At 49.0% G+C, this 71,782-nt stretch overlaps 2 protein-coding genes and 2 long non-coding RNA genes across 8 annotated transcripts; 1 reads left to right on the top strand and 3 right to left on the bottom strand.

Annotated features, from left to right (window-relative positions):
• Positions 1-36,113: 36,113 nt before the first annotated feature.
• Positions 36,114-37,818, bottom strand: LOC123131900 (anthocyanidin 3-O-glucosyltransferase 2). The gene has a single exon (XM_044551611.1). It carries the CDS (start codon positions 37,660-37,662, stop codon positions 36,241-36,243), a length of 1,422 nt encoding a protein of 473 aa, XP_044407546.1. The 5' UTR covers positions 37,663-37,818; the 3' UTR covers positions 36,114-36,240.
• A 15,570-nt stretch (positions 37,819-53,388) lies between these two features.
• LOC123131888 (uncharacterized) lies at positions 53,389-57,009 on the bottom strand. Of its 4 annotated transcripts, none has more exons than XR_006464356.1 (7): positions 56,715-57,009; positions 56,418-56,628; positions 55,527-55,664; positions 55,304-55,441; positions 54,848-54,919; positions 54,188-54,676; positions 53,389-54,079 (listed from the first exon to the last, which is right to left on the bottom strand). It is a non-coding gene; the product is annotated as an uncharacterized lncRNA (long non-coding RNA). The 4 variants fall into 4 exon arrangements; XR_006464355.1 differs by having other exon boundaries at positions 54,219-54,676; XR_006464352.1 differs by having other exon boundaries at positions 53,389-54,676; positions 56,715-57,004.
• Positions 57,010-58,965: 1,956 nt separating this feature from the next.
• Positions 58,966-64,834, bottom strand: LOC123131870 (uncharacterized). Of its 2 annotated transcripts, none has more exons than XM_044551573.1 (7): positions 64,404-64,834; positions 64,200-64,280; positions 63,642-63,676; positions 63,049-63,128; positions 60,008-60,091; positions 59,755-59,863; positions 58,966-59,440 (listed from the first exon to the last, which is right to left on the bottom strand). In XM_044551573.1, the coding sequence occupies exons 1-7, from the start codon at positions 64,665-64,667 to the stop codon at positions 59,302-59,304; spliced, it is 792 nt and encodes a 263-aa protein (XP_044407508.1). In that variant the 5' UTR covers positions 64,668-64,834; the 3' UTR covers positions 58,966-59,301. The 2 variants fall into 2 exon arrangements, with proteins under 2 accessions (XP_044407508.1, XP_044407516.1); XM_044551581.1 differs by having other exon boundaries at positions 59,386-59,620.
• Positions 64,835-65,370: 536 nt separating this feature from the next.
• LOC123131886 (uncharacterized) lies at positions 65,371-67,370 on the top strand. Its single transcript, XR_006464351.1, has 2 exons — positions 65,371-67,052; positions 67,142-67,370. It is a non-coding gene; the product is annotated as an uncharacterized lncRNA (long non-coding RNA).
• The last annotated feature ends 4,412 nt before the right edge of the window (positions 67,371-71,782 follow it).

Here is a 71,782-nt window from a genome sequence, read left to right as displayed (position 1 = left end):
GTCTCCTCGATGGGATCGCAGCCGCCGCCGCCATTTCACTTCGGCCATCTCATCACCATCAAGTTGTCGTCGGACAATTACATCTTCTGGCGCGCACAGGTTCTTCCGCTTCTTGGGAGTCACTATCTGCTTGGCTATGTCGACGGCTCTCTCCCTTGCCCTCCTGCGGTGGTTGACAGCGTGCACGGTCCGGTCTATAATCCGGCTCACTGTGTCTGGACAGGGCAGGATCAGGCGAACCTCTCCTCCATCCAGGGGTCACTCTCTCCGGCCGTTGCTGGGCTTGTTGTCTTCGCCAAGACGTCCCACGAGGCATGGACTATTCTTGAGCGCTCGTTTGCGGCACAGTCGCAGGCTCGTGTATCTGGGCTCCGTCGCCAACTTGGGGAGTGTCAGAAGCTTGACTCCACCGCCACTGAGTTCTACAACAAAGTCAAGAGTCTCGCCGACACGCTGGCCTCCATTGGACAGCCCCTCACCGACTCCGAGTTCAACTCGTTTATTGTCAATGGTCTTGATGAGGAGTATGACGCCCTAGTCGAGATCATCAATGAGAGGGGCAACTCCACGCCCATGCCAGCACACGAGGTCTTTTCACGCCTCCTGCTTACTGAGCAACGAGTCGAGACGCGCCGATCCAGGGGCAACGGCGCCCTCTCGGCAAACGCCGCCACCAAGGGTGGTCGCTCCTCTGCTTCATCCAGGGCTCCTTCGGGGCAGTCACCACCACCCGCCTCGGCCCCTCCTCCTACTGCGACGCTACCAGGGGCTGGCGGTCCACGTGTGTGCCAGCTTTGTGGTCGCGATGGGCACTGGGCCTCGAAGTTTCACAAGCGCTTCCAGCGGGGTTTTCTTGGTCTCGGCAATGACGGGAAGGATACACGCAACTTTGCTCGTCAGGTCGCCATGGCTGATCGTCCGCCGCCGCAGAAGCCATAGGGACACACTCAGTCCTACTCCATTGATCCCCACTGGTACATGGACTCTGGGGCGACAGAGCACCAGACCAGTGAGATGGGGAAGCTTCACACTCGTGAACCCTACCATGGCTCCGACAAGATCCACACCGCCAATGGAGCAGGTATGCACATCTCTCATATTGGTCAAGCATCACTTCTCACTAGACATGCCAATAGGAGTCTTCAACTTCGCAATGTTCTTCGAGTTCCATCTGTGACACGTAATCTTCTTTCAGTTCCTAAACTCACTCGTGATAATAATGTGCTTTGTGAATTTCATCCTTTTGATCTTTCTATTAAGGATCGGGGCACGAGGGACATTCTTCTTAGTGGGCGGCTCTGCCAAGGTCTCTATCGTCTGGAGCATCCTGGCGTCGCTCGCGTCTTCAGTGGAGTTCGGGTATCTCCGTCACAGTGGCATGCTCGTCTTGGTCACCCGGCCACACCTATTGTCCGGCATGTTTTGCGTCGTCATGAGCTTCCTAGTGTGTCTAGTAATAAAGATGTAGCGGTGTGTGATGCTTGTCAGCAGGGGAAGAGTCATCAACTTCCTTTTTCGGAGTCCAGTCGTGAGGTGAAACATCCTTTAGAACTTGTGTTTTCAGATGTATGGGGTCCTGCTCAGACTTCTGTTAGTGGTCATAATTACTATATCAGTTTTGTTGATGCTTACAACCGCTTTACCTGGCTTTATCTTATCAAACGTAAATCTGATGTGTTTGACATTTTTGTTCAGTTCCAAAAACATGTTGAACGCCTTCTCAAGCACAAAATTGTTCATGTTCAGTCGGACTGGGGTGACGAGTATCGCAACCTCAACTCCTTCTTTCAGTCGCTTGGGATCACTCACCGTTTAGCATGTCCACATACACATCAGCAGAATGGTTCAGTAGAACGTAAGCATCGTCACATTGTTGAAGCTGGTCTGACTCTTTTGGCCCATGCATCTGTTCCGTTTCGTTTTTGGAGTGATGCTTTCACCACTACATGTTTTCTCATCAATCGTACTCCCACTCGTGTTTTGAATATGAAGACTCCCATTGAAGTTCTCCTTAATGAACAACCGGACTACACCTTTCTCAAGGTGTTTGGGTGTGCTTGCTGGCCCCATCTCCGTCCATATAACAAGCGTAAGCTCGAGTTTCGTTCCAAGAAGTGTGTTTTTCTTGGTTATAGCTCTCTTCATAAAGGATACAAATGTCTTCATGTGCCCACTAATCGTGTCTACATCTCTCGGGATGTTGTGTTTGATGAGCATGTTTTTCCCTTTGCCAAACTCCCTGTGTCCACTACCGAGCCACCTGTCATGCATTCATCCTCTGTTGCTTCTGACCAATTTGATGATGTTGCATATTCTCCTCTATTGTTGCCTAACCATGGTGCAGGCACTGGTCGTGGGGCTCGTTTGGAGATTCTGGAAGTGCCATCTTCCTCTTTGTCGCCATCGCCTTCATCCTCGGCACCTTCTGTTGTGCATGAGGAGCACATGGCGCCCCTGCATGGCCTCGGTTTCCATGCTCATGCACGGCCGATCGACGTCCTGGCCCGGTCGCCTCTGGCTTCTGGGCTGCCTTCGCCATCGTCGCGCCCTGCAACCCTGCCGACTGGGCCGGCCTCCTCGGTCCCCGTCTCGCCCAGGGCGTCGGGGCAGTCATCACCAGGCCTGGCCTCGCCCGCCCCTGCCTCGCCTAGGGTGTCTGGGCCCTTCTCACCAGGGCCGGCCTCGCCTGCTCTCGCCTCGCCAAGGCCGTCTGGGCCGGTGTCACCGGAGCTGGCCTCGCCCACTCTCGGTTCGCCCATGGCCTCTGAGCCCCTGTCGTCGGGCCAGTCTTCGCCATGCAGCCCGGAGTCGTCTGTCCCGAGCTCGCCTGAGGTGATTCCTGCATCTCCGGCGACCGTCACGTCTCCGTCACCTTCGCCTCCGCCGGCTCCTGCTGCTGCTCTACGTCCACATACGCGCAGTCGGAGTGGCATTTTTCAGCCTAAGCAACGTCACGATGGCACAGTTGCTTGGTTAGCGGCGTGCATGTCTGCTGCTCTCGCAGATCCATCCTCTAAGCCACGCACGTATCAAGCTGCTATGCGCATTCCTCATTGGAGAGAGGCCATGGAGCAGGAGTATCAAGCGCTTCTTCGCAATCAGACATGGACTCTTGTTCCTCCACAATCACGGGTAAATGTCATTGATTCCAAATGGGTTTTCAAAGTGAAGAGGCATTCTGATGGGTCCATTGAGCGCTATAAGGCTCGTCTGGTTGCTCGTGGTTTTCGACAGCATTTTGGACTTGACTATGAAGACACCTTCAGTCCAGTGGTCAAACCTACTACCATCAGACTTCTTCTCTCTCTGGCTATTACTCGAGGTTGGTTTCTTCGTCAGCTTGATGTTCAAAATGCTTTTCTTCATGGTGTCTTGGCGGAGGAGGTTTACATGCGCCAGCCTCCGGGTTTCTCTGATCCGGATCGCCCTGATCATCTCTGTCGTCTGTCCAAGGCAATTTATGGTCTGAAGCAGGCTCCTCGTGCTTGGCATGCTCGTCTTGCAATGGCTCTTCGTGCTCATGGTTTTGCATCATCAACTGCTGACTCCTCATTGTTTCTTCTTCAAAGGCCTGAGGTTACTATGTACTTGTTGGTCTATGTAGATGATATCATTTTGGTCAGCTCCTCTCAGTCGGCTGCTACTGCGCTTGTTCGCTCACTTGGTGCTGATTTTGCGGTCAAGGACCTTGGGAAGCTTCATTACTTTCTTGGTGTGGAGGTTACTTCTCGTGATGCTGGCCTTGTTATGACGCAGAAGAAGTACTCTCTGGATTTGTTGCAGCGAGCTGGGATGCTTAAGTGCAAACCGACGACTACACCCATGTCTACCACTGATAAGCTCAATGCTGTTGATGGTGTGCTTCTTTCTTCTTCTGATGCGACAGAGTACAAGAGTATTGTTGGTGGGCTCCAGTACTTGACGATCACGCGACCAGACATTTCCTATGCTGTTAACCGAGTCTGCCAGTATCTGCAGTCACCCCGTGACACTCATTGGTCTGCTGTTAAGCGGATTTTGCGCTATATTCGTTTCACGGTGGCTCATGGTTTGCATATTCGGCCGTCTGACTCTGGTTGTCTTTCAGCATATTCTGATGCAGACTGGGCTGGCAATCCGGATGACAGGCGATCCACGGGGGGTTATGCTGTCTTCTTTGGCTCTAACCTGATTGCCTGGAGTGCTCGGAAACAGGCTACTGTCTCGCGTAGCAGTACTGAGGCTGAGTATAAGGCTGTGGCCAATGCCACATCAGAGATCATCTGGGTACAGTCCTTGCTTCAGGAGTTAAGTATACCCCAATCACAGCCTCCTGTTCTTTGGTGTGATAACATCGGTGCTACATACCTTTCTGCAAATCCGGTATTCCATGCCCGAACGAAACACATTGAAGTTGACTATCACTTCGTGCGTGAACGTGTCTCTCAGAAGCAACTACAGATCAAGTTTATTTCTTCCAAGGATCAACTTGCTGACATCTTCACCAAGCCATTGCCTTTGCCACAGTTTGAGACTTGCAGGCGCAATCTTACCCTTCTAGATTCATTAGAAAGTGGCTAAGATTGAGGGAGGGTGTTAGACTGTATTTACATGTGTATATTGTAACATTGTATACCACCTCATTATATATATATGTGATAGGCCACCCCTAGAGGGTTGTGCCGGTTCCCCCCAAAGCCTATTGTCTTACAGGCACCTACATGGTCCATGTAGAGCGCACTTTTAGAAAAATGGAATTCACCAGAAAGAATCCTAGAACAACATTGTACTCGCGCATCACAGCAAAAAAATGGAGATTTGTCAGTCCTTCTGAGCTGAAGTTAGTTTGGTCTTGTGGGGAGTAATGTAACCATCCTTCAACTGCTCCTTCTGATGAGAAGATAGACATGGCTTCTTCATCCTGGCATAATCGGAACTAGTCACTTCACGTACTCCATATTCTTCTTCAGAGGAAGATGATCCTGTTGTGCAAAGACAAGAGGACAACTAAATGCTAGCATCCATGTTTGCTCGAAAAAAAGGAAAGGAAATATTTAAAACAGCACAGATGAAGCACTTCTCAAGGACAATACCACTTTTTCATGACAGTATCTAAACAGTAGCACAACACCAATAGAGATGACAAAGCTCAATCATATGGATGAAATCAGTGGGCGAGTACCAACCTTTGTCAGGAGGCTTATTGTGTAGAGCATACAGATCAAGCACTTCTCCGGAACCATCTGTTGCTATCTACCGTGGTGGCCATGCTTACTATATACTCCTCTATTAGTTTAATGTTTCCAACATATTCTTGTGCAGTTCCACTAAAATATATGGTATCTTCAAAGAAGATCCCTGTTTGCACAAATAGAGATAATTACGTATTACAATAAGAGTGGCATCAAATCAGTGGCAAAACAATTGCTCGTTCCAGCCATAGCAATACATCACAGTTCCAGTGCTTCATTATAGCATCGGGAGTTGATTTTTGTTTTTCTTGCGCTTGTTCTTCCCCTTCATCACTTGGTTCAATACCAGACAAGCTTCGCCTTCAATGTAAGATTTGGCATGTAAATTAGGGAGCACAAGTATAGCACTAAAAATGACATTAATTTTATGATGAAAATGGCAAAATACAAGCCAACAGTTGTGAAATATCCTTATCTTACCTCAATGGGATATTACGGTGCACATATAGATTGGAAGTCTTTTCTCCATTTGTGTTGTTCACTAAAATCAAGCAACATTACCGTACAAGTAGCACAACATATGAAAGCACACTACAGAATCATGTGAAAGAAGGCTAGTACTAACCTCTCATGATGCGGAATTCAAACAACTCACAAGAAGAAGATCTGAACCAAATTTGCCAACACGGATAGGAAGTAAGATCTCCTCTTGTGTAGTTCCACTAAGATCAAACAATCAAGCAACATTGTCGGTGTGACATTTTGGTTGAACTGCACAAGACACTCTTAAAACAAAAGTGTTTTGTGCAGTGCAACAAAAGATCACAATGGCAATGAGGTGAAGTAGATAACACTATTTACACAGAGGTGCAAAGGAAACAACTAGTGGTCAATAACGGTGGATGACACAGAAGCCAACAAAAGGAAGCATCTACCTTATCTAAATGGGAAAGAAAGCAAGACAATAGCATTTCTCAAATGGTGGCATTGATTAATATTAACATAGAGATTATATTAACAATAAAATTCATTAAACATGTAATTTGCTTTTAAGTATGGCATTGCATCAGTTTTCCAGCGACATTATTAGAGGGTGTTTGTTTACAGGGACATTTTGGTGTAGGGACTAAAAAAACTCCATGTCAATCCCATCTAAACCAAACAGGAGGGACTTTTAGGGACTAAAAGTGGGCATTTGGGACTAAAGAAAGAAGACCCCGAGGGAGTCTTTTTGGGACTTTTTCCAACAGTTGCCCCTGCCACGCATCGCACCTTGTCTCTATTAGTTCATTACTAGGGGTAACATGGTCTTTTAGCATGTCATTTAACAACCTCTAGTCCATGTTTAGTCCCTGGAACTAAGCAGGTAGGGACTAGGGAGTTCTTAACCAAACGGGGCCTTAGATTAACAACAGCTAAAGAGTTGCACGGGACAGTGGACACACCAGCACCATGTGCATCTACTGATGTACTGTGGTGATGCACAGTCTATTGCAACAAAGAACAAACAACCAAGGAGCATATTTGTGTTGGTCCCAGTTTTGTTATCTTTAGACACCTTTCCCTATGTGAGCGCAACAAATCTAGTCCTGGTCAAACTCTACAGCCTTGTCCCCCAAAACAAAAGATCAGTTTGTGACAGATGTGCGTACTGCGTTTGAATTGTTTTCCTTTTTCGACCAATGTAGGTGCTGGATAGCCAGTCTGTACTAGTACTTTCGCCCCTTCCTTTCCTCTTTGAACCACGTCCTAGATATATGCGATACAACTTTCGCCACTACTTTCCCCCATTCCTTTCCTTTGTGAACCACGTCCTAGATTCATGCTATACAACTTTCCCCACTACTTTCCCCCTTCCTTTCCTCTTTGAACCACGTCCTAGATTCATGCTATACAACTTTTTCCCACTACTTTCCCCCACTCCTTTCCTCTTTGAACCACGTCCTAGATTCATGGTATACATGCAGCTAGAGCAATGCATGTGGAATAAGTAAATTATACCTTAAGGTTCTTGGGGCGTGGTTCGGTGGGCGACGGGATGGCGGCGAAGAATAAGGGGTCGGAGGCCCTCCCACACCGCTGCTGGGTGAAAGTGAACAGCTGCGCCGGTAGTCGATTCCCTCCCTCGCCTACGGCAACAACGTTAAGCCTCCTTCCCTTCCCAGCGGACGGATCATGCCGGCTCTTTGACTAGGAGTGAGGGGAGAGAGAGGCCAACGAAGTCTTGTTTAGATGTGGAGAGGGTGAGAGAGTGTGAAGAGAGCAACTACAAGCGCCGAGGCTCCAGCGTGTATATATATATACTGGAGAGAGAGTGTGAAGCATGCAAACCCTAGAAAACAAGCGCCAAGGCTGCAGCTTATATGATGAGGTGATTATACGGTCAGTACGAGATCATATAGCTCTGTATCCATCCATTTTGACCAGTCAAATAATCCTCCTGCCACAAATTATGCTCAAGTGTAGTTATCGAACCCGAGACCTCAAGTTTGATGAGCGAATAGGCTAACCAGCTACACAACCCTCCCGTTATGTTCAACAAGAGGAAAATAACCTTTTATACATTCCGCATTCCTGTGACAAGCATGCCGTGTTTTTTTGTGTGTGTGGGAGTCATTGGGATTTAAATCATAATCGTGTCATGTGGCTTTGGTGGTAAGACTATCCACAGTGGTGCAGAAATAATGCAGCCTTAGTCACCTTACCTCTCTCCACGTAGTACATTGGGTCCCACCAGTCAGAGGGTGAAACAAACAAATTAATAAGAAAAATTAAAAGCGCCAGCGGTGTATCTTACCTCACACATCTCGCTACTGCTCGGGAACACTGTCCAATTGATCCCTCTGTTCGCTCACGTACTATTTAAGTGAATCCTTATTATAACATGCACACAATTTTGGGCACTTGTATTCGACCTAAGTCAGTGTGCCACCGTATCTCGTACTTACTACTCCCTCCGTCTAGGTGTAATAAGTCACGTTAGAAGGTGCAGCGGGACCAAGGTGCATGCGTGCGTGCGTGTGTGTGTGTTTAACAACATGTGTGTGTTAGAGAGAGCGACAGATCGACCTACTCCTACAGAGAGATGGTGTGTAGTGTATGATTTTAGCAGCGAGAGTGGGTGCATCCTCTCGTTTCCGGGCATATCAGGTAGGGACATGCAGACAGCTTCCACGCCCGCTCCTGACCAGCCTGGCCCACTCAAAGCCCCTCCATCGCCCGCGCACGCTTCCCGCCCGAAACGGTCAGCACCGCTCCAAAGAATCAGTGCTGCATTGATGCCTAGGCAGAGCGGACACGACCTCTCGCTGGCGCAAGAGTGATGGTTGCTTCGTCCGTCCAACTGCTGGGTCTATGTGATTTGACGGCTCATTGGTCTTTATTACTGAGGTGGTAGGACTGTTGGATGTCCCACGCTTTCGGTGAAAGGAGGTACTACTAGATTACAATTTTCTCCATTCTTACAGTGGACGAGTGCAAGAGTAGTGAAAACACGCAGGCTCAGTGATTACATGGCCCCACCTCACCCTATAACCATATTTTCTGGACACCGTGCGACACCTAACTCTTTACATAGTACTCCCTCCGTTCCTAAATACTAGAAGAGTCCCCGCGCGTTGCCGCGGAACAGCCGTATATCTCTCTGCGTAAAATTATCGATTTCATAGAACTAAAAAAACTCTATAACCGCATGACAAATGTGGTAGCCAAACTAAAAAAACTCCCATCATCATTTAGATCATCCCACGTAAGGAAAAAAGATCAGCCAACTCCTACTGCATAATGGGATTATATTTTTCTTTTTGACATGTTAATGGGACTTAAAAGCTCACTTACATGCATGCTACCGGTGCATGCTTGCGTGCAGACATGTTGATGTGATTTAAAACCCACTCACATGCATGCCACGGTATTTCTGCATGCTTGCATGTGGCTTAGTGCGGAGCCTCTCAACGTCTAGATCAGACGGCTATTATGGACTGATTTAGTTCATCTAACGGCTACATTAATTTTGATGATGTGGCTCAAGGAGAGGATAGAGAATTCCTAGTAGTGGGGGCTAGCTATTACTAGTAGATAAGTCTTTGTAGAGATTCCACTAGGTGAACTACATACGGAACAAAATGAATGAATCTACACTTAAAATGCATCTATATACATCCGCATGTGGTTCATGGTGAAATCTCTACAAAGACTTATATTTAGGAACGGAGGAAGTACTAGTATAGTACGTACTGTAATTTATCAGCGAGATAAATTTGTACAATGCTATGAAGCTTCCAGCTTCTGTTACATGTATCTTGCGTCCAAGGTTGCCCGTTGCAACATTTCATCAAATACAAAGGAGACTAACATGCATGCTATTGCATCTCAATGATTGACAGATCATAGCAAATATGTACTCCCTCCGTTCCAAAATAAGTGTCTCAACTTTATGCAAACGTTAGTACAAAGTTGTACTACTACTAAAGTTGACACTTATTTTTGGAACAGAAGCAGCTAAAGAAAAAATGATCCATGCAGTCCCTAGCCCTTGAACCGTGAACCCTAACTAGGCTTCAATTTGCTGGCAACGTTCGAGCTTCCTAAGAAATGAAGTTTGCAACCTTTTGACCATCGGATCATTTTGTGCAGTTTCACCAAAATCGAGATGAGCATCCCTGTGGCAAAGAAATTGAAGAAGCGTGATTAGAATAAGATTACTGGGACTAGTTGATGAGACATAAACTCATCACAAATACAGTACGTAGAAGCCAGTAGAGGTATGTGCGGGGCAAAGAAGTAGAGAAATATCCACATGGAGTGATGTGGGCAGCTGGAGCAGTGGTGCAAGCCGGCTGTAAAGGGAGTTGTACCTGAGGGACGTAGCTCAACCTTGAGGAGGGCGGCGGGAGGCGGCAACTGCCCACGTCGCGGCAGTGAGCAAGGGACGAAGGCAACCTCACCGGCTTTGTGAGAGAGAACGGCGGGGACCCCTGATCGGGACGTGCCGACAGTGGGTTTTCGCCGTCGGCGACGGCGACCGCATCTACACTAAGCATCCACCCCTTCCCCCGGCGGACGTGATCCACCGGGATGTTAGAGATGTGGCCACAGTCGTTTTGTGCGAGAGAGTGTGAAGAGAGCAACCCCAGCAAGCAACCGTGTAGGCTGGCCCGTCCTGACTATGTATATAGTGGAGCGGTTTCCTTTTCTCTCCATATGAACCTATCATATTGCGTACGTGCCACTGAAGAAAAAAACTTTATTTATAAATGACGCGGCACCTACTACTCGTTCTCCTATAACCTTGCGCTTGGCATCTCCAAAATATTAACCTTGCGATTGGCTCTTCGCCTCTTCGGGAAGTCGAGCAATAATGGTAGTGCAGTATATATCGTTCTGGCTATATGAGACCGAATGAATTGCTGCACGTCCACCACGTGGGCGAGGGTCGAGGGGCGAGGGAGAGTGCTACATACGGAGCAAAATGAGTGAATCTACACTCTAAAATACGTCTATATACATCAGTGTTTGGAGTATGTACTAGTAGTTCATATTGAAATCTACTAAAGGACATATATATTCCAAACAATATGATATAATCTCTATAACCAAGGTAGTAGGGACGAGGAGTAAACGGAGGGAGTAGTAAATTTTTCTCCTCGTCCTGCGAGCCACCGCGCGCATGGGCGAGGGAGCGGGCGTAAGGCGGACAGTACTAAGCAAGCTTCACCTCATCCTGCGAGCCACCGCGCCCGTGGGCGGGGGAGACGGCGTACTAAGCAAGCTTCTCCTCGTTCTGCGAGTTGACGGGACACATCAAAAGTACTCCAGTGTATAGAGCCTTGCCTCTAAGGTAGGCCCCACATGGTTTGCCTCTTTTTTTAACATAACGCGTCAAGTCGCAATTTGTTTGTTCACCCGTGGTAGACGATCCTCCCTCCACCAAGTGGACAACCAGTACACGTGCCAAATTACCACGTGGGCTGCCTTTTCGTACAGAAAAGAGCTCCACCGTGTACCCGCGCGGGTGTGGTTGGGAAAGAGACGGGAGTACGTGCGCCGTGCATGCACCTCTTCTCTTCGTGCACGTCCCCCACCTATGTGGGTGTGTGTGAGAGATACAAACCGCGTTCGTGAGTGTTTTTTGTTTTGTGGTGGGGTGGGGTGGGGGGTTGATTTCGTGAATGTATTTGTGGGAATATGTGTCGATGACATCTCAAACAAAATTTTGCATGCAATGTGTGTGAAATGGAGGCCTATCCATATCATATATAGAGGGTCGGGCAATCCACGAGAAGAGAGGGAGGGGTCATAGATATCGATAGAGTCGAAGAGAGGATCAAGTGGGTGGGTGCGAGATCGATGAAGAGAGCCATCGAAATTGTGTGTGTGTGCAAGTCAAAGATATAGGGCGACTGACCTACCGGAACGTCAGAGGGCACAGGTCAAGTTTGTGTGTGGCAGGGGGACATGACTAGAGCGCTCGATGTATCGGTGTGTGTGGGGGGGAGGGGGTGGGGGAGGGGTAGGCAGAGGCCTAACTATAGAGGTAGAACGACTCGTATATGTGTTGAGAAGGAGAGACCCAGCTATGTCTTGAGGGAGATCGGTCGACATCCATACATAACTGAAGGACGGGAAATATGATGGGACAGAGAGAGAGAGAGGAGAGAGAGAGGGAGGGAGAGGGGTAGAGTGCTGGATGGGTGATGGAGTTGCTTCTCGAAGATGGTGGGAGAGGCCTACTAGACAAACTGAGGGTGGAACTGCAATGTTATCAATAAGAGTGGGGATGTGTTTCTGTGTGTGCCTGTGCGTGATAGATCTGTCGGGACGCATCCATGGATGATGAAGGGGAACCATGTGTTTGGTAAGCAAACCTAACTAGATCGGTAGATCAATTGTTGTTTGTCGGAGGAAGGGAGAGACATAACTAATGAGGTAGATCGATCGACGCGTGGGTAAAAACGAGTTATAAGGACCTAGCTAGCTATATGTATAGCGAGAGATCGGTCGGTGTACGTCCATTTGTTAGAGGCAAATAAGGCCCAGCGAGACGGATAGACAGAGAGAATGGAGCTAGGAGGTGGTGCGAGAGGCCCAGCTACTAGCTAGATAGGGGGAGGAGTGTGCGGTTGTGAGATCGATGAAAAGAGGGGCGAGAGTTTACACGTGTGTGTGACCGTATGAGAGACACGAGGCAAGGACACATAAAGGAGGAGATTGAAGGTGCGTGTGTATGTTGTAGGCAGGCATCGCTGGAGAGGTTTATCGATCGGTGTGTGTCGGAAAGGAGTTGTGGAGACTCTGGGAGAACGACCTAAAGAAAAAAATGAATGTGCCCGGTGGATAGAATGCCGAGGGAGGGGGAGGGCGAGGAGGGCGTGTGCATGCACGAGAGAAAGTTAGTGGTAGCTACAAAGGTTAGAGGATTGTGTGGGTGTAAGAGACTAACAAAGATCATAATTTGATATGAAAGCGGATTCATATATTTGAATAGGAGATCATAGTGTTTTAAACATATGCATGCATGAATATAGCGGTGATACACGTGTTGTGCACATGTTATACCATAATGTGATAATGCATGGCGTTTGCAACTCACAGCTAAATGTCGAACAATCTAAACCATACTATACATCAAACAATCTCACATTTTATTTGAATTTGTGATAATGTGTGGCGTTTGCAGCTTACAACTAAATATCGAACAATCTAAACAATACTATATATCGAACATTCTCACATTTTATTTGAATTTGTGGTAATGTGTGGTGTTTGCAACTCACATCTAAATACTTGTAGGCGTAGGGGGCGGGGCACCATACATAATGTGATAAACACATTATACATATGAGACATGGTTTAGATTATGAAGATCTAGCTAGAGCTAGAAATGTAATGTGATTTGAAATCAACATAAAGTGGATTCAAAAAATCGAGTTCGAGTTCATATAGTACACATAGTTCATATGTAACTCGAGACTAATCATGTGGTGTGCTGTGAAGATAATACACAAACGATGGTTTAACTTGACAATAATGATGATTGTAGATCTTATTAAAACAGAGAAACGAATTCAAATGCTTTGACTTCACAACAATCATTACTGTAGATCTTATTCAAATAGAGAAACGAATTCAAATTTAGTTCATATTGAAGCGGTAGTATATACGTTTGGAATGCACTAAAACGTTCATTTGAGTAGTAGGTTGCATGCATTATACACGTAGCGAAATATTTTAATTGAACATAACATGAATTCAAAGTTTTGAATGACATTTGTAGTGCGCATTGATTTGGTACAGTACACGTTAGGCTTGTCCGGAAATTTCAACCCGCGCCTTGTTAGCCCGAAATATTTAAGATATATCTTTGTCTCGTCGTGCTCCGACAACTCCCTCCATCTCAACCCGCGCCTTGCTATTCCGAAATTACAACGCGCGCGAAAACTCCCACCTCCTGTGAAATCCCGACACGCGAAATGCCCGTGGTACCCCTGAACCGAAAGAACCGCCTCAAATCGGTGGGGGTACTTTCGTAACTTACCCCACATTTCGGACAAGCGCGTCCCTAAGCCATGGTTCCCCACTGCCATCCCATCCGCCCACCCATTCGTACACGAGGCCACGAAAACCCGCGACGAAGCCCCACACCCTGACTCCGTCCGCCACCCAAGCCGGAGCCTCTTCCCCGACGACGTCGTCCACAGCAACACCTCGACGTCCCTCATCCACCGTACCGGATGAGGATCCGTCGTCGATCTCGTTCGTCCGCCGGTTCAGCCACCCCGTCCTCCACCTCCAAGGAGCTGCCCCGACGTTCCCCTCGTCTTTCGCGCCACCTCCATTCCCACACCGCCGTCTTCACCTGCACCACCGGAAGAGCATCATCATCACCGTTTCCTCGGATGAAGCTGCGGCCTAATCGGCGCCACCAAAGAGGTTGTACACTAATCGCCGCATTTTCTTCTTGATTCGATCTCACGGTGCTGCCGACACTCGGTCCCGAGCCGACACGGCGCGGCTCCATCCACGGCGGCGTCGCCGGCCACTTCCTCCACGGCGTCGCTCCCTCGGCGGCGACGTCCACATCAGTAGGAGCTGCTGCTGCTTTAGCTCTCGCTCGCGCTGCTGCTCTGCTCTTGCTCTCGGTCCCCTGCCTGGTCTGCTCTTGCTATGCTCTTGCTCGCTGCTGCTCTCGCTCTTGCTCTTGCTTGCGATGCTGCTCCGATTTAGCTACACTTCAGTCGACTGAATCGACTTTTGGGTCAGTCGATTTTCAGGGGGTGGGGGGCTCGCCGGGGTGAAGGAAGAACCAGCCGCAGCGGGGAGGGGGGCTCGCCGGAGAGGTACCCCACTATCTATCTTAGGGTTCAGGGTGGGGGCGGTGGTCGCCGGCGGTGGTGGGGCGGTGGCGTGGGGATCGCCCGAGAAAAATCTCGGCATGAGGGGGCCTAGAGGGATGGCCGAGGCGGCGGCGGATCGGTGGTGGGGAGTGTTTTCCGGGCGTGCGGGGCAGCGCACCGCCGGCCGCGGGCGGCGGGGGGCTGCTGTTTGGCCGGTGGTGGCTGGCGGCTCAGGGGGGTGGAGGTTGAAGATGAACTGCAGGCCCTTGATTTCGTATCCAACGGCTGCAAAATCGACTGACCAGAGATGAAAAAGTCAGTCGACTGACGTGTAGCCTCACCTTGCTAGTGCGTTCAGTTTCGACAGTAAAATTCAGTTTCGACAGCAAAATTCAGTTTTGGCAGTTAAATTCAGTTTCGACAGTTAAATTCAGTTTCGACAGTTAAGTTCAGAGATGAGCGGCTGATGTATTTTACATCTAGCACTTTGTGGTTATGTATTTTACGTCATGTATTGGAGATGCTATTAGAATTCCACTCAGGTTAACGTTGTCTCTCTTGTCCTGCTTCAGCCTCGGCGTCGTACAACTCACCGGAGCTGCTCCAACGACGAAACCCTCCATCACAGCGGAGCAGTACCTCGGGCTCCATCTCCAGACGCCTAAGATCTTCTTCCCCTCCTCCGACAGCCAAGTCAGCCGGAGCATCCTCACCGGCCAACCCAATCACGCTGAGATCGACATGGCTTCGCCAAAGAGGTTGTACACTTGTTGCATCTCTTTTTTACTCTACATGTTATATATATTGTCCACTGAGCACACGTAGTAACGGGAAATACGATTATTTTATCCTACTATATGACAAGCAGTGAGGTACCAGGCAACTTAGCTTTCCGTGATGGACTCTCTTGAACGCCATCATTATTTATCTCTGCGCGTTTGAGCTGTGCATTTGTCGATGGCCCTGGGAGTTGAGCTAGTAGGGCAGTGGCCTGGGTCCAAAGTAATAGAAGTAGCACAAAAACATTTTTTTAGTGTAGGCTTTTCCTTGCTCAAGCCTGCCTACTAGAATCGCCAGTGCTTGAAAGGAAAAGTGAATGAAAAACATAGGAATTGGAAAGTTTCCTATGGTACTACTATTCATGAATTTGGTTCAAAGGAATGGAGCAAAGGAAAACTGTAGGATTTGTTCCTTTAGTGTCTCCTTGAAAGAAAAAACGTAGGAATTTTAATTTTCACTTGTCCTCCTTTTCAAATTCCTATTCATGAAGCACAAGACTAAGAGATAGTAGCATAATAGCATTATAACCGTACATTTTCTTGTGGTTTGACTTAATCTCACCATGCTTCTTTGCATCCTGTGATCTTCCAATTGTTGTGAATCAAACACCCAGATTGGCAGAAATCCTGTGTTTTTAAATTCTCTGTTTTGCACGTGCATTCCTATCCTATTCCTGTCTATTTCCTATCCCTGCATTGTTGGAATCCTCCAATTCAAACGAGCCCTTACAGAATTACTTCTCTTACAGATAGTTGTCAAAGAAAACCTTGCGTGGTTTGTCCCGCTCCTGCTGCACCGTCGTCCACCCCAGCTCAGCTGCTCCAACGACAGAAGGGTCCAGCACAGCAGGGATCCGGCCTCCAAACTGTCTTTCGCCGCCTCAGATCTTCTTCCCCGCCGCCGGCAGCCATGAAAACTGCATTACCATCATCAACCGAGCAGATGACCTCGAGGACTACACGGGTCCGCAAGAGAGGTCGCACTCTTTCGTGTCTGCTTACGTTATGCATCGCTTAATATTACATGCTACTTTATCGTCCTGTTCACCGATTAGACTCTGAGTCAGCTCCAAACTAATGGTCAAACTTGAGTTTTTAAATGGTTGTGGGGTACATATCGGGGCCGCAATCAATAGTATCTATCTACTATCTGGTTAATCTCCGGTGTCTACTATGAGTTTCATGTTGGGTGGGAAACAAACAGTAAAGAAGCCATTATCTGTATTTTTTAACTGAAGCCATTATCTGCCTGCTATTATTGGTTTTGGGTCTATCCACAGGTTGCTACCATCACTCTGGATTTCTGCATGCACTCCTTACATAATCTCACTATGTTTTATTCCTATGCATGACAGTTATTGTAAACAATGGAACTGAACATGTAGAGCAAAAGAGACGAGCCTTGCGTGGCAATAAAATTTCATGCAGACGTCGCTCCATGGTAGGCGCAAAGGCAGCCCCCCTCCACGCATTTCGGATTGTAATCGAGAGGAAGATATCTGTTCTGAGGGGGATTCAGAAGGAGAAGACAACTCCTATTTACCCCCTGAGGTCTTCGCTCTAACTTGGCATGCTGATGTTGGTTATATCATGCATATGGTGCCTTGCATTGCTTACTTTATACATCAAATATGTCATCTGCTTAGTTTAGACATCCTTTGTGCGAATGCCATCTGTTTAGTTTATTCATCGTTTATGTGAATTATGCAACGCCATCTTGTTTAGCCAGGCATCATATATGTGAATTTTGCAATGCCATCCTGCTTAGCCAGTCATCTTATATGTAAATTATATCAGGCCATCCTTTTTTTCGTTACATATTACATTTGTCAACAATGTTAGTACATTCAACTGCTCTTCGTGTGCATCAGCCATTTGACACGGTGATGGCAAATTCTGGAGTGAAAACAAGGTCTTCAGAGCAGACTATGCTATCTGACGAAGCGCATATCTCGCTGGTTACGGATAGCTCCTCAGAGGAGGATTCAGAGACAGATGACCAGTCCTATCCCCCCCCCCCGAGGTGTATGCTCTAACTTGGCAGGGTTATGTTGCTCATATCGTGCGTATGGTGTCTCGCATTGCTATGTCATTTGATTAGTTTAGACATGCTTTGTGTGAATGCCACCTGTTCAGTGTCTAATTACCATATATGTGAATTATGCATTGCCATCTTGTTGCAAGACATTATATATGTGAATTATGCAATGCTATCTTGTTGCAAAGGCATTATATATGTGAATTATGCAATGCCATGCTGTTTAGCCAATCATCATGTATGTGAATTATATCATGCTATCATTTTTTTGTATTACGTGTTCCATTTGTCGACAACGTTTGTATATTCAACTACTCTTCCTGTGCATCAGCCATTTGAAGCGGTGATGGAAGTATCTGGAGTGAAAACAAGGTATTCAGAGCAGACAATGCTACCTGCTGAAGCAGACATCTTGCTGGTTACAGAGAGCTCCTCAGAGGAGGATTCAGAGACTGATGACCAGTCCTATTTCCCCCCTGAGGTCTATGCTCAAACTTGGCAGGGTTATATTACCCATGTCATGCATGTTGTCTTGCATTGCTTAGTTTTTACATCATATATGGATTGCCATCTGCTTACTTGCTTACTATATAAATCATATATTTGAATTATATCATGCCATCATGTTTACATAGTACATACACATCATCTATCTGAATTATGGCATGGCAACCTATTTAATAAAGACATCATATAGTTATATCATCTCATCCTGTTTAGTGTTTACAGTCATCATATTTTGAATTATGGCATTATCCGTGAATGTATGTGAATTATGGCATGCCAACCTATTTAATAAACACATTGTATAGTTATATCATGTCATCCTGTTTACATAGTCATCATATTTTGAACTATGTCTTTCCATCTTTTTTAGTTAGCCATCATAATGTGAAATTGTGTCATGCTATCATGTTTAGCTAGCCATCATATATGTGAAATTGTGTCATGCTATCCTGTTTGGTTAGACAACATAAACGTGAATTATTTCATGCCCTCTTTTATTCCCCACTATCCATTGCACCTGTCTATCATACAATGTCTATACTTTCAATTACTTTTCTTATTTATCAGCCATTTGAATTGGAGAGGGTGATGGCAGTATCTAAGGGAGTAACAACACGGTCTTCAGAAAAGGTAGTGCTACCATTTGATGCAGATAGAACCACGGTTGTACTTGCCCAAGGACCAGATCCACCACACATAACCCAGACTCTCGCAGATTGTACCCCTACCCAGTTGGATAGAGAACCAGCTACACCCCTTCTAACCCCAACCCCGGCAGATAGTAACCCAGTTACAGTTGACACAACACCGTCTCTACCACAGAGCACCCAAACACGAGCAGTTAGTAAGGGAACTGCAGTGCCCAAAGAACGAGGACCACCACTCTGAATCCCAACTCAACGCTTAAAGGAGAAGAAGATTTGTTCTCAGGTCAGGTTCTGTAGCTATGGTTCATACTCCTTTGCTCTTGCATTACTGTATTTACTCATACCAACTATTTTCAAATTTGAAGGATGGAATTGAAACTCCAATGGTGCAACAGGTATGTTTTAAAGCTGTTTCTTTAACTGGTTTGCTATTGTAACCTGCTCTATGTTGATTTCAGTTTCAATTGAGTAAACAGTTATGTTCTCATGTCATGCACATTACAAGTGTTGTTATTGCTCTATAGTTTCCCACACTTATATTCTGTCTATTCTGCTTTGTCTTGAACAAATATTATTTGAACTGTGTCTCTATCTTGATTTGGCAACAAAAACTAGAATGATATAGACCATAAAGTGACCATGGTACATAGATATATGTTTGTTTCATGTTGTTATCCTGTCCACTTTACTACTGAACTCATTTACCAAAATGAGTTTCATATACAACATGGTAAACCTGTGATGTGTCTGCTTGTTTCTCTTTTAGAATGCGGACAAAATATTGGAGAACAGTACCGCGTTATGCAATGGTAAAGGAAGTAATGCAGATAAGGTTCAAGATAGTGAGACATCCCTGTTGGTCTCCAAGAAAGCTGATAAAAACTATCTTGACGACAGTGAGAGAACCCAAAAGTCCTGTCTTGATGTAGTGTTCGAGTTACTGGCCACTACTGCTGGCACAAGCTCTTCGAACTCGCTGCCTGAATCAGTTCGTCTTCTTGAGTCTCAACTTCAAGTTGAAAGACATCGATCAGATGTGCTGCGACAGGAAGCTGAAGGACTGAGGAAGTCCCTGCAGAATTCAGATGCATACTTCCTGGTGCAACAGCAAGCGCTGGAGGATTTAAGCGCCAAATAAGAGAAAGTTAATAAGCTTGCTAAGCATCTTGCCAGCATTATGGGTACCCAGGATATTGTTTCTTGAGATCTTCTGAAGTGGTTTCAGATCTGGACTTGTTTTGCTGTGGCGTTTATTTGCGCTGGTCGCCAACTTTGACAACCAGTGTATATGATATGCTGCTTTGTTCCCTATATTTGCAATGGTGGCGAACTTTGATCCCCAGTGAATGTAATATGTGTAATAGCCGTGATAGCCCAGCGTTAGTTGCTTGCTTATTTATTTCCTTGTTGTCTTGTTTATTTGTTTGCTTGTAGTTAGTGCAGTTCTTTTTCCGTGGTTTGCTAGTGGCCGCAATAACCTATTTTTTAAAACTAGGCCACAATAACCATGGGCTACATATTTACTGTAGTGACACTAGGCCTCCTACCGGCCGTAGAAACAATGGCCCTTCTATGGGCCATAGAAACAATGGGCCTTCTACGGGCCGTAGAAACAATGGGCCTTCTACGGGCCGTATCATCAATGGGCCTTACATGGGCCGTAGGATCGATTGGCCAAACATGGGCCAATAACAGACCGCATTATGGCTGTAAACGGGCTAGACTTGGAATCATCCGTTCATGGGCTGACCATAACGGGCCATCGTTAATAGGCCGTATTTGATGATGCTATGAAAACGGCCCAACATATTAACGGGCCACAAACGGGCCGACTGTAACAACGGGCTGAATCTGGCCCACAAGCAGAAAATGACAGTAACGAGCCATAAGTAACCCAATGCTGGAAATGAGCCCAAGAATAAATGGGCCCTGAGAAGGCCGAAAGATAACATGGGATGGAAACGGCCCAAAGGAATAATGGGCCATTAATGGGTATAAGGTGATACACTGTTTATTACAGGCCAGTTTCACCATGGGCCGGTAATGGGCCAAGAGTTACAAGGGGCCTCATATGGGCCGAAAGACGTCATGGGCCATACATGGGCCGGAAGTTAAAACGGGCTGGAATCATATTGGACAGCCCATATGATGATACTGGGCCTAATTCGGATAGGTCGTAATGGGCCCTGGGTTAGCGGGCTGTAAATGGGCTATATGCGAACATGCCGTTAACAGGCTTTCAGTTGGCCGGCCCGCCACCTTTTGACCAAGTCAAACAGGCCAGCCTTTTCACAGGAATGGGCCTCTGTTGGGTCGTGCCATGTGTCGACGTATCATAGGCGCCTTCTGTCCAATGAGTGGTTGACATCTGTCCCAACGATGAGCCGACACGTGTTTCCCCCAGCCAGTGATGATTTTACACATGGAAAATCCACATTGGATGGGGCTGTTAACGGGTTATCGGATCAAAAACTGGACACGATAGCTTAACGGCTTTCCGTTATGGTGGATGCCATGTGTCGGTCACCCTTGACGAAAGCACTTCTATGACGCGCGATTTATCGTTATGGAAGTGGACACTTCCGTGATGATAATTTTGGTAATGTCATGGAACACTTTTATGACAGCACATGTATGACTATCTTGATTCTGTCATAAAATCGTCATGGATGTACATGCATGATAAAAACACGACCTACTGTGACAAACACGTATCATCATGGAAGTGTATTTTTTTGTAGTGCCAGAGCGGTACTACCGCAGGCCCTCGCAGTAGTACCGGGCTCCAACACGGTAGTACCGTAGGTGCTCACGGTAGTACCGCTCCTTGGGAGCGGTAGTACCATGGCCTCAGGCCAGGCACAGCTTCTTGAGCAGTAGTAGGGTCGGATGTAATTTTTTACATCCGCGCCCTATGCGGAAGTACCGCGCCCAAGTACGTGAGCTCTGGTCAGGCACAGCAGCATGAGCGGAAGTAGGGGCGGATGTAATTTTTTACATCCGCGCCCTACACGGTAGTACCGCTCCAGGCTTGCGGTAGTACCGTGTCGGATTTTTGCATAGACCTAAACTCAGCGGAAGTAGTCACGGATGTAATTTTTTATGTCCGTGCCTTCTTAGCCTAGACTATCCCTGCCTTGCGGTAGTACCGCAAGGGGGCGCGGTAGTACCGCGCCGGCGGTTCTACCGCTCCCTGTCTTAGCACATCAAGACTAGTCCTGGCCCCTTCCGTGCTAGCGGTAGTACCGCGGTCCGCCGCGGTAGTACCGCAGGCCCGTTTGGTAGTACCGCTTGTATGGTGCGGTAGTACCGTGTGTGCAGGCTGAGTTGGTGGATAACGGTTGGATTTGTTCTTCCATTATATAAGGGGATTCTTCCTCTCTGAGTTGACTACCTCTTCCATCTCTAAGCTCCATTGATGCTTTAAGCTCCATTTTCGTCTGATCTCTCTCCCTAGCCAATCAAACTTGTTGATTCTCTAGGGATTGGTTGAGAAGGCCTCGATCTACACTTCCACCAAGAGAAATTTGATTCCCCCCACTAATACCTTGCGGATCTTTTTACTCTTGAGTGTTTGAGCACCCTAGATGGTTGAGGTCACCGTGGAGCCATAGTCCATTATGGTGAAGCTTCGTGGTGTCGTTGGGAGCCTCCAATTAAGTTGTGGAGATTGCCCCAACCTTGTTTGTAAAGGTTCGGTCGCTGGGCACCAATAGTGGAATCACGACATCTCGCATTGTGTGAGGGCGTGAGGAGAATACGGTGGCCCTAGAGACTTCTTGGGGAGCATTGTGCCTCCACACTGCTCCAACGGAGACGTACTTCCCCTTAAAGGGAAGGAACTTCGGTAACACATCCTCGTCTCCATCGGTTCCACTCTTGGTTATCTCTTACCTTTACTTGTGCAAGTTATATTGTGTTATATCCTTTGCTTGCTTGTGTGCTTATTGTAGTTGCATCATATAGGTTGCCCACCTAGTTTCCTATCTAGACAACCTACTTTGATGCAAAGTTTAATTTGGTAAAGAAAAGCTAAAAATTGTTAGTTGGCTATTCACCCCCCTCTAGTCAACTATATCGATTCTTTCAACTGTGCTACTGATCACTTTACTGCAGATAATTAATCTCTATGTGTGGTTGAATTGACAACTCAGCTGCTGCTACTTGCAAATATTCTTTGGCTCCCCTTGTGTCGAATCTATAAATTTGGGTTATATACTCTACCCTCGAAAATTATTGTGATCCCCTATACTTGTGCATTATTAGACATGCACAGATTTACTTCTCGTGGAGTCACGTATTTGCTTCCGCGTGAGGCACAGTCATGCCTCTCGGAAAAAAAACATGTTTTTTTGTTTCGTGTGAGGCACGGATTTACTTCTCGTGGTGATGCGAGAATTGACGTCAACGTCGGGGTGTGTTCCGCCATGCCTCCTTGACGACCCGGAGGACACACCAGGGTACAAGCGCACTGGAGATGCGTTATTGGAGGACAAGGACTTGGACTGGTCCAACGAGGAGTAGATTAGGGTGTAATTGTTTAGATTTAAATTTTGTTCAAATCCTTGTGCAAATCCTAAATTTGATTGAAATTTGGATTGTTTGAATAAAATTTGAGTTGTTTGAAATGATTGTTCAAATTTGTTTGTTCGGTGTAACAGGTACGGTTTATTCCATTTTTGAAGTAATCGGTGTCTAAAATATGCTAGCTGAAATATGGTTCATGCACAAAACCAGCGGAAAATATAGACCGAATTATTTCAATTTAGTTAATTCAGTATATGAGTGCATGGATTAGTTTGAGAAGATGAAAGTATTCAATTTATTTGGTTCAGTACGGTTTCCGATTGAAAGTGCTCACCCCTACTTCACGTAAAAAAAAGGCATGCATGCAAAATTATGAAATTAACATAAATATCGAAGAAGAAAATTTCAAAATATTGAAAATAAGACATGTCCATGGCAAAAAATCGATTTGAACAAATAAAAAATAAATTTGAAGTTGAAGATGGAATTCTTTGATTTGTTAAAATGGAAAAAAATAATGAAAATTACCAACAGTGTGGAATAGAAACACAAAAATGTCTGCAAAAAACAAAAATACAATAAAAGAATGTAGAAGTGAAAAAAGAGCCCGCTCGAGTCACAAGGCTGCAAGAGGCGTATTTGGCCCTCTAGATCAAGCCCAATGGGCGAAAGGGACAAGCCTTTCCGCCAAAAGGTCAACCTGTGGCAAGTGCCCCAAGGGGCAGAGACGGCGAGAGGCAAGACAATGTGTTGAGAAGAGCTCAACGGCATACCCGCACATGGCTATCTAAGAGCATCTCCACTTGCCCCCCAACATGCCCCCCAGGTCTCTTTTTTAGCGCTGGCGCCGAAAAATCTGCCCAATCATGCCCCCAGGACCTTGTTTATCGCCGGTTTGGGCCGAAATAATAGTCGGCGAACCCGAGCCGAACCCAAGCCCCCGAGGGCCACCTAGGGGCGCCATCCGAAGCAAAAAGGCGCGTGGGTCCGCTCTGTCGGTGAGAGATGGCCCTTTTCCCGCCGATCCCCCGCTTTTCCCCTCCATTTCCCTCCTTCTGCCCCTCTTCTACCACCATTCTCCTTCCTCTCCCCGCCATCCGGCAACCATCCCGCCATTTGGCCGAAGAAGTATTCGGCCCCTCGTGCCGATGCCACCCAACCAAAGCAGAGCAAGCCGAGGGCGCTGCCGGCAAAACCACCGGGCATGTCGAACACCGACTAGAAGGCGGAGGTTCAGCACCAGGAGGCTGCCACCACCGGCCAACGGAACAGGCTCAACGCCAAGAGGGCCCGGGACGCGGCAAGGGCGATGGAGTGAGTAGGTGCGTCTTGCGCGGGGATGATGAATCCACCCGGCGGCCACGGCCCGCAAGCTGCTTGGAGCCAGTAGAGCGTCGGGTCGCCGGCTAGCTTCTCGTCATCGTCATAGCCCTGGGGGTGGGCACCCTTGCCTGGCTAGGTCGACAGCAACGCGCACGGCAGATTCAACCACAACATCACCTTTCCGCATGGCCAGCGCGCCTCACCCTCCAGTCTGAACCTCGACCAGCGCACGCCCTCGCCCGCGTTTGCCGTCTTCCAGTACCCCCCGTACACCTACTCGTCGCCGGCCTACGCCGCCTCCCCGACGCCGCCTCTGCGCCGTGGCGCCCTGTACTTCTTGCAAGCCTCGTCGTCGCATTTCGACAACCCCGACGCGACGAAAGCCGACATGGACGAGATCATCACGTGCGGCTCGATTGTTGCCGCCGCCTCCCCCCGGTTCTAGGCACAAGACGATACAATGGACCTCGCCGACAACATGTACGACGAACTCGACTACGGCGTAGAGGAGGAGGAGGAATAGGAGAAGGAGGAGTCGGCGCCTGCGCCGACGAGGAAAGGGAAAATAAGAAGCGGGGGGCCAGGACGAGCGAGCCGCGCGTCAAGTGGACGTCTGATACGTCTCCAACGTATCTACTTTTCCAAACACTTTTGCCCTTGTTTTGGACTCTAACTTGCATGATTTGAATGAAACTAACCCGGACTGACGCTGTTTTCAGCAGAACTGCCATGATGTTGTTTTATGTGTAGAAAAGAAAAGTTCTCGGAATGTCCTGGAAATCCACGGAGGCACTTTTTAGATTTAATAAGAATTTTTGGCGAAAGAATCAAGGTCGTGGGCCCACGGGCTGTCCACGAGACAGGGGGGCACGCCCCCTCCCTAGGGGCGCGCCGTCCTATCTCGTGGGCCCCCCGGACCTCCTCCGACCTCAACTCCAACTCCATATATACTGTCTCAGGGAGAAAAAATCAAGGAAAAAGTTTCATCGCGTTTCGCGACACGGAGCCGCCGCCAAGCCCTAATCTCTCTTGGGAGGGCTGACCTGGAGTCCGTTCAGGGCTTCGGAGAGGGGGATTCGTCACCGTTGTCATCATCAACCATCCTCCATCACCAATTTTGTCACGCCCAATATGTGATACTATCCTCAAGAGACTCAAAGGTCCCACCAAGGATAGAACCGCATATTGAAACGCTTTTGCAAGGTGGATATCATTACATCAACATTACATAATAGATGGGGATACATCCAATACATCCAATGACACATGAATACAACAATATATCATACATGAGAACAACATCCGACTACGGATGGACCACAAACAGAAGCTCAAACGACATCCACCCTGCTAGCCCAGGCTGCCGACCTGGAACCTATCCCCTGATCGAAGAAGAAGCAGAAGAAGAACTCCAAAACAAGCAAACATCGCACTCGCGTCATGATCATCGCATAACCTGTACCTGCAACTGTTGTTGTAGTAATCTGTGAGCCACGAGGACTCAGCAATCCCATTACCATGGGTATCAAGACTAGCAAAGCTTAAAGGGAAAGGAAGGGGAAAAGTGGTGAGGTTGCAGCAGCGGCTAAGCAAGTATGGTGGCTAACATACGCAAATAAGAGCGAGAAGAGAAGCAAACGGAACGGTCGTGAAGCTAGCAATGGTCAAGAAGTGATCCTGAACTCCTACTTACGTCAAACATAACCCAAAAACCGTGTTCACTTCCCGAACTCCACCGAAAAGAGACCATCACGGCTACACACGCGGTTGATGCGTTTTAATTCGGATCTGGTGTCAAGTTATCTACAACCGGACATTAACAAATTCCCATCTGCCGCATAACCGCGGGCACGACTTTCGAAAGATTATACCCTGCAGGGGTGTCCCAACTTAGCCCATGATAGGCTCTCGCGATAAATGAAGGATATACCTTCTCCCAGGAAGACCCGATCAGACTCGGAATCCCGGTTTACAAGACATTTCAACAATGGTAAAACAAGACCAGCAAAGCCGCCCGATGTGCCGACAAATCCCGATAGGAGCTGCACATATCTCGTTCTCAGGGCAACACCGGATGAGACTAGCTACGAGTAAAACCAGACTTCGAGTTTCCCGAAGGTGGCCCCGCAGGCAGCTCGGTTCGAACCAACACTTAGACAAGCATTGGCCCGGGGGGGCTAAAATAAAGATCACCCTCGGGCTCCGGAAACCCAAGGGAAAAAAGGGCTAGGTGAGGCAAATGGTAAAACCAATGTTGGGCTTTGCTGGAGGAGTTTTATTCAAAGTGAACTGTCGAGGGGGTCCCATAAATCACCCAACCGCGTAAGGAACGCAAAATCTGGGAACATAACACCGGTATGACGGAAACTAGGGCGGCAAGAGTGGAACAAAACACCAGGCATAAGGCCGAGTCTTCCATCCTTTACCAAGTATACAGATGCATTAATTAAATAAGAGATATTGTGATATCCCAACATAAACCTGTCCACCATAGAGCAATCTTCAACTTCACCTGCAACTAGCAATGCTATAAGAGAGGCTGAGCAAAGCGGTAACATAGCCAAGCAATGGTTTTCTAGGAAGGGTGAAAATGTTAGAGGCTGACATGGCAATTTGGGAGGCTTGAAGAGCAAGAGAATAGGTAGCACAGCAAAGCGATAGCTCGAAGCAACTAGCATAGCAATGATAGTAGTGAGATCCAGGGTAGTGGTCATCTTGCCTGAAATCCCGCAAGGAAGAAGAATGAGTCCATGAAGAAGATGAAGCCACGAAGATGAACCAAGCGTAGACGAACGAATCCTCACGTTCGCAACGAAACGGGAACTATCGAGAAGAAGCACACAACATAGTAAACACACCACACATGAACAAGGCATGATGCTCAACCAAGTATGATGCAAGACAAGACTACATGAAGCTACTCATGGCAAGAGATGATGCAAATAAGAGCAACACATGAAGGCAAGTTTAAATGAGGCCGGGAACAACATATAACAATTCCGGTAAGTCCTCATATGCAAATTTAGAAATTGGTCCAGATCTGAATAAACCTTATGTTCAAGTTGTTAAACAGCAAGTTAAGATGCACCAAGAGGATCTACACGAAATTCTAGTCAAGTTACATATAAAGTTCATTTAGTTCGGAGCTACGGCCTAGAAGATATGAGCAAAACAAGTTAAACATGGCATTGATGCTAAATGCATCCAAACTTCAAGCAAACACCTCAAAACAAGGATGCAACATGATAATAATAAGCTACATGCAAAATCAAGCAAGTTTCATATAGAGCACACTCAAAACGGAGCAACGGTTCAACACACACATGAAACAAGTTATATTAACAATCTGTCCAAAACAGCAACTAGGCATATTGCAAGCATCAAAACAATATGCTACAACATCCTAACATGATAACAAAAGGCATGGTCATGATGTACAGGTAAAGCATAACAAAACATGAACACTGAGCTATCTCCAAAAATCAATAGAACATGCTCAAAAAGACATGGCAAGATTGCATATAATAACAGTTTCAGACTTTGCAGAAATAACATCAGGTTGCAATGTTTAGAGCTATCAAACAACATGTTACAGGAACTTAACATGGCAAACAAAGGCATGGAATGAATATACTAATTACATAGAACAAAAGTCCTTTACTGACCATGAGCCAAAAAGGATCAGAAGATATGATGGCACCCATGTAAACATGGCAAGTTATATGACAGATTCAAACATGGCAGGAACAACAATAAGTAGGCATGTTGGTGAGCTTGTAGCACTCATCACAAAGCAATACATGGCATGACAAGGCAACAAGCAGCAAGATGACATGTTTATGAAGCTAAGCATGGCAAGATCAAGTACATAGGGTGCATGGATCACTAGCAAAACACATGGCAAAACTGAACTTCATGTTAACAGGCTGACAGCAACATTATTTAGCAATTTGAGAGCAAGATTACAACAACCTACAGCAAGCAGTAAATGCAACCAGGGGCATGGATGGATATAGCATGCCATGAATAACAAAACATCCACAGTGAACATCTCCAGATTATGCATAGAATGACTTGTAGCATCAGGTTTACATAGCATCACAAAATAACAGATTTAGCCTAGCAAAACAGTAACAGCAAGTACCCTACTTAACAAGCTTGATGCACTCAGTACACAACTCACAAAAATACATGGATTCCACCCCTATAAATATGGCATGATGTAGTACAAAACACATGTAGACATCAACCTCATAGGATGCACACACAAAATACAACAAAAAAGACAAATCATCAAGTTATAACAGTTTCAGCAGATTAACGTCATATAGCACTCTTGCAACGATGATTCAGGCATCAATATGATCTCAAACAGGCATGACACAATGGAATGAAATGTAGAGCATCTCACAACGAACATTTTGATATATTACACGCACGAAACGAAGCAGTATGCAGCAAGTTATGATGCGATGAACAGGGGACCAAAATGCAAATATATCGGGGACTTAGACGAAAAAACGGGGTCAACCTCAGATCTGGATCGGGCACGGTTTTCGACGCTCGTCAGAGAACTCGCCGGAGAAACCGACGGCGGCGAGGGAGATGACCGGAGGAGGCGGATCCGAGCCGGATTTCGCCGGATCCGGCGCAGGCGGAGGCGAGGGCGGGGCCGGGCGGAGGCGGAGGCCGGCGGAGGCGCTGGAGAGGCGGGGGGAGGGGGGCGCGGACTCCGGCAAGGTCCGGTGTGCGTGGGGCGGCGGAGGCCGAATCGGTGGCGGAGGACGCCGGAGGGGCGCGGCGGCGGCGGAAGGCACTGGGCGACGGGGAGGTGCCGGAGCACGGGGCGAGGACGGGGCGCGGCGGCGCTCGATCCGCGGCGACGGCGGCGTGCCGGGCGCGCAGTGGAGGTCGCCGGCCGGGAGCAGAGGGGCGGCGGCGAGGACGCTCACCGGCGGCGGGCGCGGCATGGCGGCGAGGGCGCTCGGGCCCGGAGGCGGAGGCGCTGGGCGGCGGCGGGCTCGCGCAGGCCCTCCCTGGGCTCCGCGCGCCGCGACGGCGGAGGAGAGAGAGGCGGGCTGACGTGGCGCTCTCCCGTTGGCCGGGAGAGGCCGTTGGGTGAGGTGGCGCGACCTGATTGGTCCGGGTGATGTGGAGGCTGGACATGTCCGGCGGCGCGGTGGAGAAGGGCTAGGGTTTCGGGGGGATTCAAAAGCGAATTTCGGGGGGAGGGTCTAATTTATAGATTCTGGGAGCTAGGAGAGTCCAAATGGGGTGCAGTTTTCGCCCACACGATCGTGATCGAACGACCGAGAGCATGGAGGGGGTTTGGATGGGTTATTGGGCTGATTTGAAGGTTTGCTGGGCTGCAAGAGAAAAGGGGGATTTCGGGCTACGCGGTTAACCGTTGGAGTATCAAACAACCTCCAAATGGCACGAAACTTGACAGGCGGTCTACCGGTGGTATACCAAGGCCGCTTGGCAAACCTCGGTCCATTCCGAGAACGTTTTTAACCCGCTCACGAAAACAAGGTCTGAGAGGGGCGACGGGCGCGCGCGAGAGGTCTGGACTCCGAACGGATAACGGAGAGAACCAGCGGAACCCGAACGGATGCATGTTTTGAAAAACATGCGGATGAAATGCAGATGATGACATGGCAAAATGCAACACGCAAGCAAATGACATGGCAACAATGACGAATAACTGGCAGACACCTGGTGCATCGAATCTGGGGCGTTACAAATTTCATGATGCTCACCGCCGTGCGTGAGTAATTCCATCATAGGCTTGCTGGACGGTGATGGGTTGGATGAGATTTACCATGTAATCAAGTTAGTTTTGTTAGGGTTTGATCCCTAGTATCCACTATGTTCTGAGATTGATGTTGCTATGACTTTGCTATGCTTAATGCTTGTCACTAGGGCCCGAGTGCCATGATTTCAGATCTGAACCTATTATGTTTTCATGAATATATGTGTGTTCTTGATCCTATCTTGCAAGTCTATAGTCACCTATTATGTGTTATTATCCGATAACCCCGAAGTGACAATAATCGGGATACTTCTCGGTGATGACCGTAGTTTGAAGAGTTCATGTGTTCACTATGTGTTAATGCTTTGGTCCGGTTCTCTATTAAAAGGAGGCCTTAATATCCCTTAGTTTCCACTAGGACCCCGCTGCCACAGGAGGATAGGACAAAAGATGCCATGCAAGTTCTTTTCCATAAGCACGTGTGACTATTTACAGAATACATGCCTACATTACATTGATGAATTGGAGCTAGTTCTATATCACCCTATGTTATAACTATTGCATGAGGAATCGCATCCAGCATAATTATCCATCACTGATCCATTGCCTACGAGCTTTTCACATATTTTTCTTCTCTTATTTACTTTTCCGTTGCTACTGTTACAACTACTACAAAAACCCAAAAACATTTACCTTTTCTGTTGCTACTGTTACCATTACTATCATACCACTCTTGCTACTAAATACTTTGCTGCAGATACTAAGTTATCCAGGTGTGGTTGAATTGACAACTCAACTTCTAATACTCAAGAATATTCTTTGGCTCCCCTTGTGTCGAATCAATAAATTTGGGTTGTACTTCACCCTCGAAAGCTGTTGCGAACCCCTACACTTGTGGGTTATCAACGTACAAGGAAGACGACTGCCTCACCGAAGTATGGAAGATCATCAACATGGACCCGGTTACCGGCGTGAACCAGAACACCGACATGTAGTGGGAGCGCATCAAGTCGGAGTTCGATGAACGCAAGCTGGTCGACCCCTACTTCGTGACCATCCACATGCAGCGCGGCTCGAAGGCCATGTCGAACCATTGGGTGATCATCCAAACGGCCTGTAACAAATGGCATGGGATTGTCGAGGAGATCGCGGCTCGCCCAGAAAGCGGCACCAACATTGAGGGTCAAGTATGCACAGACGCCGGCTCTCACTTCTTTTTGCCGTGTACGTCACCGACACTTGTTCTTCGGCGCAGATGGTTCGGATGTTCGCCATGTACCGCCAGGGCAGCAGCACCGACCAAGAATTCAAGTACCTCCACGTGTTCACCCAAATCGAGAAGTGCGAGAAGTGGGTGGATGTCTGGCGCACCCTCGCCAAGGCCAAGGGGACATACAAGTCGGACGCTCCCACGCCGGGAGCGGCGGATGGGCGCCCTAATGGCAACAAACGAGCCAAGACGGCGAAGGACGTCGCATCGGCTACCGAGCGGCTGCACGCGTCCATTGAGCAGTGCATTGTCGACGCCAAGAACCACGCCGCCCGGAGGGAAGAGAAGTCCGAGGCACGATGGTCGACGTTGATGACTAACATCTCCGTCAAGCTCGACCTACTCCGGACCAACGTCGTCACGGAGAAGAGGAACACTGACCTGACATTCCTGATGGGGGAGGACATATCAATGATGGACGAGCAGGTCAAGGCATGGTACCTGGAGGAGCGTGGCCTCATCTTGAACCAGATGACGCCGACGACCGTGCCAACTCCCACACCGACCCCAACGCTGCCACCAAGCCTGAGTGATGATGCCTCCACGGCGCCCAGCACAGAAGCCGTGCCGACGTCGACCAGCCTGAGCACGCCGACTCCCGCCAGTCCGACGCTTGAGGAGCACACCACCGTTTGATGCATTGCCTACGCGTCCTTTCTTTTGAATGTCGAACTTTCGAGTATGATTGATCGCTGAATTGTGGCATGGTGATCGACGAACTTTGTGGTAGCCGTTGATCGTCGAACTTTTGGCCTTTTTGGGTAGCGGGTAAGACATTGTTAGCGACCAACCGTACACTCTTCACGGGCTGGGTCATTGGTTGCGCCTATTGGGCCTGGGCTGATGGGAAGCAACAGAAGGCGGCAACTACATATACAAGCGAACGGGCTACAAACGACTCGGCTTGGATCAGGACGGCTTCGGCCTCCTCTCTTCTGTCTTCCTCTTCCTCTGTTCATGCTCTCTCCTCCTTTGTAATGGCTAGAGCTTGATGAATCCTTGGCTTGTAATCTGAATTGACGAAGAATAGATCCTAGTGAGAAGAGTGTTGCTAACAATTGGTATCAGAACCATAGATCCTTAGCCACGAAATTCTGCCGTACAAAAATTTCCCCAACTCCTCCAAATTCGAGCCAAACAAATTTCCTGGATCAGTGAGCTTCGATCCAGCCTGTTCAACCATGCTACGCAGATCAGCTTCGGCGGCCAGCCGAGATCGCGTGTTCGCGTTGGCGGAGGACCACAAGCAGCGCTACCTCACCGAGTGGGCGGACCAGAGCAACAAGCGTCGTGCCGAATTGGAAGACAAGAGGGCACGGCGTCGCGCCGAGTTCGCCGCCCGTATTCCGGCCATCGCGGCGAAGGTGGCATCTGAGGTGTCGGCGGCCGTCGCAGAAGCGCTACGGGCCGCGCGTGCAGGGTACCACGAGGACCTCGACCTTGCGCCGACAACCACGACTGCGAGTCTCATCTCCGAGATGGCCACGTCCATGCAGATGTCAGCGGCGGCTCGTTCCATCCCCACATCAGTGGGAGCAGCGTTCGCCTCGCACGACTCTAACTTTGCTCGCGTGGCGCCCATCACCTGCTCGACGGAATGCCGAGGAAGAGGTAACGATGCAACAAGGGCCACAGCAGCGCCATCGGCATCGACAACCACATCGACCCCAACTGCGTCTATCGCGGACGACCACGCCTCCTCGTACCCGCAGCCATCCACCATGGTTGACGCGCTCTCCTCCGACTTTGCCTCTGTTTCTGATGCATCCATGGTGGCCTCTGCTCAGAGATCGGCATCAGCATCCACGCAGCAGCAGGAAGAAGCGGCACCGCGCCGGGGCATTGAAAGCACAGTCGCCAATGTTCATGCTGCCTGGACGCCCATCAAGTGTTCGGCGCGATGTCCAAGCCGCGACTCATTCGAACAGTCGATGTTCACCTTGTCCGCAGAACCACCTTCATCCGAAGAGGCTGCCCTGGCTGTGTGTGATGTGTCCCCTAACAACGGCAACATCAGCATCACCCAAGAGCAAGCAGAACAAACGAGTAATCCTGACCTTGTGAGAAATTCTCTACTGATGAATTCAGGGTTCAAATTTTACCTAGTGCAGTTACTGTTCCAATATGATTATGCACATGAAGCTTGGCCTGCCTGCCATGTTCTTGACACTGGCTACAGGATGTTTGCTATTCATAAGGAGAATGACTTTGAACAAGAATGCAAGACACTTGCTAAATGCTTCCCCACTATTCCAGATGTTGCCTGGGTTGATAGACTTTCATTCCGATTACTTAAGTCTGTTGTCAAGTTAGAAAATCTCATTGAGCAATTGCAGAAGTATTTCATTTTCCAGGTAAAATTGAAGCCATGGCCTGCCTGTGAGCAACCCTTGTTTATTGTGACATGTGCAAGTGTGGTTTCTAATACTGATAACAACCTTGTCCTGCTTCAAAGAAAAAAAGGAGGAGCAACCAATATGCAATTTCATACACCAATTAGCCGCAACCTGCTCCAGTGGAACAATTACACACATCATGATCTGGACTATTTTCTGTGGGCAATTGCATGGTCGTTAGTGGACTCGTTTTGTGTTAGCTCATGTTTTGAAGGAACTGGAATTGTCACTAGGAGGGAGTTGAGCTGGAATTCTCATTGTTGTTCTGAGCCTATACAGTGGGAGATTGCATGGTTTTATCCCTTGGAGTATTTTGCTAGTGACAGAGAATTTGTTCAGCCATTATTAGCGAATTTAGTGCAGTCTTGCATTTTTGGAGAGGTTTCCTTCCCTGAGTTAAAACAAATACAGTGGAGAACTGCTCGTGTGACTTCAAAAGAATTGTTGTTTTTCCATATGGGTGAAGAGATCCTTCCAGCCATCTCCATTATCATCAGTTATGGACCTGTTGTTGTTTTGGCTTGGTACGTATTGGCTACAGAATTCGTGAGTGCAGATGCATATTTTGCGGAACTCGGCAAGGTACAGTGCATAGGTGTATGCGTTTCTCCTGGTGATGTTACATCAACTTTACAAATATGGCAAGGTCATATATGGGTTAATATGGTGCTGGAGTTTGATGGATTCCAAGTAACTCTGTTAGCTGCTTACATTACTGTCTCTGGTTGCTTTCTACAAGATGGTCATGTGGTTGATGCTCATTTGCTACTACTCATTGGGTGTCGTCCTGACATTATACTTGGAGTAATTTTCAGTACCATTTTAGGCATGGTCTGTACATCATCAGTTCTACAGGTTTACGTTGATCAATGCGCACAACTGCAACTGTTAATTGAAACAACATCAATGAAGCATCCTGTTCTTGGCAGTCCTATGAAGAACATCATTATTCTCATTGATCTGCCATTGCTCTTAGCTTGGAATTCTGGCGGTTGTGCATGGACCCTTGAAGTTATGCAATATATTCCTTGCAACAGTGCGAATTGTCATTACAGAGCACCTGGCTGTCTTCACCTGGCTGAGTTCAGATGCCTAAGAAGGCATTATCCCAACTGCAGAAGGCTCGTCGTGGAAACTGCTATGCAATATTATTTTCAATGTGTTGCTTGGGAATTTGCATGGTTACTTCAGTCAGCGTGTTCTTACCCTCTTATGAGTGGTGACCGTCCTTACCTCACTTCAGGCATGGCAAGTACTGCACCCTTTCAGTTCATTGTTTATGTTGCTATGAGGAACTTCCGGAGCCTTGAGTTTTGTCAAGGGAAATTGTCATGGGATCCAGGCATCTGGGCCCTTCTCTATTTCTTTGGATTTTTCACTCGAGCTAAAGTAACAGGAAAGAGGAATGTTGCAGCTCCAACTTACTACCACAACCACTGCCTCGACCATGCTTTCTACTCTGGCAGTGTCTGTGTTGACCAACCGTACTACCTCGACGCTTTCTGTGACCAAGTAAACATCAGCGACAACTACTTCCTTGAGCAAGTAGGCGTCGTCTGCTCCCTCAACCTCACTAAGTTCCGCCTCCACTACGGCACCCACTACGACCTCGATGAAGTCTTGAAGCATCAAGTACCATGGGATCCAGGAGGTTCGACATGGCATTGGCTTGAGGTCAAGCCGAATTTCAAGGAAGGGGGAATGTTAGCGACCAACTGTACACTCTTCACGGGCTGGGTCATTGGTTGCGCCTATTGGGCCTGGGCTGATGGGAAGCAACAGAAGGCGGCAACTACATATACAAGCGAACGGGCTACAAACGACTCGGCTTGGATCAGGACGGCTTCGGCCTCCTTTGCTTCTGTCTTCCTCTTCCTCTGTTCATGCTCTCTCCTCCTTTGTAATGGCTAGAGCTTGATGAATCCTTGGCTTGTAATCTGAATTGACGAAGAATAGATCCTAGTGAGAAGAGTGTTTGCTAACAGACATGTCGAGGGTAATGAGCGCCGCCGCGGTCGGCGGTCATTTAGACTAGGTTAGAATAGCCTAGTCCGTCATGATTTAGTTGAAATGTCAAAGTTGTAGAGGTTTTTTTCCGGCTTAAATGAAAATCATTCGATTTGCATGTAAATCGTTCTATTTGTTTAAACTCGGGTTGAAATGTATGCGGGTATCAATGGTATGGCGGATGAGTATCATTGTCCACGGACGCATCCTCGGATAGATACCGTGTCCGTTTTAGAGGTTAACATTGGATTTGGAGATGCCGTGAGACCAAACGAGGAACGAAACTACTACACGGACGACACTGACCGGCCGAACTCCGCACGATACTGACCGTCCAATATCGTCGTGTGTGTAGCATCGCTGAGGGAGGAAAGTGGGGTTTTATTAGAGCTCTCTACCGGAGGTGGATTGCTCGCGATGCAGGCAGAACAAGAACTACAACCACAGAGCACCCACACTCTCTAAGTTCGTCTCCGGATGTTCGTCAATTACTTATTGGCGCCTTTGATTATCTCCTCAGAGAGCCTCCCGAGCGCAGAGTAGGAGGACCCGCCCTCCTCGACGGCCTTCCGGCACGCGGCCTTCATCTCCGCGGCCTTCTCCCTCGCCCTCTTCCCCTCCTCGGAGTCGCGCCCCATGAGCGCCTTCACGGCCCGCTCAAGCTCCGACGCGGCGACGAAGTTGTTCCTCTTCCGGTCCACCTCCATGGCCACGGCCACGCCCATGTAGGCCACCAGCGTGAACGCGTTCAGGTGCTGCTCCGCGTACAGCGGCCAGGGCACCATGGGCACGCCGAACCACAGGCTCTCCAGGGTCGAGTTCCACCCGCCGTGCGTCACGAAGCCCCCCACGGCGGCGTGCGCCAGGATCTCCTTCTGCGGAGCCTTCGTCGGCCACACCAGGCCCTTCTCCTTCGTCCTCTCCACGAACCCCTCCGGGAGCAGCTCCCCGAGGTTCGCGTCCGAGGGTTCTCGCACGCCGGCTGCTGGCGGGCCACGCAGAACCCACAGGAAGCGGTGCCCGCTGCGCTCCAGCCCGTGGGCCATCTCGTGCGCCTGAGGCGCCGTGAAGAACCCCATACTGCCAAAACAGAGGAGCACCACGGACGCCGGAGGCTGCACGTCCAGCCACCGCACGCATTCGTGCGGCTGCTCCGCTGGCGGGGTCACGGAGAGCACGGGGCCTACTGGATAGACCGTCGGGGCAGGAAATCCGGGCGCGCACCGGCCGTCGCCGATGGCTGCAAGGACGCTCTGCTCCAGCTCGGTGACCGTGTTGATGATGACGCCCTTGGCCTCCGTGAAACGCCTGCCGTGGTACATGAACCACGTGTAGTTGTGGTTCTTCTTGTCCATCACCGGAACCGGGAGGGACGACGGCGGCACCGGCGGCAGGCCAGGCACGTCCACCATGCCCTCCATCTCCTCGAACTCGACCGCCACCTCCTCGTGGAGCGCCGGCAAGCGCAGGAGGAGCGCGCAGAAGGCGGCGTCGGCGGTGATGTACACGTAGGCCGGGACGGCGAGCTCCCGGGACACGTCGAGCATCGTCGTGCAGAAGAAGTCGAGGACGAGCGCGGCCACGGGGCACGCCAGGCCGGAGATGGCCGCCTTCACGTGGGCCGTGTGGAGCTGCACGAACCGGGAGACGAACTCCTCGATGCCCAGGCAGTCCGTCGGGGGCTCGACGGCGGGGAGGTGGTGGAAGCGGATGTCGAGGCCGGACGCCTCCTCCCTCTGTATGTGGGCGGCGACCTCGGACCTGTGGTTCTCCCCCGGCGCCTGCATGACGAGCACCGTGAGCGACAGCGCGCCGCCGCTGCGGGCGAGCAGCCGCTTGCCGGCGTCGAGCATGGACATGAGGTGGCCGGCGGCCCAGACGGGCAGCAGCACGACGGTCGGGGTCGCCATCTGGTTGGTGCACGATCGGCTGGGAGTCTCGGATGGATGATGCCCGTGGTCGAGGAAGCTTTTGAGCGAGTGACACGGCGGGTCTTGTTTTCGACCACGGGCTGGGCGTGTCGGCAACAGCCAACGCTGCTCGAGAATTATTAGCTGCGTACAAAAAGGGAAACGAAATTGATGCAATCGTCTGGCGGTTGGTGGCTCTTTAGAGCATCTCCAACGACGGCGTCAAACGACGCCGCGTGGTGAACTGGTTTTTTAGCACGGGTGAGATGTTTCCGCGCGCTTCAACAAAGATGAAAAAGTAGCGTGCGGGAGAAAGCAGGCGGCTGCGTGCTAGATTTGACGCACTGCTTTCGGTGCGCTTATAAATTGCGACGCTCGCCACGCGGCCACCCATCGCCCTCGACATTGTCACGCGCGCTCTGCCGCTTCCTCTCCCGCTTCGTCGCCGCTTCCCCACCCCGCCACCGACGTGCCCCCACCGCGCCACCATGTCGCCGCGCCGCTGGGATCCTCGGGCTACCGCGGCGTCTGCGAGCTACCCGGAGGACGTCGCCATCGAGAACGCTTCTGGGCGGAGAGGACGGTGATGAGGATATAGACCTAGGGTAGGGTCACAGGTCTGACCAACATACCCTACCCAAGGTCACTATCCTAGAAGCAAAGAAGCTCAAGAGACAACAGGGAGAACCCAACGAAGACGTCGAGTGCAATCCACTCGACCAATCCTCCCACTCAGGTATCCCACCTTTCCGAATACCACTCGACCATACAAGAAACCACTCGACCTATCAAGACCATGAGTCACACGGAACTGGAACGGTCAAGCATTCACTCCGGAGTCTTCATGGACATTAATGACACTTAAAGCCGGTGTTATCTGTAACGTCCCTCCTTTATGTACATTGAACCCTCTGTAACGGGGGACGGCTGGGGTCCTGGCGCACTCTATATAAGCCACTCCCCTCCTCTGACACAAGGGTTCGCACCCCCTGTAACACACACACACACACACACACACACACACATACTGAAATCCAGTCGACCGCCTCCCGGCACCGAGACATAGGGCTTTTACCTCCTCCGAGAGGGGTCTGAACTCGTAAACACTTGCATACAACCTCACCGTAGCTAGGGCCTTGCCTCCTCCTACGTACCCTCTACTCTTACTGTCAGTCTTAGTACCACGACAGTTGGCGCCCACCGTGGGGCAAAGCGTCTTAGCGACTTCCAGCGAGGTTGCATTTTCTTCAGTCTTCATCAACATGGTTTCCAACGGCAGTTTGATCATGGGCCACGAGTTCCGACTCGGGATGCTCATTTTCGTCGCCGACGATTCGGCCTGGCTCCAGGAGGCTCCCCTTGACGTCGAGGCGCTGCCGATCCATTGTTCGTCGCACTTCCGCGCGAGTGCCCGTGGCGTCCTCCTTCGGCAGCCGTCGACTCCGTACCAGTCGATGCATGTGTCGACCTCTCGCTCCACTGGACGCCGCCGCAAGCGGTCGGGCCGTTCACGGCTCAAGTGGTGGGTGAAACACGCAATGGCTCGACAGGCGTTCACCCCCCGGGTCGCGGTGATCAAGCCCGACGTATATCACTGCGGTCCAGTCGACCCGTCGACTGACTTCGCAGACACACTTTCCGAGAGCGGGAGTTGTGACCCCGCGGTAGAAGTCCTCATTGTCGACTCTCATCGCGGCCCGCCTGGTTTTCGCCGCAAAGGTGGGAACAGGGACGGCGACGGTACGTCGCTCGACCATGAGGAGTACCAGCCCCAACCTCTCAGTTCACAGCAGAGGGAATAGCTGCGTCGCTGCAACGAGGAGGCTCTTTATACCCCCATTATGGGGGAAACCACCGAGGCTCGGGCTTTGGAGGATGTGCGCCTGGCCACGCTGGCCGAGCACACCCGTTTGGAGAACCTCCAACATTCTCTCGACGAGCGTGCCCGTCGACTGATCCCTGGATCCAGTCGACACACACGACAGTTGTTTCCATCGGAAACTGAGGTATTCCGCACCTATTCAAAATCTTGGAGCTGCTGCACGTATCGCGGAGTCCATTCATCCATCTCGCTCGGAGGCTGGGAGAGGCCCGGAATAGATCAGAGCGCTGCTCCGGGCGGCAGGAGATCAGAACTCCGTAGTGTACCAGTCGTGGAACAGGATTCACAGTCGATCGGTAAGGACAGAAACCGTTCAGTCAACACACAGTCCTAGATCACTGTTGAGGCAAAGATATCATGAGCATCGTCAGGATCGGCGTTTGGGAAGGGTCCATGGAGATGATGACCGTGAGTTCGCTCGTGACAATTACCGTCGAGTGCCTTCGCCCCTCCCGAGGGGCGGGTCGTACGTGCCCCGGCGGTATGACGACAGGCGTCCGTTCGGTAACGACCGCAGAGTTCCAGTCGACCCAAGGGAGCCTAGGTTCGATGCGAGGTCAGTCCTTGTGCAGGGTTTGGTCGACTGAAACAAAGCATACAGAGAAGGGTTCGACAGAGACAGGCCCAACGGCAGCAGGGTCCACGTGTGTGGCCTCGAGTGCTTCGGAAGAGCCATCAGGGCCGCCGAGATCCCCCACAACTTCAGATTGGCGACTGGTGTTAGCAAGTTCACGGGAGAGTCGAAGCCTGACACTTGGCTTGAAGATTAGTAAGTGGCTGTGCACATCGGCGGCGGCAGCGATGAGGTGGCCATGAAGCACCTCCCTCTGATGCTTGAAGGTTCTGCCAGAGCTTAGCTCAATCAGTTGGCCCCTAGGAGAATTTTGAGTTGGGATGAGTTGGCCCGAGTGCTTACCAGAACATTCGAGGGCACCTGCAAGAGACCAGCCGGTCTACCAGAGTTGCAGCATTGTGTGCAAAAACTGAATGAAACCTTGAGAGACTATATCTAGAGATGTATCACTTTGCACCAGATAGTGGAGAATGTGTCAGATCACCAAGCAGTTTGTGCCTTCAAGGAAGGCGTTCGCTACAGAGATCTCAATCTGAAGTTCGGTCGGACAGGAGATATGACTCTGACTCGGATGATGGAGATTGCTACCAAGTATGCTAACGGTGAAGAGGAAGGACGACTCCAGAGTGGTAAGCACAAAACAGTCGCCCACGACACCGGAGGAGGAAATTCCAGTCGGAAGCAGAAGCAAAAGGCCGAGGCAGCAGTGTTGAATCAAGGGAAGTTCAAAGGGAAGCCCAAAGGGCCCTGGAATCCCAAGAAAGTGAAAGATCAAGATGGAAATGACGTGATGGATTTGCCGTGTCATATTCACACCAAGAAAGATGAAGAGGGGAATCTGGTCCTCCCCAAGCATACCACTCGACAATGTCGACTCCTGATCCAGAGCTTCCAGAAGAAGGGTCAGTCTAGTGAAAAGGATAAAGACTCTGAAAAGGAGGAAGACAAGGAAGAAGAGGAGGATGGATATCCCCATGTTAATGCCACCCTGGTGATTTTTGCTGATGTCGAGAGCAAAAGTCGACTGAAAGTCATTAACCGGGAAGTGAACATGGTCGCTCCGACGACGCCTAAGTATCTGAAGTGGTCAAAGACTCCTATCACATTCGACCAGTCGGACCACCCACCGTGAGTAGCTACCCCTGGGCGGCAGGCGCTGGTGGTCGACCCAGTTGTCAGAGGCACCTGATTGGCCAAAGTTCTGATGGATGGCAGCAGTGGCCTCAATATTTTTTATGCCGAATCTCTGGAGGGAATGGGCATTTCGATGTCCAAACTAAGCGAGAGTAACATGAGATTCCACAGAGTCATCCCTGGAAAGAAAGCCGATTCACTCGGCCAGATAACCCTTGATGTGGTTTTTGGCGATGAGAAGAATTACCGCAAAGAGAAGTTGATGTTTGAGGTTGTGGATTTCGAGAGTGCTTATCATGCCATTCTGGGTAGACCAGCCTATGCCAGTTTCATGGCTCGACCATGTTATGTGTACCTCAAAATGAAGATGCCTGGCCCCAAAGGCGTGATAACAGTCTACGGCAACCGGAAGAAAGTAGAAGATTGTCTTCAAGATGGTGCAAAAATAGCAGATGAGCAGATGGCAGCCGTGGAGTTCCAAGAGTATAAGAAGACGGTAGATCTGAGTGATTGCTGTGTGCTAAGAGGCCCACCTCACAGTCCGCGTTCCAGTCGACCGGGGAGACCAAGCCGGTTCACATCCACCCGACCGATCCCAATGCTGCTCCGACCCATATTTCAACGATGCTCGACAGCAAATAGGAAGTCGCGCTCATCCAGTTCCTCCGTGAGAACTGGGACATCTTCGCATGGAAGCCATCTGACATGTCGGGTGTGCCCAGGGAACTGGCTGAGCACCGTTTGCGAGTTGACTCAGAAGCAAAACCGGTCAAAGAGCATCTCCGTTGGTCCTCCACGGAGAAGAGGAAAGCCATTGGCGAGGAAGTGGCTCGACTTCTGGCCACTGAGTTCATTCGCGAGATCTACCACTCCGAGTGGCTCGCCAATGTTGTCATGGTTCCCAAGAAAGACAAATCACTTCAAATGTGCATTGACTTCAAGCACATCAATCGGGCCTGCCCGAAAGATCATTTTCCGCTGCCCCGGATCGACCAGATAGTCGACTCAACTGCGGGGTGCGAACGACTGTCCTTCCTGGACGCCTATTCTGGGTACCATCAGATCCGACTGTTTGGACGCGATGAGAACAAGACTGCTTTCATCACCCTGTTCGGGTGCTTTTGTTATGTCACCGTGCCCTTTGGCCTCAAGAATGCTGGTGCCACGTTCATGCGCATTATCCAGAAGTGCCTGCTCACTCAGATCAGTCGGAATGTGGAAGCATACATGGACGACATAGTGGTTAAGTCATGCAAAGGTTCCGACCTACTGACTGACCTCGCAGAAACCTTTGCCAACCTGAGGAGATATGATATCAAGCTCAACCCATCAAAATGCATATTCGGAGTCCCAGGCGGAAAATTACTCGGTTTTCTCATTTCCAAACGAGGAATCGACGCAAATCCAGAGAAGATTGGCACAATCCTCCAAATGAAGCGTCCAGTGCGAGTGCATGATGTTCAGAAGCTTACTGGTTGTTTGGCCGCATTGAGTTGATTCATCTCACGCCTCGGTGAAAAGGCATTGCCTCTTTACCGACTGATGAAGAAATCTGACAAGTTCGAGTGGAGTGACGAAGCCGAAGCAGCATTTGAAGAGCTCAAAGCCCTGCTTTCCACCCAGCCGGTGCTTGCTGCCCCAGTCAGCAAAGAGCCTCTTTTACTTTACATCACAGCCACAGGACAAATTGTTAGCACAGTGCTCACAGTCGAGCGGGAAGAGGAAGGCAAAGCCTTCAAAGTTCACTGCCCAGTCTATTACATTTCAGAAGTTTTGACCCCATCCAAGCAGAGATACCCTCACTATCAGAAGCTTGTTTATGGGATTTACTTAACCATGAAAAAGGTTGCACATTACTTCTCTGATCATTCAGTTTCAGTCGTCGGCGATGCTCCATTATCAAAGATTCTGAATAACAGAGATGCAACTGGTCGAGTGGCAAAGTGGGCGATTGAACTTCTTCCATTGGATATCAAGTTTGAGGCAAAGAAGGCCATCAAGTCTCAAGCAATTGCAAATTTCCTCGCAGAATGGACAGAACAATAGCAGCCGACTCAAATCCAGTCGGAACAATGGACCATGTTCTTTGATGGGTCCAAGATGTTGAATGGCTCTGGCGCAGGAGTGGTCTTAGTATCCCCACGAGGAGACAAGCTTAGTTATGTCCTCTAGATTCACTTCGATTCTTCCAACAATGAAGCGGAGTATGAGGCACTCAAGCATGATGCGTGACCTCAAGCATTCATTGTTGGAAGAATCAAACCATTGACCCGAGTCGAATGGACAAGCAGAAACGGCGAATAGTTTGATTCTCCAAGGATTAAAACCTCGCCTGATGCGTGACCTCAAGCATGCTGCTGGCACCTGGGTAACCGAGTTGCCTTCCGTCTTATGGGGGCTGAGAACAACGCCGAATTGGTCGACTGGCCGGACTCCTTTCTTCTTGGTGTATGGTGCAGAGGATGTACTCCCGAGTGATTTGCTGCACAATGCCCCCAGAGTGGAACTATTCATAGAATTCAAAGCAGAACAAGCACGAGAAGACGTCGTTGATCTCCTGGAGGAAGAATGTGAGATGGCTTTGATCCGGTCGACCATCTACCAGCAAGATCTGTGTCGACTCCATGCCCGAAACGTCAGAGGACGAGCATTCCAAGAATGAGACCTAGTTCTCCGAGTGGATCAGAAGCAACCTCACAAGCTTGCTCCGGCCTAGGAAGGCCCCTTCATCATCACCAAGGTGCTTCACAATGGAGCCTACCACATCTACAACGTAGCCAAGAAGATAGACGAGCCACGAGCATGGAACGCATAGCTGCTCCGTCACTTCTAAACATAGATCACTCGACTTGATGAGTTGTAATAAAAGTATTTCAGTTTACAAAGACAAGTTTTTTTCAGTATCATAATGATCAGTTTCCCATAAGCATCTGTGTCTAAAAATCCCCTAGTGGGTGGCTTAGCTACGAATCCGATTTGCCTAAGTTAAAAACACTCCGAGTGGAGACCAATCCTCCCACTCGGGGGCTTAGCTGCGAGCCCGTAATCGCCTAAGTTCAAAAACACTCCGAGTGGAGAACAATCCTCCCACTCGTGGGCTTAGCTGCGACCCCGTAATCGCCTAAGTTAAAAAACACTCCGAGTGGAGAGCAATCCTCCCATTCAGGGGCTTAGCTGCGACCCCGTAATCACCTAAGTTAAAAAACACTCCGAGTGGAGAGCAATCCTCCCACTCGGGGGCTTAGTAGCGACCCCGTAATCGCCTAAGTTAAAAAAAACACTCCGAGTGGAGAGAAATCCTCCCACTCGGGGGCTTAGCTGCGACCTCGTAATCGCCTAAGTTAAAAAACACTCCAAGTGGAGAGCAATCCTCCCACTCGGGGGCTTAGCTGCGACCCCGTAATCGCCTAAGTTAAAAAAACACTTCGAGTGGAGAGAAATCCTCCCACTCGGGGGTTTAGCTGTGACCCCGTAATCGCCTAAGTTAAAAAAACACTCCAAGTGGAGAGCAATCCTCCCACTCGGGGGCTTAGCTGCGACCCCGTAATCGCCTAAGTTCAAAAACACTCTGAGTGGAGAGCAATCCTCCCACTCGGGGGCTTAGCTGCAACCCCGTAATCGCGTAAGTTAAAAAACACTCCGAGTGGAGAGCAATCCTCACACTCGGGGGCTTAGCTGCAACCCAGTAATCGCCTAAGTTAAAAAACACCCCGAGAGGAGAGCAATCCTCCCACTCGGGGGCTTAGTTGCGACCCCGTATTCGCCTAAGTTCAAAAACACTCCGAGTGGAGAGCAATCCTCCCACTCGGGGGCTTAGTTGCGACCCCGTAATCGCCTAAGTTAAAAAACACTCTGAGTGGAGAGCAATCCTCCCACTCGGGGGCTTAGCTGCGACCCCGTAATCGCGTAAGTTAAAAAAACACTCTGAGTGGAGAGCAATCCTCCCACTCGGGGGCTTAGCTGTGACCCCGTAATCGCCTAAGTTAAAAAAAACACTCTGAGTGGAGAGCAATCCTCCCACTCGGGGGCTTAGGTGCGAGCCCGTAATCGCCTAAGTTCAAAAACACTCAGAGTGGAGAGCAATCCTCCCACTCGGGGGCTTAGCTGCCACCCCATAATTGCATAAGTTAAAAAACACTCCGAGTGGAGAGCAATCCTCCCACTCGGGGGCTTAGCTGCGACCCCGTAATCGCCTAAGTTAAAAACACTCCGTGTGGAGAGCAATCCTCCCACTCGGGGGCTTAGCTGCGACCCCGTATTCGCCTAAGTTCAAAAACACTCCGAGTGGAGAGCAATCCTCCCACTCGGGGGCTTAGCTGCGACCCCATAATCGCCTAAGTTAAAAAATACTCCGATTGGAGAGATCCTCACACTCGGGGGCTTAGCTGCGACCCCGTAATTGTCTAAGTTAAAAAATGCTCCGAGTGGAGAGTAATCCTCCTACTCGGGGGCTTAGCTGCGACCCCGTAATCGCCTAAGTTAAAAAAACACTCTGAGTGGAGAGCAATCCTCCCACTCGGGGGCTTAGCTGTGACCCCGTAATCGCCTAAGTTAAAAAACACTCCGAGTGGAGCTCCCACTCGGGGGCTTAGCTGCGACCCCGTAATCGCTTAAGTTAAAAAAACACTCCGAGTGGAGAGCAATCCTCCCACTCGGGGGATTAGCTGTGACCCCGTAATCGCCTAAGTTATAAAAAACACTTCGAGTGGAGAGCAATCCTCCCAGTCGGGGGCTTAGCTACGACCCCGTAATCGCCTAAGTTCAAAAACACTTCGAGTGGAGAGCAATCCTCCCACTCGGGGGCTTAGCTGCAACCCCGTAATCGCGTAAGTTAAAAAACACTCCGAGTGGAGAGCAATCCTCCCACTCGGGGGCTTAGCTGCGACCCCGTAATCGCCTAAGTTAAAAAACACTCCGAGTGGAGAGCAATCCTCCCACTCGGGGGCTTAGCTGCGACCCCGTATTCGCCTAAGTTCAAAAACACTCTGAGTGGAGAGCAATCCTCCTACTCGGAGGCTTAGCTGTGACCCCGTAATCGCCTAAGTTAAAAAACACTCCGAGTGGAGATAAATCCTCCCACTCGGGGGCTTAGCTGCGACCCCGTAATTGCCTAAGTTAAAAAACACTCCGAGTGGAGAGTAATCCTCCTACTCGGGGGCTTAGCTGCGACCCCGTAATCGCCTAAGTTAAAAAAAAACACTCTGAGTGGAGAGCAATCCTCCCACTTGGGGGCTTAGCTGCGACCTCGTAATTTCCTAAGTTGAAAGACGCCTCCGAGTGAAGGGTAATCCTCTCACTCGAGGACTTAGCCGCGACCCCGCAATCGCCTAAGTTGAAAGCATTCCTCTGAGCTACGCCACAAGTACATCGTGCATTCCATCCCTATCCACAGGGATGACGAGGTGTCGATTGAACGGCTCTGAGCTATGCCACAAGTACAACGTGCGTTCCATCCCTATCCGCAGGGACGCCAAGGTGACAATTGAACATTTCTGAGCTATGCCACAAGTACAACGTGCGTTCCATCCCTATCCGCAGGGACGATGAGGTGTCGATTGAACACCTCTGAGCTACACCACAAATACAACGTGCGTTCCATCCCTATCCACAGGGACGACGAGGTGTCGATTGAACACCTCGGAACTACACCACAAGTACAGTGTGCGCTCCATCCCCATCCACAAAAATGGCGAAGCACGTAATCAGAGAACACTCGGAAGCAACAAGAGCGAGAGTCAAGATATCCAAGGAAAGCAAAGTTCGGATAAATCCCTCAAAAGTTTAGAACCACGACGGGCAGAAGTGCTCAGGCATCTAGCCCTTTAGAGTTTAACGGTTACATAACCACTCGGCATCCCGAGGCAAATAAAGGGTGGGGCATAATGTTTGTTCACTCGGCAGGAGGAGGACTCGCTGGCTCGACGAAGTTGTCGAGGTCGATGTTGTCTGCAATACGCGTGGCGGCGTCAAGGAAGGTGTCCATGAAGGACTGGAAGTTGAGCTTCTTTGTGTTGGCTACCTTGAGGGCTGCCAGCTTGTCTTCTCTAACGTCTTTGCAATGTACTCGGACCAGCAATAGAGCGACATCAGCACCACATCGAGCAGACGACTTCTTCCATTCCTGCACTCGACCAGGGATCTGATTCAGCCAAGCCATCAAAGACTCAAGGTCCTGTAAAACTTCCCCCTGAGGCCAGAGTTCTTCATCAACCCGCGTCATCACGGCCTTCAACCGAGCGAGGTAGTCTACAACACTGTCCAAACGAGACTCCAGCCGCAACATGTTCATCACAACATCGTCTTTGACAGGGCAGTTTATCGGATTGAGACCTGTCTCAACCCGCCTAGTTTCTGCTTTGAAGTCCTGACAGAGCTCTGCACAGTCGAAAAAACAATGAGTCAACAGTTCAACAAGGCATTCCAGTCGATGTCTGAAATCAGTCGAACCAGAGGAAATACCTTCAAGTTTCAAGACCAACTTCGCAGCAAGCTGCCCCAGATACGACTCCAACACGCTCTGTTTGGCCTTGATGGTCCCTACTTCACCAGTCAAGTTCTCTTTGTCCTTCTTCAGTTGCATGATTTATTCTTCTAGTTTGCCACCGAAGCCAACTTCTTGTCCGCAAGCGATGTTTTCTCACGAGCCTCCTTCTGAGCCGCAGCAAGATCCAGGTCCTTCTGCTCCAGAGCCTGCTTCATTTTGTCTAAAGAAATAACATCTTCAGACGAGCCTGAAGTTGACGGTTTTCAGTACGCACATCTGTTCAGTGGAATCACTCGGTTCAAAGAGACTGAAAAGAAGAAAGGGAGAATCATAACGTAAAACGTTCCGAGTGGTTACCTCCCATGATAGTTGTTTCCTCCTGGGCCTTCTTGAGGTTCTTCCTGGACAACTCCAAGTCAAGATTGATGCTGATCTGCTTCTTGTCCAGCTCAGAAAGTTGGGCCCCAAGGTCACAAGAACTCTACAGTCAGCAAAAGAGATACGTCAGTCGGCAGCAACAAAAGTTAATCTCAGACTACCGTCGAATAAAACATTAAACGATAGTCTCGGGGACTACACCCAGTGGGTGCACTTGGCGTGCCCCCACTGGTCTGGTTGTTACACTCGGCATGGTCTGCCCAACACGGGTAAAAAAACGTGATTCTAAGACCCCAGTCAACTGCCAGCAGTCGACCGCGGTCTCGGGGACTACACCCAGTGGGTGCACTATGCGTGCCCCACTGGTTCAGAAAAACATTCGACTCGACCTGGTCGACTCAAGCAGGGAAGCTATTTCCGATTGGCTATAAGAAAAACACACCCAGTGGGTGATTGGATGCGGAACGAAGACTCATAGATGCACATAAAAGGTTCCAGAGCAGTCTTTCAAAGACATCATATGGGCAGTAAAGCGACGGTCGCAACTACCACTACTCAAAAGATCAGTCGGAGATCAACTAACCTTGACGTTCGCCTGCAGAGCGGTTGTGGCCTTGTAAGCAACCTGACTGGCCTCATGCACCACCTTCATCTGTTCCATCACAAGATTCACTTGGAGAAGAGCTTCCCGGGCAGCGCTCGGCGGATGGTCCGGGGTCTGGTAGGTGGTGAAGAGGGATGCCAGCAATGCAGTCGGAGCAACTACAGGATCCAATGCATGGACTTGTACCAGAGCAACAGGAGCCTGAGCAGTTGACCCTGACGGGCGGTCAGTCGACATCGGACTGGCGAAAGTGACGCTGGCCCGAGCCAGATCTCTGATCGCTCGACCGCCGGCTTAGGCACTTGTCCTTCAGCCGCCCTCCCGCTCGAGGTCCTGCCCTTCCTCCTCCTCTCCCTCAGAGGCACTTCTTCATCTTCGTCATCTGGAAGGGTAATGACGTCTCGCTGGGCTGCAACATAGACAATCTTGAGAATTCAGTCGACCAGTGAATCAGTCGACAGAGCAAATTCGAATTGGAAAAGGCTTACCGACTCTGGAAGTAACCGCGTCATCAGCCTCTTCTTCCCCCGGGGCCTTGTCGACATCCATGTCAGTCGCAGAAGTCACGAGGCTGAAAAAAGTTCATGATCCACTCGGTAACAACAAAAGTATCAATCGGAGGAAAGAAACACAAAAAGATGAAACACTCACCCTGAGGCGACTGGAACGTCCATCTTGATCTTCGGCATGGTTTTCTGAGTCTTCAAGGGCACAACCTTGGGTTGCTTGGCAACCTTCTCAGTCGGCTCCGAAGTCGACGTCCGAATGCGCTTCTGCGCCTGGGTACTGGGAGCCGCGGCCTTGCCACGCTCGCCCACCGGATCGTGATGATGTTTGGTTCGACACTCCAGGCGTGGTGGCGAGTCGACGCCCTCATCGTCGTCCGCCTCGTCGCTCTCCTCTTCGTCGTCGTCATCCGGGGACTGCCAGTCACCGCTCTCGTCCGCGCTATCCCCCCCCTCCTGGCCATGCTCTAGAATTTGCTCGCTGTTGGGCATGGAATACATCTCGGTATAAACCTACAAAACAAAGAGGTGAGTGAAGCTCAATCGGATTCAAAGACAGACGCAAGATACCCAAGAAAACAGTCGGTGGCAAAAGTTTGAACCTTGTCGGGTGGATTGCTGTCGTTGAATGGGACGACCCTCCTGGGCCCCCTGGGGTTGTCCTTGTTGCCCGTGATGCTCTTCAACCACATAGCCACCGTTTTGGCCGGGACTTCCTCTGGATGAACCCAAGTGGTGTCATTGGCACCGGAGTACATCCACATCGAGTGATCCCGAGCCTGAAGCGGCTGGATGCGTCGACTGAGAAATACCTCCAGCAGGTCCATTCCGGTCACGCCCTGATTAATCAGCTGGACCACCCTCTCGACCAGCATATCCGTCTCCATCCTCTCCGCAGCAGTCACTTTCAGCGAGGAAGGAGTCTGAACACGATCGAAGGAAAAAGGGGGAAGTCCAGTCGACTGGCCTGGAGTGGGGACGTCCTGGCAGTAGAACCAGGTCGACTGCGAGCCCCTGACCGACTCAGAAAGGGTCATGGAAGGGAAAGAACTCCGTTTCCTCTTATGGATACCCAAACCCCCACACATCTGAATAACGTGTGTTTTCTCGTCACTCGAGTTAGCCTTCTTAACCGACTGAGAACGAATAGTGAAGATGTGCTTGAAGAGGCCCCAGTGCGGTCGACAACCAAGGAAATTCTCGCACATGGACACGAACACCGCGAGGTAGGTGATGGTGTTAGGGGAGAAATGATGAAGTTGGGCTCCGAAGAAGTTCAGAAAACCCCAAAAAAAGGGTGCGGGGGAAGCGAAAAACCACGATCGATGTGGGTGGCGAGCAGAACACACTCACCCGGTCGCGACTGTGGCTCCGTCTCCCCCCTCCCCCCCGGCAACCGCGCGGTGCCATTGGCGATCAGCCCAGACTCAGCTAGCTCATCCAGGTCTTCCTGCCGGAGCGAGGATCGGATCCAGTCGCCCTGGATCCAACCCGGCGGCAGCGCCGACCGCGACGACGACCCCCGTTGGGTCTTCTTACCCTTTGCCACTCCCGTCGCCTTCTTCGCGCGTTCCAGCGTCACCGTCTTGTCCTTCACCATCGCGACGGAGCGGCAGCGTCGAAGGCGGAGGAGCGGGATGCAGTGGAGAAGCGGAGGAGAAAAGAGGGGAATAGACGCGCACAGTGCAAGCGCCTCGGCCCCGTCGCCTTTTAAAGGCCCACTTCCGAGTGGCTGACGCGCGGGCCCGGGCGATCCTGTCAAATCCCGCAATAGTCGCGTGCTGGGTACGTGGCGAAAAAGGTAGCGCGGGGATCGAGGTGCTCCTGCCTATCCACCCCGCTTACCACGGCACGCTCTGCCCCGCGCGCTTCCCCGAAATTTCAAATCCCGCCAAATCGGGGATACGCCATAACCAATCGCGCCAAGGATCTCGCAACAAAAGGCAATAATCGACAGACGATGCTACAAATTCACTCGGCAATTTCTGAATCGATCGAGGCGACTAAAACGAAGTCGAAGTTCCAACGTGAGCCTCCCGTTCAACGCAAGTATTTGTGAAACACAAGGGTCGAAGCAAGATCCACTTCAATCTTCTTTCCACTCGAACCTCAATCCATTCGGGGGCTAGTGATGAGGATATAGACCTAGGGTAGGGTCATAGGCCTGCCCAACATACCCTACCCAAGGTCACTACCCTACAAGCAAAGAAACTCAAGAGACAACAGGGAGAACCCAACGAAGACGTCAAGTGCAATCCACTCGACCAATCCTCCTCGGGTATCCCGCCTTTTCGAAGACCACTTGACCATACAAGAAACCACTCGACCTATGAAGACCAAGAGTCACACGGAACTGCAACGGTCAAGCATTCACTCCGCAGTCTTCATGGGCATTAATGACACTTATGGCTGGCGTTATCTGTAACGTCCCTCCTTTATGTACATTGAACCCTCTGTAACGGGGGACGGCTGGGATCCTGGCGCACTCTATACAAGCCACCCCCCTCCTCTGGCACAAGGGTTCGCACCCCCTGTAACACACACACATATATTGAAATCCAGTCAACCGCCTCCGGGCACCGAGACGTAGGGCTTTTACCTCCTCCGAGAGGGGTCTGAACTCGTAAACACTTGCGTACAACCTCACCGTAGCTAGGGCCTTGCCTCCTCCTACGTACCCCTACTCTTACTGTCAATCTTAGTACCACGACAGACGGCAAGGCGCCGCGCGGAGCGGGCGGACAGGCGTCGACAGAAGGCACTGGCCATATCGCAGTGCGATCTCGTCAACGCCGGTGGGAAGTCGTTCTTCGGGACAGACGATGAACGTTGGGATGACGTGTGGCTCGATACCTCGGACAACACCACCGATGATGATGAGGAGGAGGAGGAGGACGACTCGGAGTAGGTTCTAGTTGCATCGTAATTTTTTATCTAGTTGCACCGTAGTTTTTATCTATTTATGCGATGTATCGTTTTATGTATGTATTGTGAAATATCTATTTATCAAATCTATCTATCTATGCATATGCACCGTAGTAGTCCAGAGTGTTTGTGCGAGAGCGCGCGCGCTGCATTTTAGCGCACCTACTGGAGCTACGCGTGCGCGCTAAATTTACCGCGGCCGCTGAAGCCAGCGCTTCCTGCCGCGCCAAAGCAGACGATCGACACGCTGCAAACTGATTTTTAATGCGCCGCGCGTTTGACGGCTGTTGAAGATACTCTTATGGAATCACAAGGTGGTTGGGATTATTGGAGGGCGGGATTGTTCTTCGTCTCCGGTGACAGTGCGGCATCTTCTTTTCCTCCCACTCCCACTCGTTTCCCCCGTCTTGCTACATTCGTTCGCCTCATGTGGCCCCGGTGGCTTCTAAAACCCCCAAAAAAGATGGAACAGGTAGTGTGGGTGGCTGATCACTGTCGGAGAGGCTCTTTGCCACCTTCACCCACATGTTGGCTGTCGCTTGTCACGCCTTAATTGGCAGGACGGATCAAGCGAGACAATTGTACGAAAGTGCTGTTCTGAGCACGAGCTCAGATGAGCTCATTATCTTCATCGTTCGTTCGCTCCTGGATTCCCACCAGCCCATATATATGTCAGTGTATTTTAAATAGTATATGCAACCATATTCCAGCCCATGGCCCACCCACCAACCCATTTAATGTGACGCCGTCTCACGCGTCGCGGCTCAGGAACGGCTGTCAACGGTATGGGCCACGGCTCGGACGTCGCTAACCGTTTACACTCGCCTATTTATTAGCCCTTCATCGTTCCGCTAAAGAACCATTACCCCTGAAGATTCCCCACTGGGCCACTGCTTAACCTAAAACCATCAACAATGCACAGCACACAGTGACCGAATTGATCGCCTGAAAAAACACGAATTGATGCTACCCAACGCCGAATGATCACATCACCCCTGATTCCACTTATTTTAGATATTCTCTATACAACTTCAGGTGACACAATTCAGTTTCACGCGACACAAACAAGCGCCACAAGTCTGCCTGAACAAGCATCAGAATTCAGTATCAGATAACACAGAGAAGCACTGCAATTGAGTCACAGGCAACATGCCACTCTAGTCACCGGCATCACACACACCAGGTGGGGCCATGGATCACGTGAAAATAACAATAATTCTACATCGAAACACCTGATCCTGGAAATGCACTGCATAGATACATCCATAGCCAGCCTCACTGCCGGACGGTACCACACAGTACATGAGTACAACATAAATAGAAAATGCCCAGAACACATCAACATATCTTTAGATTACACCCTTGCTCTCCTTGGTTTTCATCAGTCAGAACTGATGCTGCTGCTGCAGCCATGCACTTCACACCAGCATCAGACACCCCCTAATCTCAGATCCATTGGTTCTGTGCAGTTGTTTCTCCTGTGGCCCTTAACCCCACAATTCTCGCACCTAGCAAGCTTCCGAGGTTGTAGGTACTATTTAGATTTTCACTAGTGCTATGCTAGTATGTGTGTCTCGGGGATCTGCTTCACATGGATAAAGTCCAGTACCCACATTTTCTAAAAACAACATTGTTCATTTTTTGGTACCAACCCTCCACATTTGCATTGCTAGTACTGTAAACTATACTAATTTAAGGAAAACAATACCTCAAAAACATGGGTGTGTAGTATACCCATGTGGGCGAACTGCCCACACTCACAGTCAAAGTCATCCCCACCCTCCATCATTGCAAGATATGATCTGTTCTTCTTCGCATATAAAACCTGGTATGCGCCACACTCATAAAATATACGCCCAAACATTGCCCTTGTGCATATCTCGCTAGCATGTCCCTCGATAGCCAGGTTAGCCCCCATCAGCAGCCTCCCCTGCACCCAAAGCACAAATTGCATCACTTAGGATTCACATCAAAAGAGTTACATCACAAGTGACAGCAAATCTACTACATAGCTCACTGTGCAGAATTAAAATGCTACCACTGATATTGCCTAGAGCTGTGTTTATGACCTCATCTTATGGCGTCTTGGGCATTATAGAGGTCAAGTTTTGTATTTGTTTACAGAAGGACCTCATGTGCCTCACGGCAAGGAATCAACCCCTGGCAAGCTTTTCTTTGCTCCCATTCACTATGTTGAGCAGGTGCATGAGCTGCTCATTCAGGTTTGGAGGCGCTTCATGTGATTTTCATTGTAGTCTGATCTCTGTGTTGGTTGCGTTTTCCAAGCACCTTTAGCTTCAATAGCAACTGTGTCCTCTGCTGCATCATCATCTATGGAAAGGACTGTAGATATGGATGCACGGGTAGATTCACAATCATGGAGTAGCATAGGAGTGCTACAAAAGACAGTGACACAGGCCTTGCTGCCGTCATATATTTTCTAACGATATTAAACCTTTGGTAATCCTAGTTCTGTTAGCATATCAATTATCATACTGTAAGGGATCCTCACTACTGCTGGAGCGGCCTGCAGTTTTCAACAGCATATACAGTTGCATTAGGGGAATACCTAGACTCGAAGTTTACAGCCTATTTATACTGAATCAAAGGAATAAACAACATATCAATTAAATCAAAGACACATGGTCTGGCGAAATGATCAAACCAAAAAAATACTGGTTATAGAAAGATAGCTAACCTGGGCAGAGTCGATGATCTAGGTCCTGTGGACTCTTGGTCATATGTTTCGCCAGTGTTCATTGTCACTTTTCTTTAGAAGAAAATCCAGGCAGCAGGAGAAGCATCAGCCAAATGATCAATAAAAGGAAAATGTATCAAATTATGTACTCTACATATCTGCGCGCGCTCAATCTAGTTTCTATGATGTTCGTGGTACATGAAATGATTAAATGTCCTTATTCGCCTCTAAATATATATTTGCCAACTCATGGAGTCTAGTAGTTGCCCTGCAACTCTGTAAGGATCAGGCACATACTAAGGCATGAAGGCCACAACAGGTTGTGGCGGGAAGGATGACAGGGATTTCTTTTACCAACAAGAAACTGAAAGGTTTATTTATTCATATAAATATAAGTGAGCATCTTATTAAATGAAAAATACTCTTAAGGCAAGTATAACAGTTCATGATGCTCACCCGGTGTGCAGAAAACAGAGCAGAGATTGGCCATGCTGTCTTCATTGCCTCATAGGTTATCAATTTTATTTTCCTTGTTTGGTGAAGATAATTGAGGTTTAAAATGATGGGTCACATATGTTACTTCAACAAATTATCCTGTAAAAATACAGTACAACACTCATTTCAGATTTCCACCACAATATTGGCAAACATCACTTGTAGCTTTGGGGTCATCGGTTACCGTATTTTAATTAGATGAACACAGATTAATTCCAAAGGAAGAATATAATGCAATAAAGCTCGTTCATGGTGGTTGACATGCCAAACCAGGTGGACCAATTATTCCGATGGCCATGAAATCATTGTTCTCCATCAAATACTGCAAAAAGGACGAAGTAAGAACACTAATTTGATTGTTCATGTGTGCCCTTTAGCAACCGGTAATTCTAAATTTCTGTTGATCGTATCGCAAGTATCTATCTGGTTTGTCTGCTACAGGGTATAGGTCGACAAATAATTCTCAAGAACTATTGTGGACTAAATAGCCCTTCTAAAATCCCTGGACCTGCGTGACACCGAATCCATGACAACATACACCAAAAATCCTGCAAACCTGGAAGGTTTGTGGGCACTGCTGAACCAAATCTTCAATTAAGAGAGGAGAATGAAGCAACAAACGACTCCATTAACATATATCCAAGGAGAACGCTTGAGAAAATTAACGACTATGTATGCTTAATGCTGAATGAGACATCAATGTGTACACTGCTGAACCAAATCTTGAATTCAGAGAGGAGAATGAAGCAACAAAGCAACTCCATTAGCATATATCCAAGGAGAATACTTGAGAAAATTAACGACTCTGTATGCTTAATGCCGAATGAGACATCAATGTGTGCACTGCCTCAAATCAATCATAATCACAACATCCCTCAAGCAGTATGTACATTTGCTAAGTTTTTGTAGCAGCAGAGAATAATAGCATGACATACACTCAAAACTCTACCAGTTTCCATTGCTACCATCCCCAAGGGAATTGTCACAGATCTACTCATCCCAGATTACTTTGATCCCAGCATTATCAACGAAGCAGACACAGGCAAAATGTTAGATTTCTGGTTTTCTAGCGAACCTCTTTGACCACCAGGGTGCATCCATTTTGCAGACAACTGGGCCGAGCTCTCCCGTCGTCCATCCACGCCTGCCTGTTTCTGACTGTTCCGCACGTCTGCCCTAAAGGATGCCGGCGGCGGCTCTTCCACTGCCCTGAAAGACGTCGCCGTCCTTTATCCAGCAGATCCATGGGGAGATGACTTCCATCCACCTCCTCAACCAAAGGGGATCTGTGCACAAGAACACAAGCGGGAAGCAAATCAAGACCAAAGGCAACACCAATTTCCACCGCTCCAGATTCATCAAAATTTCTTACCTTCTAGGAGTACTAATCAGCTGCAGAAGGAATTTCATAGCCGGGAATGGATTCGCCTGAATCGGGCGGCGGCGGCGGCGTCTCCACAACTCCCACCCATTGAATCCAGCAGGGTAAGGTAGGAGACGACAGTACCACGAATCCTGAGCCACGGATCAGGAAGGAGCCCCACGAGTTGAGCCACGGCTCAACTTCCTGCCGTCTACGACCGCCGTTCCTTTGTCTCCGTCCTAGCGATAGCTCAGGTGTATTTCTTCTTTTTCAATACTTACAGACGCTCGCGTATCTCACCCAGCTCTTTAATGCATCGCATCCCGAGACACCACTCAACCGCCCAGATATAGAGCGCAGGTGTGCTCGTGTTTAGAAACACCACTTCCGACAATTGTACTACTACTGCCACAACACGCATACATGCACACGCATACGCAGCAGCAGAAACACACACGCAGTGACACGCAACAGCACACCCAAATTCGTTGAAATTGTTAACCGCCGGCAAGGTCGCCGGAGTTGCAGGCGTTGGGGGTTTCCAATTTACCGGTCACCGGGACGGCGGCGGCGGACGGGAGAAGGAGGTCTCGCGTGTGAACAAGCGAAGTTTTTTCTTCTTCTCTACAGTGGCGCACATGAGTAGAAATAAAAGAGTTGGCTGTCGGAGTAAACTTAAAGTAGCAAAATGTTGCTCATCTAAAGTTGAGGGATCGATTAGGTACGGCTAACTCCATATTTTGCTCTTTTGAAAAAAAAATTAGGGGATCAGTTAGAGATGCTCTTTGAGAGCATGGAACCAACAAAGTTTCATGCATTACGCATGGCACTTAGGAGCATATGTCCCAACATGAGATCCACCAAGTCCCATAGGGTGTTTCACAACCATTCCAAGAACCGCGGATTTCAGTCTCAAAGAAAATGGAGGGTAACGGCAAAAAGCATGGAAGATAAGTGCTTCAAAATAATTTCGAAAGTAGCATTTTCAAAGCATCGACTTTTTTCAAGCCTTCCACGAATGTGATCTCATGATGAAAATTTGCAAGCATTTAGAGCATTTGTCCAAGTTTAGCACAAAAACAAATCATTTTTTAATTTATTCGATTTTTACTGAGCAGAGCTCAAATACTCCGCGTCAAAACACCTCCTTTTTCATAGGGTTGCTAACTGATGAAAAAGAGAAAACACCATGCATTCCATTAATGCTGATGAGATTGTTACTGAACCATGCCACTACCTACTATGAGGAGTTTTTGGGCATGCTCCTGGGATTGTTTAGTTCGTCCAGTGACTTTGATATGCTTCCGAGTTCCTTGATGAGGTTGATAATTTTGATCTCATTAAACCTTTAATGCTGAGAATATGGCTCCTGGTCTTGATGATATCCCTATTGAATTATGTTGGGAGATTGTAAAAACTGATACTCCTTCCGTCCCATAATATAAGAACATTTTTTAAACTGTTTTAGATTGAAAAACGTCATTATATTATGGGACGGAGGGAGTATTATACTTCTCTTTGGTTGTTTAGGGATGTCTTGATGTTCAAAGACTGAACTACGGCATAATCACCTTGTTGCCTAAAACTACCGGTGCTAATAAAATTCAGGATCTCCTGAGATGTTTCAGAAATGGATAACTAAACCGACAACAGTTCATTCAGATCCTTATGTTGAGAAACTGTTTAGCGTGCATCAAAATACCTTAATTTAGGCTACCATATAGGAGAAATTATTTTTAGCCCTCGGACTCCAGTGCTATGTTTGTTCTGAAAATTTGAAAAGTTCCCTGATTTTGTTGTTTTGTTAGTTTTACGTACATTAATTGACTAGAAACCTTTTGCAATGCCAACTTTTTTATCTGTTGGGATTCAATGGATGCAACTAACTGGATAATTACGTACATTAATTGACTAGAAACTTTTTTTATCCGTTCAGATAATTTGTAGACAACATGGAACAAATAAAAGAAAGGCTAAACACCTACTCCCTCCGTTCGGAATTACTTGTCGCGAAAATGGATGTATCTAGACGTATTTTAGTTCTAGATACATCCATTTCCGAGACAAGTAATTCCGAATGGAGGGAGTACAACTGGATCCACCTACACATGGATGGACAGTAAAAATCAAAAAAATACTTTAAAATGTAAAAAAAATCCAAGAAATCATTTTTCCCCGTACTAACTTCTTTTTTTCTACAAAGAGCACAAAACTTATTATTTTTGCAAGCAAAATTACATACGCATAGCAGACTCGAACATTGACATGTGTGATTTTTTTGTCGAATTTCTTTTAACATTGTATTTTTGTACAGATACAACTCCAAATTCCTGGTATAAATCCATTGTCTACTACACAAAAAAACACTTTGAAACCCACTATGAATTTCTGGTCTTTTCCAAGCACAGCCAGTTCCATTCTATACACAAAATAAACAGTATACTTTGCCAATTTCAGATTATTATGTTTGCTTTGCCCTCTATACTGCAACAATATATATACACTACACACTAGACTACACCAATATGCTCATCATAGCATACGACTAAACAATCTGGTCGAGACTGCCAGTGTTTGGTTGTTCTGCAGGAGCAGATCACATCCAATCAACATAGTCAGAAGATGATTTTGCTTCTCTTTTGGGCTTCGTGTACCTGTTATTCTCAAACATTGCTTTTGACGTGAGCGAATCCAGAACTGCTGCTTCAGAGAGGTCCCATGGCGTCATCAATATGCTGTGGCATACATCCGCATTGGGGAAGAGAGATTAGGACATGTTTTGTGGGTAGGGAATATATGGAACTACTGATGTATCTCGGGCAGCCTCTCGTTTTCTGATGAAAATTGTAATCAACTGAAAATAACAATGTTTCACTTGCAAGACGATCTAAGGAAGCTCTTTTGGTCTTGACATGCTAATTGACAGAAAACGGTAGATAAAATGAAATGTGGAATTAGAGGAAACCCATGAAAGAGTAAAAGTGATATGTAGGTACATATCACTTTTAGTAAACCCTGAAGATATCTCAGTTCAGATGGTAATGTTTACCTAGCAAGAACTTCCTCCAAAATAGTACGTTGGCAAGGTGTCACATAGTATATGCACTTTCTCGGACACTGCCCAACAGCAAGTTGGACAGGGTAATCGTCACCATTACCTGAAAAATAGAAGGGTATATTATTTCATAGAAAACAGAAAGACTTGAGATAGGAGTATTGCACAAGCTGTCTGCGAAGAATTTACTGGCAGATGGTATTCTATGGAAGTTTCCAATCAAGTCAAATGGCAATGTTCAACCTACCTTGATATATTGCTCGAGCTGTACCAATGTCATCTGCAAATGCAAATGCATGAGGTGCCCTTTTAACACAAGAATATGGGCATCCTGCAGAAGATATCATTTTTTTCTCAGTTATCAGATCAAGCTGCCAAAATATGTCAAGTTGTACATGCATTTACAGTGTGCTCCTCCGTGAAAACATATATGTTAACTCTCAAAACAAGGAAACCAACCAAACTCAGTGGCTTCTGTTAGAAGGGAGAGAGGGATTTGGTGGAATAGTATTTTGAATTGCTTGAGCCTCGTGGGCATATATATAGGAGTACAATGACCAACTTGGTGTACAAGACAAGGTAGGACAAATCCTAGTCTATCTTATGTTTCCTATGAATCAATATACTCAACATCCCCCCGCAGTCACAACGGTAGCGACGCAGACGGTGAGACTGGAGAAGAATCCGAAGGCAAGCCGACGGACACACCCCCCCACAGTCGTAACGGTCGATGCATCGCGGAGTCGTGGCTGGAGTGAAAACCGACGAGATTGCTCAAGCAAGGCGGTAGCCCTTTGTGTCGTTCTCGAGGTAGCCGAGAGTGTGGGTGGTGAAGCCGTGGTCGAGGTAGCCGTGCGAAGAATGCCGTGGTCGATGTCGAGTCGGGGTGGCCGGTGTCGAGGAAGTCGCTGTGGAGCCGCAGGCGCAAGGCGGCGCCGAGTTAGCATGGGCGCAGTGGTGTCGAAGTAGTGGTGCGCCGGGAAGATGTTGTTGACGATGCTTCGCGGCGGGTTTGCCAAGCCCGGGGACACATCGTGGACGAAGGCACGCACCGGTGTTTTTTTTTTGAGGAATGGCACGCACCGGTGTTGCCAGCACCGGGCATGCATAGACGGATGAAGACGAAGTTGACGAAGCGCCGACCAGGCTTGCCAGGCCCGGGGACACGTCGTGGATGAAGGCACGCAGCGGTGTTGCCAGCAACGGGCATGCGGAGACTGGGACCTGCACAAGTTGTACGCCATGTCAGAGAAGTCGGAGGGGCCAACAGAGAAGAACTCGACGACGAGTGCGGCGTCCATCGGCGCGAGGCCAATGTCACCAACGGTGGTCGGAGTAGACGAAGAGGTCGGGGTAGATGACAGCGACGCTGACGACGGGCTGGTGCTGGACGAAGACGAAGGAGGTGGACGGGCGGCTGCGGTGGCTACGGGGGTAGCGGCGGCGGCGGCCAAAGAAGAGCGGCGGCGGCGGCTAGGTTAGGAGCGCGGCGGCGGTGCTCGAAGTAGGCGAAGAACCCTGACAACGTGACGAAGACCGGCGCGGACGGTGGTGTTCCCGCGCCAAGGGAGACGGCGCGGCGCATACCACGGGAGGTCGATGCGCGGTGACGGCAGAGTGGACTGCGGGCCGCGGCGCTACGGACCGAAGAGGCAACGCAGCGGCGGCGGGCAGGTCAGGGCGACGACAGGAAGACCTCGGGCCGCGGCGCTACGGCCCGAAGGGGCAGTGCAGCGGCGGAGCGCGGGTCGGTGCAACCGCGGGGACGGCCTCGGCGCGGTGGCTGGGACCCTGTATCGCGGCACTATGGCCCGTAGGGGCGATGCAGCGGCGACGCGCGAGTCGGTGCAGCCGCAAGGAGAACCACATGGCGGTGGCGCTGCGGCCCGACGGGGCGACACAACGGCAGCCCGTTGCTCGATCGGTGGAGGGGTGCGCTGAACTCAGGGATGATCTTCACGGGACCTGCGGAGGCGCGCGTAACCGACGGGCCAGGTCGGTCGCACGGCGTAGATGAGGCGGATCGCGGCGGCGAGCGGGTGATCAAGCCGATCGCACGCGAGGTCGGGGATGCCGCTCGATGGGGGTGGGGTGGTGGCGGAGTCTGAGATGAGGCCGGCGGTGATGGACGGCATGGGACGTCGTGCGGACGAGCTTGTCAGCACCGGCACCTGGGCTGCCAAAGCAGCGCCGTCGCCCAGGCAGCGAGGCCCGAGCGACCAACGGAGCAGCGGTGCCCGAGTTGAGCAGCCGACGAGCCTGACGCAGCCGTCCCGACGCAGCCGAGGACGAGACCGGCGAGGTAGACCGCCGGGCCGCGGTGCTGACGCGGCGGAGGCGGGTGACGTGGATCGATGGGTAGGCCGACGCGCGAGCGACAGCTATGATTGGCCACCGCATGGCGCGAGGCCGCCGGGTCGGGGCGATGCAGGTTTCCCGATCGGAGCAGGGCGGTGACGGCCGACGCAGGGCGATGGGCAGACCGACGCGCGGACGGCGGCTGGCACTGATGGGCCGCCTCGGCGCGCGTGGTCGCCGGGTCAGAGGAGACGCCGGTTGGTCGCGCCGGGGTTGGAGTAGAGGCGCACGGGGGTCGACAGCGGCGGCGGGCGACGCAAACCGATCAAGATTAGATCGGAAAACCAAAAAGAAAAACGCCGATCAAAACGACCGGCGAGAGAGAAAAAACCCGGATCAAAGGATCGGGAAAAGGACTCTCTAGGGCAGCCGGTCAACACGACCGGCGGACGAACCCTAGGTACAGGCGGCGCGGCCCCCGGCGGCGATCATGGAGACCGACTGCCCGGGGGGCGGCGCACGGAGCGGAAGCGACGGGCGGCTAGGGTTTAGAACCCGGAAACTGATATCATGTTAGAAGGGAGAGAGGGATTTGGTGGAATAGTTGTTGAATTGCTTGAGCCTCGTGGGCATATATATAGGAGTACAATGACCAACTTGGAGTACAAGACAAGGTAGGACAAATCCTAGTCTATCTTATGTTTCCTATGAATCAATATACTCAACAGCTTCAACCCATACACGCAATATTAACGGCGTACAGATCCTTAGTAAAACAACAGTGTATTTGTTTAAATTCTGAAGACAGTATATCTTGTCGTAGTAGATCAATTAGCAGGACATAAATCTCGTAAAGTTAGGGTTATCGGAGAAAAGATCTACTTCAGTAAAGTTTAGTTTCTCAGTGCCAATGCAAACGCTTTGTATTTAATTAGCCCTAAGCACATCCTTCACACCAACTGAAGAGAAACAATATGATGCAATAAGTACCAGTGCCAATACATAGGACCTCATTGACAAAGATGTCGCGAGCTTCACACTCAGGTTCATCAAATGGGTCAATATTGTTCCTGCACAACATTCCAATGTATACACATGAGTTGATTTTTCCTGAGAATATTTTTAAACTTGTGCATAGTTGCAGAAATCACTGTTTCTTGTAGTATTTAGATGCCTACAAAGACTGTAAAGTCGACATGACACAGCCAGTTTGTATTGAGTAGATTTACTGGTCGATGTACCTTAAACCTCATTAGCATCTACTAACCCACATATATTCCCTTCCCTTTTTTACAAATTATTCTCAGGCAACCTCTGTACAACTCTAGCATTTCCTGATCGGTCTTTGACAATTCATTCCTTCAACTATACATGTTTCAGAATTTTTCTATATAGAGTCATTTTAACTTATAAATATCCTCGGAAACTAGAATTGCTGCTTCATCCACTGTACTTGGAACATATTAAAGATTGTCATGATAAATAGCTGATATGACTTGCGACCCAATCTATGGAAGGAAGCAAATATTCCAATCAGCATTGCATCATATGTTAAAATACAAGCTCCTGAAAGAATTTACTACCTTTGAAGCATCATTCCCATGTTGTCAGATAACATCTGCGTGAAACAAAGCAGTGTAACTAATAGCAATATGTAAACAGAAGGTGAAAGTAAGGAAATAATCATCTAAAGGATAATGTTTAGTTATTTGATAACGACATGATTTTAAACACTTTGATTGTAGATGCAGAAGGGTGAAAGGTAAGAAATAAACAGAACTGAATACATACAAGTCTACACAAATTATATTTTTGTTAGTAACTATATGTCCCTGCACCCTGAATTACGCCATGGAGTTCTTTCAGGGGTACTGATTTTTTTAGCGATAAATTATGTTTCTCAACAAAAAAGTGGCATGTTTACACGAGTACATCAGACCCTCCTGTAAAAATGTGTTGCAGTGCAAGAAACGAACAAAAGATCATAAACTAGAAGGGTATTCTAACAAATTCAAAAGCAACAGATTCAGCAACCCTGGCTTTAAGGCCACACCTGGTCCTGTTACATGTAATGGTCGCTGTATTATGGCGGCACTCCAACGAACTTGTGAAAAATTCATGCATCTAGCGAACACGATTACCTCATAGGCCTCCAGCACCCGCCTCATTATCAAATCTGCATTCTCTGTGTCCTTGCAAACGTCAGGATGGAATTCCTTTACCTGTAACAAAACTCACAATGTTAAGTCGCTGTTGACTAATAAGTCCTCTTTGCAACGAGCTGAGCAAAAAAGGGAAGCTGCAACAGCCACGCTTATTGCAGGGAGCGGGAAGCAGTACACTACCCGGGCGCGGAAGGCGGCCTTGAGCTGCGCGGCGGAGTAGCCGGCCGAGGCGTCGAGGCCGAGGACCTGGAAGGGCGTGGCGAGCGGGTCCAGTATCCTCCCCGCGCCCCCCTCGCCGCCGCCGTCCCCACCAGCGTGCGCCGGGGCGGGGAGGGTGCGGCGGGCCGCTCCTCGCCGCGGCGACGCCAACGGCACGCTCCGTACGAAGGGGGCCGGGTGGCTGCGCCGCGGGAAGGAGGGCGAGGCGGCCAGCGAAGCGGCCATCACGGGGGCACCTCTCTGTCGTTCCGGCGCCACGCGCGAGCGGAACGTGCGGAAGTGTGGCGCAACTCGGCTCTTGTGTTTGTCAGAGCAACAGCGAACTCTGGCACGGTCAGTCGTCGTATCCTCCGCAGCCTCCGAATAAGTAAATTTACCGCTTCAGCCGCTCGTGTCGCCCCACCCCGCGGGCGACCCGAGCACAACCCTAGCCGCCGCTCAAGCCCCTCTCAGATCCACCCCCTCCCTCACCGCCGCCGGCAAGCGCCGCCGGGCAAAGCCCGCGCAGCGTCGGCGGCGGCGGGGCCTTCCTTTTCTTCCCTCTCGCGAGGTCCGGGCGGTGCGGAGGCGCTCGGCCAAGGAGAGGCGTGGGGGCACGGTGCGCGCGGTCAGCAGGCAGTGGTTGGTGCTGCACGCGCAGTGAGCAGGCAGCGGCGTGCGCGGCGAGCTGGCGTCGGCGACGCGCAAGGTGCGCGGTGAGCGGGCGCCGGTGAGCTTGGCTGGCGCGGTGGGCGCGGCGCGCGCGGTGAATGCGGGGCGCTAGGGCGGGCGTCGGGGCCGGGGCAGGTTTGCGCGTGAGGTGCGGACCTTGTCGTGGTCGTCGATCTGATGTTCCCGTCACCGGATCTCGCTGCCCAAGGACGCGTTGGTGGTGGTTGTTCGGTGTGGCCGGCGAGTGCTGGTGGGCCCTCCTCGCCAAGCATGTCCACGTCCTGCTCATGGAGTAGCGGCGCCGTGCAGCGGCTGTGGTGCAGAGTAGGTTCCAGGCAGACCAGATCCAGCTCGGTTGGTCCTGACCTTGCGCGCGGCGGTGCGAGGCGGTCAGTTTGGCGTGGTGTTTGCCCAGTTTCGGCGCGCTGCGGTGCGAGCCGGCTAAGCTCGGTTCAATTCTCGGCTCTTCCGGTGCGCTGCGGTGCGGATCCTCGCCCAGGTTCTACGCACGGAGGCAGGGGATGGCCGGATCTGGTTTGGCTCGCCCAAGTCTGCGTGCGGCGGGGCGGCCCAGCCAGGTTGGCTCGTGTTCGCCGAGTTTCTGCGAGCGGCAGTGGCAAGTCCGTTCCTGGTAGTGTGTGCATGGCCTTGCTCTGTCCGGTGGCGCTGATTGGCCTCAGATCCAGTTTGGTGGAAGATTCAGCTTCGGATGAAAATCCGCATTGATCTTGTCAGTGCCGACGGTAGCGGCGTCTGCGGACGTCGTCTTCCTCCTTGGAGGTATCGCCGTGGAGCTCGTTTGCTCTTCTTACCTCATAGCTTGCGGTCTCCGGGTGAAAACCTAACATTTGGCTTAGCCAGATCGGGTAACGGTGTTGTCCTCGACATCACTTTCTCCTTGGAGGCGTTACCTTGGAGACCCAATGATGGATTTCGTTGGTGTGCATGTCTTGTTTGGTGGTACTTGGGTTTGTGATGGTGTCGGCATTTCTCTTTCTTTTCTTTTTGCATCAGCCCTTGCTGTGCTTTCCTCTCCGGAGGGCTCTTGTTACACTTCTTCTGATCAATGAATTTGGCAGCTCTACTGCCAACGTTCTAAAAAAAGTAAATTTACCGGTGGAGGGATCTACCGGTGAGAAATCCACCATCCCTCGGTGCTTCTAGATTCGTGCTGATGGCCCCACTAAATATTTATTCTCCAGTCCGATTCCAGCATACGAGATTTAGACCTCTTTCAATGCAAAGGTGCTTAGATGAGGTGCTAAGTGCATTAAACACCTTAGCAACTCAACTCTCCAATGCATAGGTGATTGACTTGTTGCTAAGCACACTTTATTTAATGAGTTAGCACCTAAAGTCTTTCATGCATTGATCAAATTGTTTCATTTAAATGGTTTTCTAGGTTCTCGTGCTTGGCATTGGTTCTTCCTGGGATCACCAAAGTGCTCTCTCCCCTTCTTAAATGTTTTGGCACATCATTTTTTCGCTTATGTGGCATGCTTAGCACCTGTTCACGGTGGAGCACTGAGAAGGGCCTTATACACCGCAATACGGGATGGACCCCCCACGTCGCTGTCTCATTCCTTCTTTCCCACATCGAGCCCCACCCCCCTCTCTCTCGTTTCCATGGCGGTCGCTGGTCACCACTGGCTATGGCCGCTAGATCTGCCTTCTCCACCAACGTTCGACATCGGATCCGGCTTCCGCGATCGGCACCTACCACTTTGGGACACAAACAAGACCGGTGGTGGCGCGACTGTACCACGAGGTCGGATCCATTGACGTCGGCGTCGGGGAGACCTGCTCCGGCAAGGTTCCTCGATCCCGCCCACCACAAGCCCGTCCATCGACAGCCGTTCTCGCCGTTGGTGGCTCCGTGCAGCACGGGCACCACGACAGCGCACCGCACAGAGTTGTCGTCGGATCTGGCGACTCCAAGTTTGACCGCCATTGGATCTGGTGAGTCATGAATCCTATCTCCCCTAACCTCTCTCCATATCATGATTTCGTTTTTTTCATGATTTCAACATTCCTTGTTTCTCTACCAGATCATCGGCCTCCTGCCTCTTCAGTTTCAGATATTTGAATGTTTGTGACAGAGGGCATGTGTTACTCTTTTCTGAAAGAGAACCAAGAGTGAATCTATTTTAAACAAGTTACGTGTGGAGTTGAGTTCTGCAATATATGTGAAATTTATATTTCAATCTGTAACTTGTTATTTCAGTGAGACATGTATTGAAATAGATGTTTCAATATAAATTGAGATAGTTTGTGCCACTTTGGAATGTCGAATTTCAATCTTTTTCGAAAAATATGAAATTTTAATAACTGAAATCATCTTTTAGATAAACTGAAATTATATTATCTCACTCTATTATTTGAAATGAACGGATTTCACTCTGTTTATTAATATCTGTAACTTGTTATTTCAGTGAGATATTTATTGAAATAGTTGTTTCAATATAAATTGAAATTATTTGTGCCACTTTTGGAATGTCAGATTTCAATCTTTTTTGAAAAATATGAAATTTTAATAATTGAATTCATCTTTTAAAGAAATTGAAATTATATTATCTCACTCTGTTATTTGAAATGAACGGATTTCACTCTGTTTATTAATATCTATAACTAGTTATTTCAGTGAGATATGTATTGAAATAGCTGTTTCAATATAAATTGAAATTGTTTGTGCCACTTTTGGAATGTTGAATTTCATTTTTTTTGAAAAATATGAAATTTGAATAAATGAAATCATCTTTTAAAGAAATTGAAATTATATTATCTCGCACTGTTATTTGAAATGAACAGATTTCACTCTGTTTATTAATATCTGTAACTTGTTATTTCAGTGAGATATGTATTGAAATAGTTGTTTCAATATAATTTGAAATTGTTTGTGTCACTTTTGGAATGTTAATTTTGAAATTTTTTGAAAAAAATTAAAATCTTAATAACTGAAATCATCTTTTAAAGAAATTGAAATTATATTGTCTTACTCTGTTATTTGAAATGAACGGATTTGAAAATTATTGGAAGTAGTTTCTTGTAAGTGAGCGAAGTTTTATAAGTTTTTAATTTAAAAGATTTCAAATCAATTTAAAGTGAGAGAGGTTGATCCTTTAAAAAAATTGGAGTATATACTTATGTATGTGTGTGAAGAGAGACTTGCGGCAGGCGTCTGTGTAAAGTGAGGGGCGTGGATGATATCACGTGGGTGGGCCCAGCGATCAAATCACATGGTGGCCCCATGTTGGTGAAATACGGTGGCTTAAATGAAGAAAACAGTGGAATACAAAGATACAACTTAGTACAACTTTTGAGGTGACAAGGCTCTATTGGCTGTGGAACCACCGGTAGCTCCCGGCTCCGGTAAAAATAGGTTTGCACCGCAGCCTCCAAAACGCATATGAAGTGTTGAAACATGTCACAAAGCGATGCACACACTTAAGAGTTGACATAAACAGAGATTAAAACTAAATTTGCATATGGTTTAACCCCGTTTGTTACCGGCTAATAACTCATTTTCCCCAGCTCATCAATGAACAATTTGAACTAGCGAAATTGAAATACAACTAAACCAATAACTTAGCACGTATTTATTCGGCTGATGTCACTTCCATGGTCGCGCGATCTACAAACGTGTATGGATCCTTGATGCAGGAGAAGGCCACAAACTTTATAGCCCTTTGTGAGCACGACTTCCTTTTCTGCCGAGGTGATGTCGTCACGTGCGTAAGGTAGCGGTGGGCATGTGGGAAGCACTCCGCCTTGATGGGTAATTCAGCTTGAAGGAGTGTCTAGCCCTCGACCCACTAGGACTACTTCTAGGGCCTCTCCTAGAACTTTCTTTCGGCTTGGTCCTCTTCAGTCTCATTGGCGAGCCGGAGTAGGTCGGTTTATATACAGGCGAAAGGGGCATGCGTGGGTGGAAAATGGATGCGGGACACACAGTGACGACCATTAATGGGCGATCATTTCGGTAGAAATGTGGATGAGTCATCGGCAGGAGTAGAACAACAGTCATACAAACGACTTCGCCATTGACACGTTGAACTTCCCTCATGCGCGGGTTGTTGAGTTTGAAGCTCACCACATATTAGCACCCCGAGCCTCCAAATTTGGAGGCTCGCCGGCTCAATTTGGAATGGCCACCAAAAATATGTAGGCGAGACTGGTATGGAAAATCTACTAGACCCGTTTTTTGGGCCTCATCACAAAGATGGTTATTATGGTGATTGGACACATATAAACAACCATGTTAGAGTTGCTCTTATGCTCTAGTTACATGTAGGGTATACACATCAATAACATGGTATATTCGCTCACATACTTATTTTGAGATTGGATAGTGGACCACCGAGTGATATTATCTCAAGTCAACACCCCCCCCCCCCCCCCCAAATCTAACTCTTAGAAAATGTTGCTATTACTAAAATTCGGCGGTGAGGAAGGAGGCCTTAAGCTGCGAGAGTAGCCGGCCGAGGACCTAGAAGGGCATGGCAAGCGGGTTCAATATCATCCCCGCCTCCCTCGATGTCACCGTCTCTGCTGGTGTGCGCCAAGACGGGTTCTGCTCCACTAGGAGTCATTGGGTTTCCCCAAAGAGGAAGAGTGATATAGATAGTAGTGAAGCTTTCCCTTAATGAAGAACTAAGGTTTAATCGAACTGGTAGGAATCAAAAAATTGCCGAGATAAGCAGTAACTACACACAAACAAGATAAAATACTTGCATCCAACATGACAAGGGGGTTGTCAAGCCCCTTGTCTTGCTGGTTACAAGGTTAAAAGCAAATAGAAAGATAGATAATGGTACAAGAAAAAGTAAAGGCAAATAGTGAACAAGCAATTTGTAGGAGTTTGTATTGATGGAAGAATAGACCGGGGGGGGGGGGGCATAGTTCACTAGAGGTATCTCTCTAGAAGATGGCAAATGTCATGGTAACAAATTTGGGGAATTGACAAGAATAGCAATCTTTATAACTATGATCATTCATGACATAATCTCATATAGGCATTATGTCCATGACAAGTAAACCGTTAATCCAACTGCATCTACTACTATTACTCCACCCCAAGACCACTATCTAGCATGCATCCCAAAGTATTAAGTTTACAAGAAACAGAATAGTGCAATAAGCACGATGACATAATGTATACATTAAAAAAAATCTAGCAATGAGATCAAACCCCATCGTTTTATCCTTATTGGCAACAATAGAATACATGTCTTATCCTCATTCTACCATTGGGATATAGAACACCGCAAGATTGAACCCACTACTATGCACCACTCCCTCTGAAGATCTACCAATCAATCTTGGCCAGAGAAGACAAATAGATCGAAAAGCATACATAGATACTTAATTATTCAACAAAAAAAACTTCAAAAGATTCATTATGATTCATGATCAATCTGATCATAAACTCATAATTCGTCATGTCTCAACAAACACACCGCAAAACTACATCAGATTGATCCCAGTCACACAAGGAAGAGGGGGAACATGGGACTGAAGATCCAAAAAAAGAGAGAACCATCTAGCTACTACTATGGACTTGTAGGTCTTGAAGGAACTACTCACACGTGGTCATGGAGGCATCAAGGTTGAAGAAGAGGACTCCTCCAATGGCTTCCCCCTCCAGCAAAACTCCGAAACAGGGATCCCGATGGGATCACTTCGGAACAGGGCTTGTGGCAGCGCTAAAATTATTCTGGAGGAACTACGGATGGTTTCGGTATTTATAGGGATTTATGATAGTGGAATCAGGTCAAGGAGGTAACCGAGGGCCCCACATGGACAGGTGGCGTGACCAGCTATGTGGCTACCTGGTGGCCCCTCTCGACGCTTCCCGAAGCTTCCAGTGTTTCTTGTTGTCCAAAAAGTCGTGTTAAATCGACAATGTATTTTGACCTCCGTAGATATTGATTTTTCGTGAAACCAAAAACAAGCAGAAAACTAGAACTCACACTGGGTACTAAATTAATAGATTAGTATAGGGAAATAGCATAAATTGCTATAAAAAGTATATAAAAATAATAACATCATAGCATTTAAAAATAAAAAATATAAATACCTTTGAGACATAATAATGAGGAGGGTGCAGAAAGCCGCACCTCACCGCGACGATAACAAGGACACGCTCTGGACAAAGGGAACCAGGTGGCTACGTGGCTGTAAGGAGGGTGAGGTAGCCAGCGAAGGGCCCATCATGGCACACCTTTATCGGCACCGTGCTTGAGTGTAATTGTCGCGCAACTCGGCTCTTGTGTTTGTCATGGCAACAACTAACTCTAGCACGGTCGGTCATCGTATCCGCATCCTCCAAAATGCATATGAAGTATTGAAACCTGTCAAAGCGATGCACAAACTTAGAATTGGCATAAACAAGGATTAATATTGAATTTTCCTATGGTTAAGACCCGTTTGTTATTGGCTAATAACTCATTTTCCCTGGCTCACACTTGAACAATTTGACCGAGCAAAACTGAAATACAACTAAACCAATAACTTAACATATATTTTAGTTCGGCCTCTTTCTTTGTTTAGAAGTGACCTCGCGCGCGGGGATAATACAACCTTTGTCACTTTCATGGTCGCGCATCTACGAATCACATGTGTGTCCTTGATGCGGGAGAAGGCCACAACTTTGCAGCCCTTCGTGGGCATGACTTCCTTTTCTACCAAGG

The sequence above is a fragment of the Triticum aestivum genome, chromosome 1B (genome assembly GCF_018294505.1).
Source record: "Triticum aestivum cultivar Chinese Spring chromosome 1B, IWGSC CS RefSeq v2.1, whole genome shotgun sequence".
In the NCBI taxonomy this organism is placed as follows: Eukaryota; Viridiplantae; Streptophyta; class Magnoliopsida; order Poales; family Poaceae; genus Triticum; species Triticum aestivum.
The sequence above is the reverse complement of the archived record's forward strand: the minus strand, read 5'-3'. Positions and strand labels throughout refer to the sequence as shown.

Coding starts and splice junctions, on each gene's coding strand:
- LOC123131900 (XM_044551611.1), bottom strand. CDS start 37,662: ATGGCGACCCCGACCGTCGTGCTGCTGCCCGTCTGGGCCGCCGGCCAC.
- LOC123131870 (XM_044551573.1), bottom strand. CDS start 64,667: ATGGCCGCTTCGCTGGCCGCCTCGCCCTCCTTCCCGCGGCGCAGCCAC. Junction 63,129..63,641: donor ATGGGAATGATGCTTCAAAG/GTAGTAAATTCT, acceptor AATGTTGTGCAG/GAACAATATTGACCCATTTG. Junction 59,864..60,007: donor AGCTCGAGCAATATATCAAG/GTAGGTTGAACA, acceptor TCTATTTTTCAG/GTAATGGTGACGATTACCCT.